The 72089-nt window shown below is 49.6% G+C and overlaps 2 protein-coding genes across 2 annotated transcripts; one reads left to right on the top strand and one right to left on the bottom strand.

Moving 5' to 3' along the window:
* Positions 1-30145: 30145 nt before the first annotated feature.
* LOC147971360 (uncharacterized) lies at positions 30146-30676 on the top strand. The gene has a single exon (XM_087523936.1). It carries the CDS (start codon positions 30146-30148, stop codon positions 30674-30676), a length of 531 nt encoding a protein of 176 aa, XP_087380062.1.
* A 2551-nt stretch (positions 30677-33227) lies between these two features.
* Positions 33228-34183, bottom strand: LOC125508881 (uncharacterized). Its single transcript, XM_048673678.2, has 2 exons — positions 33895-34183; positions 33228-33774 (listed from the first exon to the last, which is right to left on the bottom strand). The coding sequence occupies exons 1-2, from the start codon at positions 34046-34048 to the stop codon at positions 33395-33397; spliced, it is 534 nt and encodes a 177-aa protein (XP_048529635.2). The 5' UTR covers positions 34049-34183; the 3' UTR covers positions 33228-33394.
* Between the last annotated feature and the right edge of the window lie 37906 nt (positions 34184-72089).

Below are 72089 nucleotides of genomic sequence, written 5' to 3'. Positions count from 1 at the left end.
ACAAACAACTCCCCTTTGCCTTCTTAGTAAAAAGAGTGGGGTCGATTAGCCCAACCTCAAAACCATGGTCTTGTAGCAACTCGGTAAGGTGGTCATACCACGCACGTGGGGCTTGTTTAAGGCCATAGAGTGCCTTATCGAGTTGATACACATGATCGGGAAAGTAGGGATGTAGGGTGGTAGGTGCGACATATGCCAGCGGGTGGCTTATCATTGTGGGAGCCAGTAAAACATCGCCGGTGCCTGGAAACGGGATGAGGCGAAGACATGCACGCCGGCGAATCTTACCCAGCTTTGGGGCTCTCCATGGAGATAACACCCCTACTGCTGCTCTGCGGGGTCTCCGCATGATCACTAGATGAACAAGTAGCTACACGATGCTCCTTGAGCTATTTGGCGAGAGGAGGAAGAAGGGCTTTGCTTGCTCTCTTCTCCTCCCTACGTGGTGTCTAAAACTAGCAGGGCTCCACCCTTTGCATGGGTGTCCCGGGGGGTTTATATAGGCCTACCCCTCGGCGGTACAATGGTAATCTGGCTGGGCGTGGGGCCCAGCCGTCTGTGTCTTCACTCTCCGGCTTCTGCACCGGCTGCTGGGGCCCGCCGGCTGGTGGGTCCCGCCGGCTGCCGGCTCCCTGGTCGACAGGCAGCCCCCACTGTCCAGGGCCTTGTCGGTGGCTGGTTACTGTTGCTCAATCTTGGTGACGAGGGCTTCGCCGAGGTAAGCATGGCTACAGTGCTGCCGTCCGGCGGGTGACCACTGTAGCCTCACCACGTCTTGTCTCCTTAATGGGGCGTCTCCTTCGAGGGTGTGGCAAGCCAGCTGGAGAGAGCCGGCTCCGTCTCGGGCCGACTGGGGGAGGCCAGGCCGCCTTCAGGTGTCTCTCTGCCTGAAGGGGCCCACCGCCCGTGGGCCGTACTGGTAGCCCGTCGTGGATGACATCAGGGTCAGTGTGGCAACAGTGCCGCGCCGGACGGGTCATGGCCACCCGTACGGCGCACTGTGCCAGGCGCGCTCCGGGATTTGGGGGTGGCATGCTTCACTGTAGCCACGCCCCGTCACATCGCCGTTATGTGGATGCAGACATCGGGGGTACGGTCTTGACCACTTTATTGGAGCCGGCTCCTTGGAGTCGGCCTTCTCGCAGCCGGCTCCTCGGAGCCGGCCCTCCCGCGGCTTTCTTCATGAGGGCTGAAGTCGGGCCGCCTTCCAATAGCCGGCCTGGGAGACAGCCGGCCAGGGGAAGGCGGCCCCATGTCTTGGATTCTTGAGAGCCGGATCGGCTCGTAATTTTTTCAGAAAGGCCAGGGGGAGCCAGCTAGGCTACCCATGGTCACTTACTCCGACAGTAGTCCCCGAAGCTGAGCGAGCTTCGAGGCTGATAAAGGGACAAGAAGCTTGGTCAGCTTCCTATCCTGAGGGGCCGGCTTTGCTTGTGTGCGCCGACTTCGGAGAGCTCCGTTTCTCGTAGGCGGGAACGCGGGCCACGCGGCGAGGAAATCCTGCCAACGCACGCGCGTGACGGGACGCCGCCGCAGGCCCGGGCCCGCCACTCGCAGGCCTCGGTCCGAGCGCAGATCTTCCGTGGCCCACATGGACCACTCGCCTTCCCGCGGCGGTTTTATTCTGCCATCAAGGCACAGTAATCGGGGGACGTGGGGGAGTGGGCGCAGTTGATCCCCATGTTCCCCCACGCCGCGCCTCCTCGGCTCCGCCGCGCGGTCTATAAGTAGGAGGAGGAGGGGAGCGGCAGAGGCTCGCGCGCTCTCCCTCACCCCGCCCCCTTCTCGCCCTCCTTCTTCTTCTCTTCCCTGCAGCAGCTCTTTGCCAAGCCGTTCCGCCGCCGCATCGTCTTGCTTCTCGCCGCGCTGCCCCATGGCGCTGTCAAGCTCGTGGGATGGCTCCAACGTCCATGAGGACCACGTCGCGTTCCTCCGCCAGACGCGACGCCTTCCCGGCGAGAACTTCGTTCGGGTTCGTCTAGCGCCGGAGAAGGAGATTTCGCCGGCACCGGAGGAAGGCGAGCGGGTGATCTTCCGCTCGCACTGCCTGCGCGGCTTCGGCCTTCCGGCGAGCGGGTTCCTCCGGGCCTTCCTCGAATTCTACAACATCCAGCCGCATCACCTCACGCCCAACGCGGTGATGCTGCTGTCGGCCTTTGTCACGCTGTGCGAGGGCTTCCTTGGGGTCCTCCCCACGCTCGAGCTCTGGGCAGAATTCTTCCAGAGCAAACTTGGCACCGTCGTCGCGGGCGTGCCCGCCCCCTGTGGAGCCTTCATCGCCATGAGGCAGGCGAGCGAGAACAATCCGTTCCCGTCCATTCCGCTGATCCAGTCAGTGAAGCTTTGGCAGAAGTCTTATTTCTACGTGAGGAACATCGCCCAGCAAGGCGACTACGTCAACCTGCCGGATTACATAGCCGGCCCGTCGGCTGGGAGGCAGCCTTCGTGGAGCTACCGGGCCTGGTCGCTGTCTCAGGCCGGGAACGCAGCCGTCTCCCGGCTTCGGGTGATGATCCAGTCGGAGGGCCTGACCGGAGCCGACTTGGTGGCCGCCTTCGTGGAGCGCCGGGTTCTTCCCCTCCAAAGCCGGCCTCACATGGTTTGTCAGATGAGCGGCCTCTTCGACCCATGCCGGCTGAGCACCAGGGAGATGCCTCATGCGGAGGTCTCCTACATGGTGAACTATATCTCCAACTGCAAGCTCGCCGAGGATTGGCGGTACGGCAAGGGGCCGTACTCTCGCGCCAACCCTCCGCCCATCGTAAGTTTTTTCTTCTTTTCTTCCTTTTGTAGCCGGCCTCATGATAGCCGACTCTTGATCAGTTCGTTTGCCTTTTGCAGAACCCTCTTCTCCCGCCGACAGCCGGGGCCGCGGGGGTAGAGCGCCAGCTCCTCCCCGACCGCACGGTGGACGACGCCGACGACCCGGACTTGGGAGCGGCCACCATGGAAGACACCATCGTGGGGGAAAGCGACGGGGCCGGAGGCGCGGGGCTAACGGCCGGCTTCAAGGACTGGTCGGATGATGCCGAGGTTGAAGTCGCACCGCGCCGCCAGCCGGCGCCTGATCATCAAAGCGCGAGCTCGTCCACCGCGCCGGCTGCTGGCGGCGGCGCCCAGAAGCGCCGGGCCGTGTTGATCCTCTTCGGTAGCCGTCCGAAGAAGTCCAAGGCTTCCACAGCGGCGACCAAGCGAGATGAGGCGGCCGAGAAGGCGGCCCACTTCCGCAAGGCGGTGAAGCAGCCGCAGGCGATCTCAGCGTAAGTCATCGAATGCTTGGATATATTCTTTGTTGTTCTTCTTTTCGATTAAAAACTCTTCTAAACCTTTCTTTGCTCGCCGGACAGGGCGCCGCTTTCCCTTGAGCGGGGTCCGGGCGGCTCCGTAGTCGGGCCGACTGGAGGGTCTTCAGGCTCCCGCCGCGTGGATCCCCGCGCCGACCTCAGGGAGGCCACGGAGCGGAACGCACGAGGGGCGCGGGAGGAGCGGGAGGCGGCGGAGCGAAGGGCCGCCCAGGCGACGAAGGAGCAGGCCGATGCAGCAGCCAAGGCCCGGACGGAGGCGGCAGCTGCGAAGACGGAGGCGGAGGCTTCGCACAACCAGCCTCCGCTGCTAGCCATTCCCCTCCGCGCCGTGGCCCCCAACATTCCTGTGCCTCCGCTGGAGGAGGTCGACCAAGAACCACCGGTGATGGAGCGGAGGGAGGACTCCGTGATCTTCGTGGAGAGGGCGCCGCCGGCAGCGCCAACCGGAGCGGGCCAAGGCGGCCAGTCGGCTGCGGCGCCAGAGCAGCCAGCTGGGGGTGAGCCGGAAGCGGGAGCCGGCCTCGAGGTGCAGCCGGCAGTGCGCCAGCGCGCAGGGGGAGGCACCGCTGCGCCGGAGCCGCACCGAGCTTCGGGTGCCCGCCGGACGGCGGAGGCCTTGGAGGCGGCCAGCACCAGCACGTCCGAGTGGACTCCCAGCGGCGGGACGGGCGAGCTGAATGTGGCGGCCCAAGAGGTTAGGAACCGGCTTCAGGCCCAAGCCGCCTCGCTGCAGCAATACACCTAGGATTTCCTTGCGACGCAGGCCATCATCCGGGTGAGTCTTCTATTGCTTTGTTCTCTTGATTTCTTCCGTGGGGGCGCGTCAGCGCACCCACTAGGTGTAGTCCCCGAGATTCGGGCCGACTGCTGAGCAGTCGGGTCGGATCTTCCTTGACGACTACCTTATTCTCGCCTCCTGTCTAATCTTCCAGGAGTATCATAACCTCCGCGCCGCCGCCTTCAACTCCCAGGCTCAGGAGCTGGGTCGGAGAACCGAAGACCTGATCAGCAGCCGGAGTACGTACTTGGTTTCGTTCATCTCCTGTGGGGGCGCGTCAGCGCACCCACTGGGTGTAGTCCCCGAGATTCGGGCCGACTGCTGAGCAGTCGGGTCGGATCTTTCCTGACGACTTCACCTTACTGGTTTTTCTTTTGTCTTTCGTGCTCGCAGAAGCCAACGCCGACTTAAGGGGGCTGCTCAGCGAGGCGCAGGCCGCCCTTCGTGCCAAGGAAACCGAGTACGACGCCTTGGTCCTGGAGCGTGACCGCCTGGCCAAGAAGCTGGCTGACCAGGAGGAGAGCCACAAGGTGGCTCTGAAGAAGGCGCAGGATAACGAAGCCGCCCTGAAGGCCGAGTTTGAGACTGAAGCGGCGGGCTGGGCTGAGACTAGGCAAGCGCTGAATGAAGGCTTTGGCCGTATTGAGGATTTGATCGACGGTAAGTCGCCTTCCTCGCTCCTTGCCTGCCCCTTGCCGCTTGACTTGTGTTCTGACTTGAGCTGCTTTTTATTCTCTGTGCAGACTACTTTCCTGGCTACTCCGTCCTCGCCGTCCAAACCATCGAGGCCCATCGCGAAGCGCGCCGGCAGGCAGGGGCTGAAGTCGCTCGAAGAGCAACTCTTGGCGGTTCAAGCGCGGCTGCAGCCGGCTCATCGTATGCTCCGCCTCCTCCAGCGCGCCGGAGCGCAGGTGTTGGCCGCCCTCTGGCCAAGCGAGGCGATTCCCCGCACCCCGAGTCGGACTGCCGACTGGCTGGAGGTTGCGGTTGGCCGCTTCGAGGCCTGGAAGGCGTCGGCAGCCCGGCTTGGAGCTGGGCGGGCGCTGGAGTTCGTCCGAGCTTGGTATCCAGGGCTGAACCTGGACCAGCTGCGCACCTGGCGGCTGGAGGCTGACGAGGAGCTAGCGGAGGTGCGGCCGGCTATCGCTCAGCGCGCATCGACAATCGCCGCGTGTACTGACATCAGCGTCTTCGCTCCCGAGATTAATGATGACGGCGTTGCCCAGCCGGAGGAGTGGTTCGGGCTGGATCCGGTGGCGGGTGAAGACTCGGCAGAAGAAATCGCCTCCAGCGACGAAGGTGAAGACGACGAAGTAGAGGAAGACGAAGACATCGAGACGGCCGGTGGAACAGCCAGCCAGCCTCAGCCTGACCGTGCCTCCAGCAACGAGGCGCGCGCAAGCGCGCCCTCTGCGAGAGGGGGTGATCATGCCGAGGTTCGCCAGTCGGCCGCTCCTCCAGCCGGCACTGCCGTCTCCACCGACCTACCCGGCTCTTCAGTCGCTCCGCCGGCTTAATCTTCCGTCCTTATTTTTTCCTGCTTGTTGCCTTCTGAACAATTTTATTAAGCTTCCGCAGTTCCACCCACTGGGGTGTATCCAAACTATGTTGAATGTTGGCCTTTTGAAGGTCTTTTATGTAAATATTATCGTGTGCATGTTTGGTTTCCATTCACGTATGCTTTTTATCCTTAGGTTGTTTCCTTTGCCGTCTTCCCCTTCTGGGAAGGCAAGTACTCGAGCTTTCTTAGATTGGAGCAAGGTGAATGGAAGCCGGCCGGCCGGCTACTTTGGTAGCCGGTCGGCGGTGGGAGAAAAACCGGCTTTTGTTATATTAGTCCGTTAGTCCCTAGCCGTTTTTCGTGTGGGCACCCGTTCCTGCCCTTAACTCTTGCCAGCCGGACAGCCGGTTCTTCGAACTGCGACTTTTGGCAAGAGAAGGCTTGGGAGCCGGCACACTACTTGTCTGACTGTGGGTAGGACTTCTAATATAACTCCAGGGGGCCAGTCCCCGGGCCGACTAGTCGAACCCGGTGCCGGACGAAAAAAAGTGAATGCAATGACAAGGCCATAAGCATGATACTTTTCATTTATAGACAAAAGATGGTAGTCCCCGAGCTCTCCTCAGGGGCCCTATTGTCTCGTACTTAGTACAAAAGTTAGCGTGATACATACTGCATTTCAGCTGTAAAACCTTCGGAGGAAGTTGGCGTTCCATGGTTGTTCCGACTCCTTGCCGGAGTCGTCTCTCTTTCGTGCCTTCGGCTTCTGCGCGTCGATCAGGTAGTAGGAGTCGTTGCCTAAGGCTCTGCTGATGACGAAGGGGCCCTTCAAAGGGGCCGAGAGCTTGTGCTGGCCGGCTGTTCGCTGGATCAGCCGGAGCACAAGATCGCCCTCTTGGAAGGATCTTGGCTTGACCTTCCGGCTGTGGTAGCGGCGCAGGCCCTGCTGATAGATGGCGGACCAGCTGAGGGCTAACAGCCGGCTTTCTTCCAGCAGGTCGACGTCGTCTTCTCGTGCTTCCTTGGCCTCCGCTTCCGTGTACATGGTTACTCGAGGCGAGTCGAACTCGATGTCAGTTGGGATGACCGCCTCGGCACCATACACGAGGAAGAAAGGGGTGAAGCCAGTTGACTTGTTTGGTGTAGTCCGCAGACTCCAGAGGACAGCCGGCAGCTCATCAAGCCAACAACCGGCTGAACGCTCTAGTGATACGATCAGTCAGGGCTTGATGCCGGAAAGGATGAGGCCATTGGCTCGCTCGACCTGGCCGTTTGACTGCGGGTGGGCGACGGATGCTAGATCCAACTGGATGCCTTGCGTCGCGCAGAAACGTGCCAAGGCTCCCTTGGCAAAATTTGTGCCATTGTCGGTGATGATGCTGTGTGGCACGCTGTACCGAGTTGTTATATCTGTGGTAAATGTGATGGCAGTCGGCCCATTCAGCTTCTTGATCGGCTTTGCTTCAATCCATTTGGTGAATTTGTCCACGGCGACAAGCAGATGTGTCATGCCGCCGTGCGCCGTCTTGAATTGGCCCACCATGTCCAGTCCCCAAACGGTGAAGGGCCAGGTGAGGGGAATGGTCTTGAGTGCTGAAGCCGGCATGTGTTGCTTGGAGCTGAAGAGTTGGCATCCTTTGCAATGTTTAACTAACTCCTTGGCGTCATCCAAAGCAGTCGGCCAAAAGAAACCATGGCGGAAGGCTTTGGCGACGAGTGATCTTGAGGCCGCATGGTGGCCGCATTCTCCTTGGTGGATGTCTCTGAGGATTGCAATGCCCTTCTCTTGCTTGACGCATCGCTGGAGGACTACAGTGACACTGCGCTTGACGAGCTCTCTGTTGACGATTGTGTATGCTCCGGCTCGGCGTTGGACTTGTCTTGCCTCTACTTTGTCAGCCGACAGATCTTGGTTTATTAGGAAGTTCAGGATGGATTGAGCCCATGACGGATCTGTGACTTCTTCTATTGCCAAAACGGCTACTGTGACCAGGGCGGGCGGGCTGGGCGGTGAAATGCTGGAGTCGGCCGCCGCCTGTTGTGTTGGTGTAGTCTCCGGGCCGACTACCGCAGTCCCCGAGCCGGGTGAGGCAGTCCCCGGGTTGGGCGTAACTACGGAAGTCCCCGAGCCGCTTGCTGATACCCCCTGGCCGACTATCGAAGTCCCCGGGCCACCTGCTTGGTTCTTCGAGTCAGACCCGGCCGCGTCGGGGTCAGGCGGCACGAAGATGGAATCGGACTCTGGAGGCGGCTTGAGGAGGCGTTGTAGAGAGACGCCGGTTGGTATTGCTTGCCGGGTGGAGCCTATTCGAGCCAGAGCATCAGCTGGCTCGTTGTCGGCTCGCGGTACGTGGAGAAATTCGCATCCTTCAAAATACCCGCTGATCTGCTGAACGAGGAAGCGGTAGCTTGCCATATTTGCGTCCTTAGCATCCCAGTCGCCGGATGATTGCTGGACCACCAAGTCCGAGTCGCCATAACATAGGATCTGGCGAATGCCGAGTTCTTTGGCAAGTCGGAGCCCGTGTATGAGCGCCTCGTACTCGGCCACGTTGTTGGAGGCGGCAAAGTGAATTTGCAGCGTGTATCTGAGCTTGTCGCCTTTGGGAGAGGTGAGGATGATGCCGGCTCCCAAGCCGGTGCGCATCTTGGACCCATCGAAGTGCATGCGCCAATGAGTGGAGTCGGGAGCCGGCGGTAGGTACTGGGTCTCGGCCCAGTCGACGAGGAAGTCGGCCAATGCTTGGGACTTGATGGCGGTGCGAGGCTGGTAGAAGATCGTGTAAGGGGCCAGCTCGATGGCCCATTTCGCCACCCGGCCGGATGCATCCCGGCTGCCTATGATCTCGTCCAGCGGGGCGGTGCATACGACCATGATGGGATGCTCTTGGAAGTAGGGCTTCAGCTTCTTGGCGGCGAAGTACACGCCATAGCACATCTTCTGGTAGTGCGGGTAGTTCTGCTTCAATGTAGACAACACCTCGCTCAAATAGTACACCGGCCTCTGGACCGGCTAGGCTCGGCCTTCTTCTGGGCGTTGGACTACGATGACGGTGCTGACCACCCGGCTGGTTGCGGCAATGTAGAGGAGCATGGGCTCTTTCTCAGTCGGCGCCGCTAGGACTGGCGGTGTGGCCAGCATCTTCTTCAGCTCGTGGAAAGCTTGGTCAGCTTGGTCATTCCACTCAAAGTGAGTGGTCTTCTTCATGAGGCGGTAGAGGGGGAGAGCTTTCTCTCCGAGCCGGCTGATGAAGCGGTTTAGGGAGGCCAAGCATCCGGCAAACTTCTGGATGTCTCGAAGTTTGGTGGGAATTGCCATTCTCTCAATGGCCTTGATCTTTACTGGGTTGCATTCGATGCCGCGTTCGGAGACCAGGAAGCCTAGGAGCTGGCCGGCCGGCACTCCGAACACGCATTTCTCGGGGTTAAGCTTGATTTGGAACCGGCGTAGGTTCTCAAATGTTTCCTTGAGGTCTTCCAGCAAGGTGTCGTGCTTCTCCGTCTTCACCACAATGTCATCTACGTAGACGTGGGCATTTCTGCCGAGTTGCTTGAGGAGGCACTTCTGCATGCAACGCTGAAAAGTGGCACCAGCATTTCTCAAGCCGAATGTCATAGTCAGGTAGCAGAAGGCTCCGAATGGCGTGATGAAGGCGGTCTGCCGGGTCCAACTTTATCTGGTGATACCCTGAGTAAGCATCCAAGAAACTCAACAGCTCGCATCCGGCCGTGGAGTCTATCACTTGGTCAATCCTCGGCAGGGCAAAGGGATCTTTGGGGCAGGCCTTGTTGAGGCTCGTGTAGTCTATACACATGCGCCACTTGTTGTTCTTCTTTAGCACGAGGACCGGGTTGGCGAGCCACTCTGGAAAGAAAACTTCCATAATGAAGCCGGCTGCCAGAAGCCGGGCTATCTCCTCTCCCACAATCCTGCGTTTCTCCTCTGACAGTCGGCGGAGGGGTTGTTTGACTGGCTTTGCGTCTTCTCGGACATGTAGTTTGTGCTCGGCGAATTCCTTCGGGACGCCCGGCATGTCCTTGGGGGACCATGCAAAGATGTCCCGATTATCACGGAGGAAATCGGCGAGCTCGCCTTCCTATTTGCTGTTTAGGTTTGCCCCGATGACGGCAAACCTCTCTGGGTGCTCGGGGTCAAGAGGTATCTTCTTCGTCTCCTTGGCCGGCTGGAAAGATCCTTGAGCATCATGCTCCTTGGGATCGGGGGACAAGGCCGACTGCTTGCCGGCTATGGCCATGACTCGGTCCAACATCTTCTTTTCTTCGGCAATCACAAGGGACTCGGCCAGCCGGCTGCTGGCTGCTGCACACTCAGAGGACTTCTTGTAATCGCCGGCTACCGTGATGACGCCTTTGGTGCTTGGTATCTTCATCTTGAGGTATGCATAGTGGGAAACTGCCATGAATTTGGCCAAGGCAGGTCGGCCAAGCAATGCATGGCAAGGGCTCTCCAGGTCCACCACTTCAAACCAGATCGCTTCCCGGCAGAAATGCTCCTTGTCCCCAAAAAGTACATCAATCTTGATCTTGCCAATGGGGGCACAGGACAGGCCGGGTACGATGCCATGGAACACTGTTCGAGTAGGCATGAGTTGCTTTGTCTTGACATTCAGCTTCTCCAGGGTGTCGCGGTACAAGATGTTGATGCTGCTCCCGCCGTCTATCAACACACGGGAGAAGCGGGCGGCGCGTCTGTCTGTGGCAAGGGTGGCATCCAGAACCAACGCATAAGAGCCGGGAGATGGCATCACCTCTGGGTGATCGGCCCGGCTCCAGCTGATAGGTTTTTCTAACCAGTGCATGTGCTCGGCGGGGTTGGCAGCAACCATGCTGACTTCCTGGTTCTCTCGGCGTTTGCTTCGCCGGTCTTCGGGCTGGCTTGTAAAGACGATATAGGCGGTATGCTCGTCGGGGAACTCATCATGCACGGCTCCGACTGCAGGCCGAGCGGCTAGTGCCGGCGGAACCGGAGGCGGCGGGCCGGCAGGCGGAGGCGGCGCGAGCCCTTCGCCTTTGGAGATTCGGGTGAGCCAATGGCACTTCCGGGTTGTGTGGTTGGACGGCTTTGCGCCGCTATGGAACTTGCACGGGGCGTCGAGAGTTTGCTCGTAGGAGAAGGCCGGCTGCCAAGCTGGCCTGCCGTCCTTGGGTTTCTTGGGCGCGGGCCGCCCTTCGGGCGGCACGTCTTCAACTGTGGCCACCTGCCGACTGGCGGGAGGCGGCGCGGGGCCCTTGCGCTTGTGGTCATTCGAGTGTGGGCATCGGCCGGAATCCCCACTCGGCGTCTTGGGCGCCGGGTTGAGTACTTTTCCGGACGCGTCTACCCGGAGCTCGGTCTTCATTGAGGAGTCGGCCGTGGTGTACTTGTCCGCTATGTCCAGAAGCTCGTCGAGGGTAGTCGGCTCGTCGCAGAGAAGCTTGTGCTTGATGAGGGTGCCTTCTCGGCACCCGGCTGTGAAGTATTCTATGGCTTGCACCTCGTGCACCCCTTCGCAAGAGTTGCGGAGCTCGGCCCAACGCGTGAGGTAGTCGCGAGTTGACTCGGCGGGGCCTTGTACGCACAAGGAGAGCTGTCTGGGCTTGGGAGCCCGCTTGTAGGTGTTGGTGAAGTTGCGGACGAAGGCTTCTGTGAAGTCTAGCCAGCTGTTGATGCTGCGTGGTTTGAGGCTGTTGAGCCAGGTCCGCGCCATGCCTTGCAGCATGAGGGGCACGTACTTCGCGGCAACGCGCCTGTTGCCGTTGGCTATGCTAACCGCTATGGAGTAGTCGATCAGCCAATCTTCCGGCTTCAGGGAGCCGTTGTACTTGGGCGTGTCTCTTGGGAGCGAGAACCCTTTGGGGAAGGGCTCGTCGCGGATGCGGGGGCAGAAGCAAGGCGGACCGACATCGTCTTCGTCTTCCAGCGCCAGGGATCGCGCCAGGCGGTCGATCCGATGGCGGGCGTCGTTTTTGCCGACTCCTTCGCGGCGACCTAGTCGGCCGCTGAGAGTCAGATGCGCCACCGATGGAGGGGTGGGATATCTCTCTCCACGGGGCCGAGGCGGAGGCGGGTTGCCCTGCCACTCCACGACCCGAGGGTGGCCTTCTGCGTCTCGCTCGATGGAGATCCGGGTTTGGCTTCGGCAGGCAGCCGGCTCTTTCTTGCGCCGTGCGCGGTCTCTACCCGCAGTCGGCGTCTGGGACGTCGCGCCGTAATCTCGGCGTGGGGGAGGGCTTTCCGCGCGGGCGTCGGCTTCGTGCCGTTGCGCAGCTGCATCGATCAGCTGCTGGATGCGTCGGGTCATGTGGGGGAGTTCTTCGGCCCCCAGTCTGTCTAGCTCGTCTACGGCCGCCTGGGCGGCGCGCAGGTTCTCGAGTGGAGTGGCGTAGACTGGGCGGTCGACTCCTAACGTGTCGGCAACGACAGCGCCGCGCTATCTGACAATGCCGACCCGGCTGGGCCCACCTAGGGTCGGCGTGCCAAAGGCGGCGCGGTCGGCCTCGCGTCGGTGGGCCTCAGCGAGGCGTCTCATGGAAACCAATTTCCGGCCTTCCGCGAGGAGGGCGAGGCGGCGAGCCTCCAGTGCTTCAGTGTCGGCGTCGGCCGGGAGGGGGATGGACAAGTCGTGGACCGCCGCGTGCGGGGCGTCGTGGGCGCTCTCGTCAGCAGCGCCGTCGTGGCCGATGACCATCACCTCGGTGGTGACAGCGTCGCAGCCATCGGCTCGGGGAAGCGGGTCGTTGTAGATCGTGACGTTGGTGGGGAAGGTGTCGAACGAGGTCGTGTCGGAGTCGACAGGCATCGGATCGGTGGAGCCAACCGACTCCAAGTCCACAGCAGGCTCGCCGGAGACATGGAGCCGGCCGAGGAGGTTGACGAGGTGGTCGGTGCCCGCATCGGAGGCGAGCTCGTCGGAGATGAGGGTCTTGTCGAGGAGATCAGTGAGGCTGCTCGCTGCGCAGGCATTGGTGACGCCTTGCAGTGCGTTGTGGCAAGCGCTATCGGGCGTGCCGGGCTGGCTACGCTCGCGGGGGAGGAAGAGGGTTCCCGTCCAGAACAGGTTTCCGGACGACGGTGCACCTGGCCCCACCGTGGGTGCCAAATGTCGGGTGGTAGGTGCCACATATGCCAGCGGGTGGCTTATCATTGTGGGAGCCAGTAAAACATCGCCGGTGCCTGAAACGGGATGAGGCGAAGACATGCACGCCGGCGAATCTTACCCAGCTTCGGGGCTCTCCGTGGAGATAACACCCCTACTTCTGCTCTGCGGGGTCTCCGCATGATCACTAGATGAACAAGTAGCTACACGATGCTCCTTGAGCTGTTTGGCGTGAGGAGGAAGAAGGGCTTTGCTTGCTCTCTTTTCCTCCCTACGTGGTTTCTAAAACTAGCAGGGCTCCACCCTTTGCATGGGTGTCCCAGGGGGTTTATATAGGCCTACCCCCCGGGGGTACAATGTTAATCCGGCTGGGCGTGGGGCCCAGCCGTCTGTGTCTTCACTCTCCGGCTTCTACGCCGGCTGCTGGGGCCCGCCGGCTGCCGGCTCCCTGGTCGATAGGCAGGCCCCACTGTCCAGGGCCTTGTCGGTGGCTGGTTACTTTTGCTCAATCTTGGTGACGAGGGCTTCGCCAAGGTAAGCATGGCTATAGTGCTGCCGTCCGGCGGGTGACCACTGTAGCCTCACCGCGTCTTGTCTCCTTAATGGGGCGTCTCCTTCGAGGGGGTGGCAAGCCGGCTGGAGAGAGCCGGCTCCGTCTCGGGCCGACTGGGGGAGGCCAGGACGCCTTCAGGTGTCTCTCTTCCTGAAGGGGCCCACCGCCCGTGGGCCGTACTGGTAGCCCATCGTGGATGACATCAGGGTCAGTGTGGCAACAGTGCCGCGCCGGACGGGTCATGGCCACCCGTACGGCGCACTGTGCCAGGCGCGCTCCGGGATTCGGGGGTGGCAGGCTTCACTGTAGCCACGCCCTGTCACATCGCCGTTATGTGGATGCAGACTTCGGGGGTACGGTCTTGACCGCTTTATGGGAGCCGGCTCCTTGGAGTCGGCCTTCTCGCAGCCGGCTCCTCGGAGCTGGCCCTCCTGCGGCTTTCTTCATGAGGGCTGAAGTCGGGCCGCCTTCCAATAGCCGGCCTGGGAGACAGCCGGCCAGGGGAAGGCGGCCCCATGTCTTGGATTCTTGAGAGCCGGATCGGCTCGTAATTTTTTCAGAAAGGCCAGGGGGAGCCGGCTAGGCTACCCGTGGTCACTTACTCCGACAAGGGATCCTCGAACCCAGGGGGTTGCTTGACGTAAACCAATTCATTAATAGGACCATTAAGAAAAGCACTCTTCACATCCATTTGTTGTAACTTAAAGTTATGATGAGAAGCATATGCAATCAACATGCGAATGGATTCAAGACGAGCAACGGGAGCAAAGGTTTCACCGTAGTCGATACCCTCGACTTGGGAGTAGCCTTGTGCTACCAAACGAGCCTTGTTGCGAATGATAATCCCATGGGCATCTTGCTTGTTCTTAAATATCCACTTGGTTCCTATGACATTGTGATTCCCAGTCGGTCTTGGCACCAATCTCCACACTTTGTTGCGCTCGAAGTTGTTGAGTTCTTCATGCATGGCATTGAGCCAATCCGGATCTTCTAGCACTTCATAGACCTTGTGGGGTTCCACACAAGAGACAAACGCGCGATGCTCACAATAATTTGCTAATTGTCTACGAGTGCTTACCCCCTTTCTTAAGCTTCCAAGCACATTCGTCATGAGATGATCCTTGGTGGAGAGCTTGGAAGCAACCTTGGTGGCACGACGCTCTAATTCCTCCTCGGGGGTGAGACGAGGAGTGGTCACTTGATCATCTTGAGCGTCGTCTTGGGCTTGTTCTTGTTCTTGAACTTGCTCGGAGGAGAGAACTTGACCTTGGACATCACTTGATGTGTCAACACCGTTTTGAGCGTGATCTTGCCCTTGGTCATGTTCTTGAGGATGAGAGCCTTCATGTTGTTCTTTGGAAGCGTGTGGGCCTTGGGTTGGTGATGGCTCCACTTGAGTGGAGCTTTGTCCTTCTCCTTCGGCCACAAGGGGTTCCTCAATGGGTAGGATAAAGCCAACACCCATTCTTCTTATGGCTTGGGGAGGAATTTCATCACCTACATCACAAGTGCCACTTTGCTCCACTTGGGAGTCGTTATTCTCATCAAACTCCATGTTACACGTCTCCTCAATAAGTCCCGTGGATTTATTGAGGACACGGTAAGCATGAGAGTTTGTAGCATAGCCAACAAATATGCCCTCATAAGCTCTAGCCTCAAATTTAGACAACCGAACACCTTTCTTGAGAATGAAACACTTACACCCGAATACCCGGAAGTACTTGAGGTTGGGCTTGTTACCGGTGAGTATCTCGTATGGAGTCTTGTTCAAGCCCTTGCGGAGGTAGAGCCGATTGGATGCATGACATGCGGTGTTGATGGCTTCGGCCCAAAAGTTGTACGGAGACTTGAACTCGGCCATCATGGTCCTTGCCGCATCCATCAACGTCCGGTTCTTCCTCTCCGCAACACCGTTTTGTTGAGGGGTGTATGGTGCGGAATATTGATGCTTGATTCCCTCATCACTAAGAAATTCATCCAAGGTGTAGTTCTTGAACTCGGTGCCGTTGTCACTTCTTATTGTCAAGATCTTTGCATTGTGTTGACGTTGTGCTTCATTTGCAAAGTCAATGACGGTTTGTTGGGTCTTGCTCTTCCTCTTGAAGAAATACACCCACGTGTACCTTGAGTAGTCATCCACAATCACCAAGCAATACTTCCTACCTCCAAGACTATCGAAGGATGGGGCCCCAAAGAGATCCATGTGAAGGAGCTCCAAGGGCCTCTTTGAATAAATGATAGTCATGGGAGGGTGAGCCTTCTCATGTAGCTTTCCTTCGATACAGGCACTGCAAGCACGATCTTTAGCAAAACTAACATTCGTTAGTCCACGGGCATGGTCCCCCTTGAGGAGACTTTGCAAAGATCTCATATTGACATCGGCTAAACGGCGATGCCAAAGCCATCCCATATCAACTTTAGCCATTAGGCATGTCGCGGTCTTAGTGGGTCGCTCCGAAAAGTTAATCACATATAGACCGTTCTCGACATGCCCAACAAAAGCTACTTTAAGAGTCTTGCTCCACAAGAGGGCCACGGTATCGATATCAAAGAACGTGGCAAAGCCCATGATTGCAAGTTGACGAACGGAAAGTAAATTGTATGCAAGGGACTCAACAAGAATGACCTTCTCGATCGTGAGATCATGAGAGATGACCACCTTGCCAAGTCCCAATACCTTAGAATATGAGGCGTCACCCCACTCGACATTGGTGGGCATAGATGGAACTTTGTGCACGTCCACCACCAAGTCCTTGCTTCCGGTCATATGATTTGTAGCTCCGCTATCGAGCAACCATGATCCACCACCAGAAGCAAACACCCACAAGAGATCAATGCTTGGTTTTAGGTACCCATTTTGTAATGGATCCTTTGATGTTAGTAACAAGGGTCTTAGGAACCCAAATAGACCATTCAATGTACTCATGAAGAGAACCAACAAATTTGGCATAAACATGCCCATCACTAGCACGACATAACACATAAGAAGGGTTAAAATCGCCGGCTTTGTTGAGAGGGGTGACATTGCCCTTCTTGACATTGTTCTTCTTCTTCTCCTCGGGGCACTCTCTCCCTCCCTCACAAAGGTTTGCATGAGGGGAGGAGGTCGTTTGGTCTTGTCATTCTTCTTCTTGTTCTTGGAGTCGGGCACGTACCCAACCCCTTCCTTGGCCACACCTCCCTTTTGGTTGATCAAGAGATCGTTGAGGTTCTTCTTTCCTTGTATGCAAGTCGCACGACCTCTCTCAAGTTGCTCCTTCAACTTTGCATTTTCCTCAACAAGATGTATATGCTCACAACACGGGTTAGTAGCATTTGCATTATCAATTAAAACCATATGAGGAAAAGTTGCTTTCTCCTTAGTTAGCTTCACTTGGAGTTGATCATGAGACTCCTTGAGACTAGCGTGAATACCCTTCAAGGCCTTGTGGGCCTTGTCAAGTATATCAAACTCCTCTTTGAGTCTAGCAAGATCAACCCCGAGTTTGGCCTTCTCGGAATTTAGCACATGAGAAACAATGAGGACATGATCATAATCTTTCTTTAACTTAGCATGATCAACGTTGTGTGACTCCTCAAGAGCCAAACGAAGACCACGCTCTTCCTCAAGAGCATTGGAAAGATCCGAAATCTCATTGGCATAGTCACGACTATGCCCTTCCATCTTAGAGATGGTGTCTTCATGAGCCTCGATCATGTCATTGGCTTCACCAAGATGTTCCAAGAGAGCAACAAAGTGCTTCTTGGATTTTCCCTTGAGTTTGCCCATAAAGGCCTCAAACTCATTAGCCTCCACATTAGCTCCCTCAAGTTCATTAATGCTATCCATCGGGGAAGGATGATTAATGATGGTAGTTTTGATGTTGGAGGTTACCTTGTTGGTGGCTTTAGCCATGAGGCCCTTGGCAGTGATGCTCTCATTGGGTGAGTCGAAGAGAGACACCCGTGACGTTGTTGCAATGGCAACGGAGGCCATGGAAACCGACTCATCATCTTCATCATCGTCATCATCCTCATTGTACTCTTCTTGCACAACCAAAGCCTTGGGAGCAGTCTTCTTGGTGAAGTTGTTCTTGTTGGGGAACGACTTGGCCTTGTCCTTTCGGATGAGCTTGCCACCATTGTCTTCCCTCTTCTCATACGGGCATTCCGCAACGAAATGACTCACGTTGCCGCAATTGTAGCAAGTCCTTACACGTTGCTTGCCCCTTGTGCCACTCGAGTTGTTTTGAAGTTTGGCCTCGAGTTTTTCTTGCTCCAAAATTGCCTTGAAGAAAGTGTCATGTGTTCATGATATGCATACTTCGTATCATCGGGGTTGCTCTCCTCTTCTTCCTCTTCTTCTTCTTCAACAGTGAGCTTGGCCTTCAATGCAAGATTAGGCCTCTTTGCCCTTTGGGAACGAAGCACCGCATTGTCGGCGGTCTTGTCCAGAATGTTCATGGCCACAAACTCATCCAACACTTCGCTTGAGGTCAAAGTGTGGAAGTCCGGTCTTTGACGAATGACGGAGGACATGGCCTTGTGATAGGGCATCATTGCCTTGAGGAATTTGCGCTTGATCCAATTGTCACCCGTGTCCTTGCTCCCGTGATCTCGTAGTGAGACCGCGAGTTTGGTTACTCTCCGATAAAGCTCACGAGGTTCTTCATCTTCTTTCATTGCAAACTCATCGGCCTCATCTTGTACCACTTCATAGTTGGAGCATTGAATGCTTGCACTTCCCCGGTAGAGAGAGACAACACAATGCCATGCATCCTTGGCCAAGGCGAAGGAACGAAGATGAGGTAGGTCTTCGGGTGGAATTGCATCTTGAATGATGAAGAGAGCATTCTCATTGAATTGATTGTCTGCGGCTTCTCGAGGAGTGAAGTTTCTTGGATCATGTGGATAGAAACCTTCTTCAATGATTCTCCAAAGGTTAGTGTTCACATGATTTAAATGACGTTTAAAGTGGTAAACCCAAGAACCAAAGTCCTCATTTTTCACAATCTTAGGAGGAGGACCGGCATGATTCAAATGAGTGGAAGGAATCGGTCCACCATAAACAAGTGGTGGTTCCACATGGGCAAAGATGCCAGTGCCATTCTTACCACTAGAAGAAGGAGCCTTTTCACTACTAGCTTCCCCCTTGTCGGGGATAGCATCCGTCACCTTGTTGGCGGGATCACCCACTTTCAACGGTGCGGTGGATAGTTTAAGCCCCTCAAGAAATTTAGTAAACATGCTCTCAACTTCGGTCGTCATGGAGGTTTTCAATGTCTCCAAGGCCACATTGAACTCCTCCCGAGAGACCGAGGTTCCCCCATCACCCGTAGACGAGACCGGATTCACACCGGAGTGTTCCTCCACACCGTCTATGGTATCAACCATACTCTTTGGATGGTAAAGTCCTTAATAAAGAGATGACGCTCTGATACCAATTGAAAGGATCGATATGGTTGACTAGAGGGGGGGTGAATAGGCAACTAACAATTTTTAGCTTTTCTTTAACAATTTAAACTTTGCATCAAAGTAGGTTGTCTAGATATGCAACTAAGTGAGCAAGCTATATGATGCAACAAGGATAGGAACACAAGCAAGCAAGAGATATGAAACAAATAAGCTTTCTCAAGTAAGGGCACGAGATAACCAAGAGTGGAGACGATGGAGACGAGGATGTTTTGCCGAAGTTCCTTCCCTTTGAGAGGAAGTACGTCTCCGTTGGAGCGGTGTGGAGGCACAATGCTCCCCAAGAAGCCACTAGGGCCACCGTATTCTCCTCACGCCCTCACACAATGCGAGATGCCGTGATTCCACTATTGGTGCCCTTGAAGGCGGCGACCGAACCTTTACAAACAAGGTTGGGGCTCTCTCCACAACTTAATTGGAGGCTCCCAACAAAACCACGAAGCTTCACCACAATGGAATATGGCTCTGAGGTGACCTCAACCATCTAGGGTGCTCAAACAACCAAGAGTAAAAAAATCCACACAAGAAAGTATGGGGGAAGCAAATATCCTTTGGTGGAAGTGTAGATCTAGGTCTCCTCCTTCAATCCCTAGCAAATCAACAAGTTTGGGTGGATAGAGAGAGAGATCGGGCAAGAGATCTTGAGGTGCATTAATGGTGGAGTGAGAGGGGTCAAAGGTGAGTGTGGTAGGTGGGAGAAGCTCTCTTAAATACCAACCCTAAAAATCCAGCCGTTGCTGCGCTTTCAGCCCCGCAGCGGTACAACCGGTCCTTGTCCCGGTACAACCGGGACTCACGGTGTAGCTATAGAACCCTACCAGGCGGTACAATCGAGCCACTAGGCGGTGGTACCGGTTAAGAGAATGACCGGACCAACCGCCCAGCCACTGCACAACTACCGCCTCGAAACAGAGACGAGACCGGTACTTGAGCGGTGCAAGACCGGAACAACCGCATGGCTCTGAGCTCTTGGACGGCGAAGTTCTGAGCGGAAGAACCGCTCAGACCACCGGTGGTACCGGTCAACGAGGATCGACCGGATCAACCAGGCCACCACCGCCCGAGAACCGCATCAGAACAGAGCCTTGAGCGGTACTTGAGCGGTGCATGGCTGGAACCACCGTCCTAGCCTTTGTTGAGCAAGGTGGCGGTACCACCGCCCGGAGGCAGCGGTACAACCGCTCGGTCAAAGCTGGAGAGCGTCAAGGTACAGCGGTACAACCGCTCCAGGGAGCGGTACAACCGCTGGGAAGAGCAGAAACAAGAGGGAAAGACAGGGGGAACTCTCTCTCTCTCTCACACAACTGAGGAAGACAAGGAAGGGGTGAGGAAAGTGTACATGAACTGATTCCCCCAGAGCTTCCTAATGAGGATTCCCTCTTGATAGTACGGGTACTCTACGACCAAAGAAAATAAAAGCATAGAGGACACGTCTTCGATCTTTTCCTTCGAGAGGCAATAGCAATCCGATGTAAGCCTAAGCATTGAGAACCTGGAACATATAGCATACGATTAGACCACAAAGGGTTGTCATCATCATCCAAAACATAAAGTAGGGAAATGCCCTTTCACTCATCATCAGCATCGGCGTCAGCGATGAGGCCATTGTCTTCAGTGTTGAAGATGGACTTGGCGACATAAGCTGAAGCTAGAGCCAGGCTTGCCACGCCTGAATCGGACTCCTCCTCTGCCTACTCAGAAGCAGACTCCTCCTATGAATCCATCTCCTTGCGAACAAACGCACGAGCCCTGCTTGATGAGCTCTTCTTGTATGATGAAGGCTTTGATGAAGACTTTGAAGAAGACTTTGAGGATTTCTTCTTCTTGTTGTCATCAGAATCATATTCCTTGCTCTTCTTCTTCTTCTTCTTCTTCTTCTTGGTCTCATTGTCCCATTGAGGAAATTCAGAGATGTAGTGAATAGGTTTCTTGCACTTGTCGCATGTCCTCTTCTTGTGGTCACGAGAGGAGGCTTCATCATTTCATGAGCTGGATCTTGAAGACTTTCTGAATCCTTTCTTCTTGGAGAACTTCTGGAACATCTTCATGAGCATAGCTAGCTCCTTTCCAATGTCTTTAGGATCCCCAGAGCTGCAGTCAGATTCTTCTTCTGATGAGCACACAACCTTTGCCTTCAAAGCCCGGGTTCGGCCATAGTTGGGGCCATAGATATCTCTCCTCTCAGATAACTGGAACTCATGTGTGTTGAACCTCTCAAGTATTTCAGACGAATCGAGAGTCTTGAAGTCAGGACTGCTACCTCTTGAGCATGTGTTAGTTTTCCCTTGAAGAGGAAAGGGTAATGCAGCAAAGTAGTGTAAATATTTCCCTTAGTTTTTGAGAACCAAGGTATCAATCCAGTAGGAGACAACACACAAGTCACCTAGTACCTGCACAAACAATCAAGAACCTTGCAACCAACGCGATAAAGGGGTTGTCAATCCCTTCATGGTCACTCGCAAAAGTGAGATCTGATAAAGATAGTAAAGTAAATATTTTTTGGTATTTTTGTTGCATAGATTGGAAAGTAAAGATTGCAAAATAGTAAACGAGATGCGATGTAAATAAAAGAGACGAAATATAATAAGAAGGAGACCCAGGGGCCATAGGTTTCACTAGTGGCTTCTCTCAAGATAGCATGTATTACAGTGAGTGAATAAATTACTCCCGAGCAATTGATAGAAAAGCGCATAGTTATGAAGATATTTAAGGAAATGATCATGAATATAGGCATCATGTCTGTGTCGAGTAGACCGAAATGATTCTGCATCTGCTACTATTACTCCACACATCGACCGCTATCCAGCATGCATCTAGAGTATTAAGTTCATAAGAATAGAGTAACGCATTAAGCAAGATGACATGATGTAGAGGGATAAACTCAAGCAATATGATATAAACCCCGCCTTTTTATCCTCGATGGCAACAATACAATACATGCCTTGCTGCCCCTACTGTCACTGGGAAAGGACACCGCAAGATTGAACCCAAAACTAAGCACTTCTCCCATTGCAAGAAAGATCAATCTAGTAGGCCAAACTAAACCGATAATTCGAAGAGACTTGCAAAGATATCAAATCATGCATATAAGAATTCAGAGAAGAACCAAATAATATTCATAGATAATCAAGTTCATAAATCCACAATTCATCGGATCTCGGCAAACACACCGTAAAAGAGTATTACATCGAATAGATCTCCAAGAACATCGAGGAGAACTTTGTATTGAAGATTAAAGAGAGAGAAGAAGCCATCTAGCTAATAACGATGGACCCGAAGGTCTATGGTAAACTACTCACGCTTCATCGAGAGGCTATGGTGTTGATGTAGAAGCCCTCCGTGATCGATTTCCCATCCGGCAGATCACCGGAAAAGGCCCCAAGATGGGATCTCACGGGTACAGAAGGTTGCGGCGGTGGAAAAGTGGTTTCGTGGCTCCCCCCGATGTTTCTAGGGTATAAGAGTATATATAGGCGAAAGAAGTACGTCGGTGGATCCACGTGGGGCCCATGAGGGCGAGGGCGCGCCTACCCCCTAGGTGCGCCCTCCTGCCTCGTGGCCGCCTCACAGAGTTCCAGACTTCCACTCCAAGTCTTCTGGTTTGCTTTCAGTCCAAGAAAGATCATCGCGAAGGTTTCATTCCATTTGAATTCCTTTTGGTATTCCTTTTCTGCGAAACTCTAAAATAGGCAAAAAAACAGAAGCTGGCACTGGGCCTCCGGTTAATAGGTTAGTCCCAAAAATAATATAAAAGAGCATATTAAAGCCCATTAAACATCCAAAATAGATAATATAATAGCATGGAACAATTAAAAATTATAGATACGTTGGAGACGTATCAAGGACGTTCTTGAATCATCAGGGCCAGTGTGTCGAATGAGCTGTCAAGTGATCTCAGGAGCTTCTTGATGATTTCGTGCTTGGTGATCTCGGTGGCGCCAAGTGCTCGAAGCTCATTTGTGATATCAGTGAGGCGATCAAATGTCAGCTGGACATTCTCATTGTCGTTTCTCTTGAAGCGGTTGAAGAGGTTGCGAAGAACATCAATCCTTGAATCTCTCTGAGTTGAGACGCCTTCGTTGACCTTCGAGAGCCAGTCCCAGACCAGCTTCGCAGTTTCCAGTGCACTCACACGGCCATACTGTCCTTTGGTCAGATGACCACAGATGATGTTCTTGGCAGTTGAATCCGGTTGAATGAACCGCTTGACATCAACAGTGGTGACACCTTCACCGACCTTGGGAATGCTATTCTTGACGACATACCAGAGGTCGACATCAATGGCTTCAAGATGCATGTGCATCTTATTCTTCCAGTAGGGGTAATCAGTGCCATCGAAGACCGGGCATGCAGCAGAGACCTTGATTATCCCTGCAGTCGACATAGCTAAAAGTCCAGGTGGTTAAACCGAATCACACAGAACAAGGGAGCACCTTGCTCTGTTACCAATTGAAGTGCTAGTTATTGACTAGAGGGGGGTGAATAGGTGATTTTTACGAAAGTCTTCAAAACATGAGGTCTTTGAAGACAAACAGTAGAAATGAACCAATCGATATGCAGTGGAAGGTAGACTACAGTAGACAAGCCATAGTCAAGTAAGCAATGAAGTGAAAGCACGAAGACTATCGACAGCTAGGTTGTATGGATCAGGATGGAAGACAGTATGAAGCCAAACAATTGATAGACTTTCACTCACTGAAGTCAATCAGATCAGACAGGCAGACAATGACTTCATGAAGACAAACTCTAAAGTAAAGGGAAGTGAAGGATAGAACTAGTTGCTTGGTGAAGACAAGGATTTGGTAGACCAGTTCTAGTTGCTGTGAAAACTATACATCTGGTTAGGGAGGCTGATATTTAACTCAGAAGACCGCGTCTTCACCTTATTCCCCTTGAGCTAAGGACACCCAGTCCTTGCCCAATCACTCTGGTAAGTCTTCAAGGTAGACTTCCAAACCTTCACAGACTTCATTCACTGGCAATCCACAATGGCTCTTGGATGCTCAGAACGCGACACCTAACCGGCTGGAGGATTCACAGTCCTCAAGTGTAATAAGTCTTCAGGTCACGCGGACAGAAAGACTTCAGTGATGCCTAACACTCTTTGGCTCTGGATGTTTTGGGCTTTGTCCTCGCAAGGATCTCTCTCTCAAATGCTTCGGAGGTGGGTTGCTGTCAAACGACAAAAGCCGTGCACTAACCCTGAGTAGCCACCAATTTATGGTGGGCTATTTATAGCCCGAAGGCAACCTGACATGATATGTCCGAAATGACCCTAGATTACTAAGGAACCGACATGTGTCCAACAGTCGGATTTCAAACACACGCAGCAGCTTGACTTGGGCTACAAGTAAAGATGACTCATCCAGCTCTGGATGAGATTTGCTCTCAGTGTCTTCGCTCGAAGACATAGGATTTTGGTTGAGCATCACTTCAGTCACTCTGACTTTTTCACTTGAACCCCACTTAACAGTACAGTGGTTCCTATGACTCAACAAAGAAGAAAAGAAAACTACGAAACAACTACGTCTTCGCACTCCATAGTCTTCACATGCATGTCTTCTCGTGTCATAATCTTCACTGTGAATATCTTCACAGAGCACCATTGTCTTCAATGTCTTCACACATTTTTAGGGGCCATCTCCGGTAGGTAAACCGAATCAATAAGGGACTACTACCTATGTTATCCTACAATTCTCACAAACACATTAGTCCCTCAACCAAGTTTGTCGTCAGTACTCCAAAACCAACTAGGGGTGGCACTAGATGCACTTACAATTAGTGACATCTATCGAGACACACAACATAGAAAATAAACTACTAAAGAAATGAAGTAGAGTAGAGTGAACCAGTGGTGATCGATTGTGATAGATGATTTGTAGACCAGTTCACTCTTCTACAAAAGAGCTACGTCTGGTTGGAGGGACTTGTGATTGAACACAAGAGAAAACCTCTGTCTGTCCTGTTCTCCTTCAACCCAAAGCTTACCAGACTTTAGTTGAACTCACTCGGGGTAGATTCTTATCAACAATCTACAAACCTTCGACAGACTTCTTCATGAACCACAATTACTCTTGGTTGGTTAAGACTTTGCTTGGTGAAGACAATTACTCTTCTACACTCAAGCCATCACCTATCTGTCTAGAGAGTGTGCAACTCTTAAGAGTAATATGTACAAGTGTTCTAACTCAGTTATCTACTGTGATGCTCAACCACTATCGATGTTTTGGCTCTTGATTTTCCCTCACTGGATCTTACACTCAAATCTCTCGAGAGGGGTGCTAAATCAACTTCTCAACATTTCAAGCGGAGCAGCCAACAAAAAATGTTGGAGCGTGGTGGCTATTTATAGTTGCAACCTTCCGTGGTGGGAAATGACAATTTAGGACACAAAGCCTAACCAATGGCCATCTGGCATGTTTCTAATGGTCAAATTTCAAGCACAAAAGTAACATTACTTGAGGAACAATTAATATTAACTCATTGGTCCGAAAGTTATCTGTCGCAGCTCAAAGGAAGATCGTCTCTGGCTGACAAGTAAAATTTTGGTGGATGAAGAGATTTCTCTTAGTCTTGCATAGGTTTCAGCTAAGCAACACAACAGACTTAAGCTTCGAGAACCCATACCCCTCTCAATAGTACAGAGGTCCTATGACTCAAAAGAGAGAAAAAGAACAACGAAACGAATCCTACATCTTCATGTCGCCTTCAATCTTCTCGACTATAATCATTCTTCTTCGTACACACCGAATAAAATTTGCTTCGCATCCGCAATAATTTTAAGATGTCAACTCTTTCACACAATCTTCTTGGTATACTCTCTTCTCGAAATGTATCTCTTTCTTGTCTGCAATAGAAATGTTCCTCAGTGAAGTTAAACTTCAGGGAAGAATATAGCATTCTTCTAAGTACTCTAGAGATTATTTCTCTCTGTGTCTACAAGCAAACAAACCAATCCCTTACTGTTTGTGTCAACAATCTCCAAAACACAAAGGGGCAAGGAATTGCACCAATATGTTCCCCACCTAGTTCTCATCATCGCTGACCACCACCACGCCCGGCACACGTGGAAGCTTCCCTCCTGCACGTCGTGCGAGTGGGTGAGTGGCGCACACAAGCAGCCCAACGGCTCCCTCAAAGGCGGGCGCGCTTGCTCACAGCGGTCGAGCTGCGGAGGCGGTGCTCCTCCGCGTCGCTGCCACGACCTTTGTGGATCCGCCGCTCCTTCTAGGGTCTCCAGGGTCGCACCTAAATGATTCAGCCATGGATCTACTAGAGATGTCAACCATGGAGGCGGAGAAAGGGAGGAATCGCTTGTCCGAGTTGTTCGATTCGCGGCGAAGGAGTGATCCGGGGGCTAACCCTAAATCGGGTGCAGAACCAATGATAGCGGTGGAGGGGGTGGATTTAGAGCAGCCCATGGAATTTTATCCATGCCAAGCCGATATGCGGTTTCAGTCCGAGCAATAAAATGGCCCGGAACCACATATTAGCCGGAATTTTGCGGGTCGGGAGCATTTTGCATGATCTAGAGACACATTCACTCCATTAGCAGACTTCCGCTCACCAGCAGCTCCGCGGCGGCCGGCGGGGACTTCTACCTAGTTTAGCTTCATTTGGGAGCCTGGTTTCTCCATGTAATTCTTAGTTTTCAGCTAGTGTCCCAGCGTTTACTTTTTATTTGAAGCCAACTTGTACATTCAAATTCGTTCGATGTATTAAATGTTTAGTTTGGTGATAGAACTTTAAAAATATCACCATGAGTCATAGAACTTGCTCTGAATGTTTAGTTTGGGGCTAGAACTTTAAAAATACGGCTTTGTCGTCAGCCAACTTGTATTCTCGTGCAAATATGTTCACTTTATCTGTATCCAGATGTATCCTGCGCATATGCCAGCGTGCTATGGCCCACTCTCAATGGTCGAAACAGCACGGGGCGACATGCTCGTTTAGAAAAAACACTCCTGCTTTGTATTTAATGCGCATAAGCCCCTCATCAGCACATGTGGGTCCCGCTTGACAACATGCTAGATGAATAAATCTCTCCTTGACATATGGGTTCTATTTGTCGCAAGTGGTGGTTTGAGTGAAATGAGAAATAAAAAGGACATACGGGGCTCGCACTCATGACAACATGCACGCACATGTCGTGTGCCAAACACTACACCAAGAATGTCTTTGAAGAAAATATTATTTGGGGGTTCTCACCGATGCGTGGCCGGAGGTGGAGAAGATGGCGGAGCGACGCCCTGGCAGCTCCTCCCGATGGAGGCGGTGCACGAGGTGGCGCCCACTACGGTGGGGCCGATGACGACAGTGTGGGACAGAATCACGGTCAGACAGTCCGCTTTTGACCGGATAGGCGGTAGGGCAGTTGGGATTTCAAATCCTCAGGCAGGACAAGTTGACGGGGAGGAAGATTCTAGAGTTGGGCGGGAGGGGGCACCACAATTGGTGGATCGACAAGTGGACGGGTCGCCAGCTGCGCAGGTGATCCCGGCCGTGACTGGCCGACAGGATGGGTCAGTGGGGCCGGTCCTCACTACGGACACGCCCCATCCTCTGCCCGTTGTGGAGTCAGGGGGGACAGGAAGGATGGCGACAAATGCTGAGGAGGTAGGGACAGATTCTCAGCCCCACCCAGGAAGGAACGTGGATGGCTACTCGGTCTGGAACGACCCAGCGCGTGTGGATAAGGACAGGGATGGATCCCGAGACACCCAGGAGGGACATATGGCCGCCCTGGGTCAGGACAAGAACAGGCGGTGTGATGTGGTGGAAGGGCCGGAGCTTGGGCCGCACGCCACCAATGATGGGTCGACTTCGAGGTTGGGCATGAGGACTTTGATGGTGATTGAGGAGAGTGCGAGGCGGGACCCTCCAGAGGGGAATCAATCTAATTTGGTGGGGATTGGTGAGCCAATTGGGGACCCGTTGGAAGCTGCGCCGGATGTGAACCATGCATGCAACGACGACGTGCACGTACCACAGCCTGAGCCAGCGGGCACTGGGGAGGTTGATGCGCTCGCGTTGTGTGGTGCTGGGGAGGATACTATGGGCATGACAACACAGGAGGCCATGGCATACAACAAGCTGAAGAGCTTCTGCTCAAATATAATCAAGAAATTGGCCCCACCTCTTCTCAAGGAGGTCCAAGCGGCCACGTTAAGGCCAGAGGCGATACCGTTCACTCCGAAGCGTGTGACCAGGGCGAACAAGAAGGGCGCCTCCTCAAGCAGTGCTAAGGGAAACCCAGCAGAAAATGTGCTTCTTCATGCTTTGGGGATTGCGCCTGAAGAGATTGTGGCTGATGATGGCATGGTCAGAGAGCTCCAAGCTCTCTTCGACTCACCTCTAAGGGAGCAGCATGTCCGTATCATCGCTGGCCTATTTGGTAAGGTCATGCCGGAGCCACATATGATGGAAGGAGATAATGTGGTGATGCTGAGCGCGCAGTGAGAGGCTGTGTGCGGGTGGTGGAATTCTCGTATCCCTTATGGATATACAACCACAAGTGTTATGTTGGAATGTCCGGGGTCTCAACAACCCGTCCAAGAGGAAGGCGGTTAGGGAGTTTGTTAGCTCGGTTAGGGTGAATTTGGTGTGCTTCCAAGAGACCAAGCTGGATGTACTGGATCAATTTTTAGTTATGCAATGTCTTGGGCCATCGTTTGATGGTCATGTGTATTTGCCGGCCGTGGAGACTAGGGGAGGTATTTTGTTGGCTTGGGATAGTACGGTGCTCACGGTGGATAGCTTCGCGCTAGACACCTATTTTCTCACGGGCATGGTGCATACTAAGGTGGGAGATCCATGGTGGATCTCGGTGGTGTATGGTCCGCAAGAGGTGGAGGCCAAAGGCCAATTCTTGGAGGAGTTGAGAAGAAGACGCATGACTTGTCATGGACCGTGGATGGTCTTGGGTGATTTTAATATGATCTTGAGCGCTGCCGATAAAAGAAACACTAATGTTAATAGAAGGGTGATGGGGATGTTTAGGGACTTTGTGGACGACCACGAGTTGAAGGAAATGTACATGCACGGCAGGAGGTACACTTGGTCAAATGAGAGGGACTCCCCCACTTTGACCAAGATCGACCGTGTCCTTACTACCGTGGAGTGGGAGCTTGATAACAATGATTACCTGCTACAAGCGTTGTCAACTGGTGTGTCTGACCACGCACCCCTACTCCTCACTACCAGTGCGGGTTTCTGTGCTAAGAAGAGATTTTGGTTCGAGATGTTTTGGACAAAGTTGGATGGTTTCGATGAAGCGGTCAAGGAAGCGTGGGTTTGTGACCCTGAGATTGTTGATCCCTATAAGAGGTTGGATGCGCTATTGCGTAACGCGGCCGTGTATCTCCAAGCATGGGGCAGAGGAGGATGGGCAACGTAAAGGTACTTATGCGAGTGGCTACATGGGTCATCCATAGACTGGATATTGCCCAGGAGATGCGACCTCTTGACAGACAGGAGGTTTGGCTCAGGAAAACACTCAAGCATACTTTATTGGGGCTGGCTGCTATGGAACGTACGATTGATCGTCAGAGATCAAGGATGAAATGGTTGAAGGAAGGTGATGCTAATACCAAACTTTTCCAAGCGGTCGCGAATGGGCGCAGATCTAAAAACTTCATCTCACACATTAAGAGTAATGGGGTGGTCATTACGGAGCAAAAGCATAAGGAGGATCTCTTTGGCCGGGTGTATGAGAATCTCATCGGCAGGGATAGTGCACGGGAGTTCTCTCTGGACTTGCAGTACCTAGGCATGCAACAGTATGATTTTTCGGAGCTTGAGGATATGATTACTGAGGATGAAGTGTGGAAGGTGATTAAAGAAATGCCACCGGACCGCGCCCCTGGCCCGGATGGGTTTATTGTAGCTTTTTACCAAAGAGCATGGGCTACCATCAAGCGAGACATCATGGCGGCTATCATGAAGTTCTATGTTGGAGATGGCAGAGGGATGGCAAAATTGAATAAGGCTCACATCGTGCTCATCCCCAAGAGGTCCGACGCTGAGGAGGTTGGGGACTTCAGGCCAATTGGTCTGACACATAGTGTGCCAAAGTTGATTGCCAAAGTCCTTGCGAATCGCCTTAGGAAGCGCATGCCAACGATTGTGGAGGCAAACCAGTCGGCCTTCATCAAGGGCCGACACCTTCATGATAATTGCATGTTGGTCAGGCAGGTGGCCAGGAAGATATATGCAAGGAAGAAACCAGGAGTGTTTCTAAAGCTGGATATATCTCGGGCTTTTGACTCGCTTTCATGGCCCTTCCTTTTCGAGGTTATGGCAGCGAAGGGTTTTGGGGTGAGATGAAGATCCTGGATGGCTATACTTCTTCGAACGGCTAGCACTAAGGTGATCGTAAATGGGGTTCCGGGCAAAAGCATTGCACTGGCGTGCGGTCTGCGGCAAGGGGATCCCGTCTCCCCTCTTCTTTTCATATTGGCTATGGATGCGCTCACGGCTATTGTCAGGAAAGCCCTGGAGTTGGGAGTGATTACTGATATGGTGGGGATCGCGGCTGTCCAGAGGATCTCGATCTACGCCGACGATGTGGCTTTGTTCATCAAGCCGACTACCCAGGAGCTAAGTTTTGTTAGAGCTGCACTTGATGCTTTTGGAGTGGCTTCGGGACTGCACGTTAACTACAGGAAGTCATCTGCGGTGGTGATCCGAGGGGAGGAGGAGGATAAGGCAAGGGTAGCTGCCCTGCTGCAGTGCACAATAGCAGAGTTCCCGTGCAAATACCTAGGCCTGCAGTTGGCAGTCAAGTGCCTCACCAAAGCAGATTGGCAGCCCTTGCTGGATCAAGTTAGGCATCTCGTCCCGGCTTGGCAGAGGGGATTGATTCAACGCCCGGGCAGACTCATCTTAGTGCAATCAGTCATTTCGGCTAGGCCGATAGATCATCTCATGATTGCGGACGCTCCTGCCTGGGTGTTGGAGGAGATTAACAAGTGGATGCGATCTTTCTTCTAGGCTGGTAAGGACAAGGTGAATGGTGGGCAGTGCCTAGTCGCTTGGGATAATATCTGCAGACCCAAGTGTAATGGAGGGCTTGGAATCAAAAACCTGAAGTTACAATCTTTGGCGCTGAGAGCTCGTTGGGAGTGGCTTCGAAGGACCGAGCCTTCTAGGCCGTGGCAAGGGCTACCAATGATGGATGACCATGATGCGAGAGAAGTGTTTGACAGCCTGGTGCGGATTGAGGTTGGTTCAGGCGAGAAGATCTTGTTCTGGAAAGACCGGTGGATGAATGGAATGGCGGTCATAGACATCGCACCCCTGATCCTTGACACGGTGCAGCCAAGAACTATTAAGTCCAGAACGGTGCAGGAGGGCTTGACGGATGGTAGATGGGTTCTGGACTGTCAACCCGAGACCTCTTTCATGGCTCAACTCCAGTGCATGCATTTATGTCAGGCGGTGGCCTCGGTGGCTAGGAACCCGGATGTGCCTGACAGTTTTGCTTGGTCTTGCTCCACCACGGGTGCCTATTCGGCGAAGGCGATCTATAGTAGCCTTTGCTCTGACCTGCCACGACCACCTTTTGCTAGTGGCATTTGGAGGAGCTGGGCGCCTCTGAAGTGTAAGATTTTCGCGTGGCTGGCCATGCAGTACAGGATTTGGACTTCGGATCGGAGAGCGCGACACGGCCTGCAGGACGAGCCTTCCCCGTGCTTTTTCTGCCTGCGGGATCAGGATGACACCGATCACATCCTATCCAGCTGTACGTATGCCAAGGAGGTCTGGTGCACACTTTGGGACACACTTCATATCAACATCGGAGATCAGGAGGCAGGGGAACCCACCTTTCACTGGTGGATGAGAGTCAGGGTCAGCTTCCAGAAGGCGGAGAAGAGGGGTTTCGATACTTTGTTTATTGGGACCATCTGGACTTTGTGGAAGCAACGGAACGCAAGGGTTTTTAACAGAGTTAACCAACAAATGCGACCTAGGGAGGCAGCGAGGTGGATTCTAGATGAGTTGGCAGAGTGGAAACTTGCGGCGGGAGGTGTACAAGGTTTACAACGTTTCGTGAGAATAGCCTAGTTTTTTCTATGTTTGGTGTTGGAGTGGGTGTGTGGATACCTGAATGTTCGCATTTGGGTGTCACTTCTTATAAATGTCTTTGCTCCCTTCTATAAAAATATGGTACGCCATTGGCGTACTCTCGAAAAAAAAAATCTTATTTTACTTTATAGTGAAAGCAGGGTTTAGGTGATATTTTCACATCAATATCAATGGTCTCCATCGTTTTTTCTTCTTCAGTTTTAGCAGATATTTACACGCAAAAAGATGCAATGGGGAGAGACTCGAACTGGCAAGCTGGGGTCACCTAGCGGATGTGCAGTACTAACCGTTGGAACGTGCCCAAGCTTTGTTCTTTTCTAGTTTCAATTTTATATATTTTAGTGCCAATTTTTTTTGAATTCAAAATCCATTTGAATAAATTTTGGGAAGAAAAATCCGCTCATCCTCGAGTAGTCACCGTTGCCAAAACATATAAAATTATGTGCTTCTCCTTAGACACATGAACAAGTATTAATTTCGAAATGGCAAATAAAATTGCCCACCCTCGATTTGGTAAAAAATTCTTTCAGACAAAATAACAAATTTTAAATTTAAATAATTTTAAATTTAAAAATCTAGATAAAAGAAAATATAGTGCATGAATATATCATTTCTATCCTGATGGTTAGTCCATTAATTACCTGGCAATTGGCCAAGGTTTGAATCTTGTGTAGGTTATATTTTTGCAAAAAACATATTTGGTACAAAAATGATCAAAATGTTTGTGCCTCATGATTTGAACTCTAGACCTAGAGGTGTGAAGAAAACTGACCTATCGCAGCAGTACAAAACTGGATTTTAATTTTAAGTGATCCAAGTCCATTTTGACATAGGAATTCAAACCAACCAAAGTTTTCTTGTGCGGAATGAAAAAACTAACGCACCCTCTAAATTCATTCAGATAACTCTATATTATAGCAAGCTTATTGCTAACATAGTCATTGTCTTTGTATATGGTTGAATTTATGGTTGTCCCAGCCACAAAAAAGAATTTATTTGTCATGTTGAACAATATAACAATTAACAACATATAGTTCTAGACAGAAAAAATGTCCATTGTGGTGGTTAGCACCGGCGACGAGAGCGAAGAGGTTTTTGGTGAGGGTAGTGAGGGTAGGAATGAAGAGGTTCCTGGTTCCAATCCTCGCGGCGCAGTTAATTCTAAATCTTCAAATATTTCTTGCATCCACTGGCAAGTGGGTCCCACACAGGTAGAAAGAGTAGGCCGACTGTCAAGTGGGGCCACAGACTTAATTACCAGTATTTATTATGTGTGAATGATTTATACGGACATAATTATAAATAAGGTAAGCGTTGTTCCTGCAAAAATGGTGTAACGTAGTCACCCTAGCGCCATGCAAGGGATGGATACGCCTGCGTACATGTGACCGTATTTGCACGAGAACATAAGTAATCATAAATTCATAACTTTAAAATTCTAACAACAAGCTGAACATAAAAAATATGTTCTATGAATCGTGATAATATCTCCAAATAATAATCGGTGGACACAAACCAAAAACCACGACACATGCACAGTGCACAGCCATAAAGTGGAGTATTTCCGGTACAAGATTTCACAATATATAGATAACTCATAGGGCAGGAAGACCAGCATCTTTCTCATGGTTTCACCGGTCGTCCGTTGTTCGAGGAGGAAGCTGGCGGCACGCCAGGGATCAACGGCGGGAGGAAGGGCACCGGCGGTAGGATGGACGGCGGCGGTGGCGGCGGAGGCGGTGGGTGAAGAAACGGCAACGGCAGCACCGGCGGTATGAGCGAAGCTGGCGGCGGCTGCGGGACGAGCGGCGGCAGGATGGACGGCGGAGATGGCGCGGGGAACACCGGCGGGATGAGCGACGGCGGCGCTGGCGTGATCGGGTTCGGCGGGATGGGCACGCCCCCGATGTTCGGCGGCTCCGGCACGAGCGGAATCGGCGGGAAAAACAGGCCCTTCTCGCTGCAGACGGCCCCGTCGTGGCACCGGACGGCTGTCGCCCCGCCTGGAATCGACGACACGGTACAAGAATCGTGTCCAGATGTTAGTACTTTCGCCCGGCCGGCCGGCAACACAAGCTAGCTGATGACTCTTTGCAGCATGAACTACGTGGTACATAGCGCACCTGAGGAAGCAGCATCCGTGGCCGCTCCGCCAGAGCGGACGGAGCCTACGACGGGGACGGCTGCAGGCGCGTGCCTCCGGCCATGGCGGGCGGCGAGGTGGCCGTGGAATGAAGAGAACGCCACCAGTAGCAGGAGCAGGTGCGAGCCGCGCATTCTCGAGAGATGATGGAAGCGGCTCTGATTTGAACGTCGTCTGCTTAACTTGGTACTCGTATTTATGAAACGGCAGGAGGTTGAGAAGGAGAGGGTCGGGACGTCTCGGGGGTGGGCTCTGCCGCCGCCGCTTCGTTGTCAGAGACGAGACGGCATGCATGCATGTGTCGTCGGCCGTCCCCGTCCCTTGGGTTTTTTTTTTGGTTTGTCATGACGCTTCACGGGCGGCGTTACGACGAGAGCTGGGTGGCAAAATTCTTCGAGAAGATAACGTTTCTGTACACGGGTTTTTGTGTGGTTCCTTGCTGCTTGACATGACCACATATTTATATTTGTCTGAATCGCCATTCAACTCTTTTTTCCTTGTCGACATGTCCCGCGTCTGGAAATGAGCGTACCAAACGATAGGTGGACATACACAAGTTCTCATCCAAAGTGTTGGCCTGTCGTACTGCTCCTCCACATGCAATCCCAACAAGCGAGGGTTCATTCAATCAAGTTCACTCCCGCTGTCTTTGAAAAAAAATTAAAAATCAAACAAGTTCATGGGTCGGTACTTTGATTTGACTGCAAAATGGATACTTTCTCTTTTGGCCGGGTTGCCAAGACAATGATCCAGAAGAGAGAGAGAGAGAGGGGGGGGGGCACATGAAGCAACTAAGTGTCCGTTTTTTTGGGCGGCTTAAATAATAAATTGCTTCTATCCAGATTAAAAAATAAGTCGCTTCGTAAATTTGGCGAGGCTTCTAATGAATGAGAGAGTTGGCTTATGAAAAAAGTTGAAGAAGAGGTGGCATATTTTTTTCAGCCGCCAAAAAGACTGACCCTAAATCGAGGGGTCATTGTATAAAACCATTGCAAAGAGAGCCTTGGCTCAGTGGTTGGGCATGCGGTTGTGCAGCCTAACGACCCGAGTTCAATTTCTAGAATTGACGGGTGATGCACAGAGGTTTCCCCCCATTTATTGCGGATCAAGTTTGGTGTGTGGTGAAACCACTCATCAAAAAATATCTTGATACTTATTTAAAAAATTCTGAGGACCATGTTTATCTTGGTGCTCATACTAAAATGGTCGTATGCATCCCTAGTTGGTGCAGAGGCCGGGGAAGTGAAATTCTCCCTCATTTTAATAAGAGACTAGCCGGCTGGCTCAACAAAGGTCCCAGCCCCCGCGTCGTCCCCGCTAGGGCGGCTCGGGCGGCTCCCTACCCAGCCGCCGGGGCGCATACTCCTTCCTCCCCACCCTCCGCCGCCGCCGGGGGACGCCGCCGGTCTAAGCCCGGGGGCCGACAGCGGTGGCGGAGGACATCACCTCTCTCCCGTGGATCTGGGGTTGTGCGGATCCCCGAACCATGTGGAGGCGCCTCAGATCCGATCGGCAACGGCGATGGCTGTGGCGCGGCGGCATCGGAGGCGGCGCGGGCTGCGGGCGCGGCGACCAGCCCTGTTCGGGCGGCGGCGGCACTGCGGTCGGCGACGGCGGCGGCGCGCCATCTGCCTTTGGATCGGCGGCGGCGGCGTGGAGGGCCTGGTGGTCGCGTAGGCGGCACCTCCGTCAGATCTGTTCTGACCGGTGCAGTCGGCGGTGGTGGTCGTCTCTTCCGTTAGAGGTGATCGGCCTGCGGCTGGGTGATCGGATCTCGAGATCCGTCAGCTAGTCCCGGCTACGAGTCGGGGAGACATAGTTGCCGGTGACAACCGAGCCGTTGGCGGGCGATGGCAGCGTTTTGTGTCGTTACCTTGATGAAGGCATCGTCGTGTAACTGTTGTCAACCCACTCGTGCTGCTTCGGGGGAAACCCTAGGATCTGGTCTTCCAGATCGAACGATGGCGGTACTACGGTGCCGTCTCTCTCTTGGGAGCATCGTTTGTGGAGCAGCGCTGGAAGACAGAGGCGGGAGGTGGAGCGGCTTCGTCTTGCACGGAGTTTCGGTGGAGCTGTCAAGTCATGCCTAGCCGACAGGTGCTACGCTGAGTCATGAAGCAACTAAGTGTCCGTTTTTTTGGGCGGCTTAAATAATAAGTTGCTTCTATCCAGATTAAAAAATAAGTCGCTTCGTAAATTTGGCGAGGCTTCTAATGAATGAGAGAGTTGGCTTATGAAAAAAGTTGAAGAAGAGGTGGCATATTTTTTTCAGCCGCCAAAAAGACTGACCCTAAATCGAGGGGTCATTGTATAAAACCATTGCAAAGAGAGCCTTGGCTCAGTGGTTGGGCATGCGGTTGTGCAGTCTAACGACCCGAGTTCAATTTCTAGAATTGACGGGTGATGCACAGAGGTTTCCCCCCATTTATTGCGGATCAAGTTTGGTGTGTGGTGGAACCACTCATCAAAAAATATCTTGATACTTATTTAAAAAATTCTGAGGACCATGTTTATCTTGGTGCTCATACTAAAATGGTCGTATGCACCCCTAGTTGGTGCAGAGGCCGGGGAAGTGAAATTCTCCCCCATTTTAATAAGAGACTAGCCGGCTGGCTCAACAAAGGTCCCAGCCCCCGCGTCGTCCCCGCTAGGGCGGCTCGGGCGGCTCCCTACCCAGCCGCCGGGGCGCATACTCCTTCCTCCCCACCCTCCGCCGCCGCCGGAGGACGCCGCCGGTCTAAGCCCGGGGGCCGACAGCGGTGGCGGAGGACATCACCTCTCTCCCGTGGATCTGGGGTTGTGCAGATCCCCGAACCATGTGGAGGCGCCTCAGATCCGATCGGCAACGGCGATGGCTGTGGCGCGGCGGTGTCAGAGGCGGCGCGGGCTGCGGGCGCGGCGACCAGCCTGTTCGGGCGGCGGCGGCACTGCGGTCGGCAACGGCGGCGGCGCGCCATCTGCCTTTGGATCGGCGGCGGCGGCGTGGAGGGCCTGGTGGTCGCGTAGGCGGAACCTCTGTCAGATCTGTTCTGACCGGTGCAGTTGGCGGTGCTGGTCATCTCTTCCGTCAGAGGTGATCGGCCTGCGGCTGGGTGATCGGATCTCGAGATCCGTCAGCTAGTCCCGGCTACGAGTTGGGGAGACATAGTTGCCGGTGACAACCGAGCCGTTGGCGGGCGATGGCAGCGTTTTGCATCGTTACCTTGATGAAGGCATCGTCGTGTAACTGTTGTCAACCCACTCGTGCTGCTTCGGGGGAAACCCTAGGATCTGGTCTTCCAGATCGAACGATGGTGGTACTACGGTGCCGTCTCTCTCTTGGGAGCATCGTTTGTGGAGCAGCGCTGGAAGACAGAGGCGGGAGGTGGAGCGGCTTCGTCTTGCACGGAGTTTCAGTGGAGCTGTCAAGTCATGCCTGGCCGACAGGTGCTACGCTGAGTCATGCCTGGTCGGCAGGTGCTACGCACGACAGATCTTCCAAAGACTTCAAGCTGTGTCGGCTGGTGGTACTTGGCAGCATGGTGCTGAGGTGTATCAGCGGCGACCGCGACGTGCTCAGCTGTTTGCGCAGGGAGGAGGTACCGTTGGGCGCTGTGGTGGCGTCGACGATAGCTAGACCGAGCAAGGTTGATGCATCAGTACAGTTCTGAAGATGGAGCGATGGCAGTTGGCAGCGGCGGCCTCTGAGAGCACGCCGGACCGGCGAGACCCATGCCCGGCACGCGTCCTGGATGGGTCCTTAGGTCTTAGATGTTAGGTTTGGCTGCGATGTCTGTTTGGTATTAGGCCCAGGCTATCTGCGTCCTTTCATCAACTGGATAGGTGTAGCGACAGTTTGTTGCTTAGACGGCAACTTTAGTCTTACTGTTGTATTACTTTGTAAGGTCTTATGAGAATAATTAAAAAAGTGGTCGTATGCAGAGGCCAGGGGTCATCCTCCTTTTCTAAAAAAATAACTGTGACCACGTTATAGAGAAAAAATACCGAATTTCTATTTTTTTTGGCAAAAAACAAATAGCTTTCACTAATCCTTTTGCCAAAAACACTAACAGCTTGATTGACCGCTGTGCAGCAAACTAAGTCAAATAGACCAGCTTGTTGTTAAGAAAAAGTTTGCCCTAATCTTCTCCCTTCTATCTTATGCGCTTTGATTCTCTCTCTCTTGGGACCCCCTACTTCCAATCCTTAAACAGTGTGGCTGCCCAGGAGCTTATGTGGCTCTTGGATTGAAGATATCCTTGCCTTAGGTAAAACATATGTCCTGCTAAATGGTGGCCCTGGGGGTTTGATTACCTGCAGAAATGTTATCGTCATCATCGTTGATCTTCTATAGCAACTTACCATAGAGGCTTACTCCAACCCTGACAACTCCGTTCAACACATTATCTCCTGCATAAACACAAAACAGTTTCCGCCCTCTCCTCACATTGGACAACATGCCAGCTCAATTGCCCTATCGCTGCGACGTGGCATATTATCCTTCCCACGTACTTACCTATGTTTACCATGCTCACCTTACAAACTACCGGCCTCAGTTTGCCAACCCATCATCACAAAATGCTACAGAAATCTTAATGCTTGGTGTGCAAAACTACTTTGCAGAGCACGTTCAACATCTTGTTTATCCTGGGTGGCAGCCCAGTCACTTGGCAGTCCTAGAAGCAAAAGGTTATGGCCTTGTGTTCGTTCGAGTCTGAGTATATCAATGCAACCACTACAACATGCTAGGTGGTGTTGCTGAGCAGGTTTCTTAGCAACATCTCGAGAAGGACGTTGGCGCCGCCACGATCTTCATTGACGCGAAATCCGCAATACAGTTGTGAAAGAAACCGGTGTTTCAAGACCGGAGCAAACACACTGAAGTGTGGTAGGACCTCATTCGTGAGTGCATTGAAGGTTGGAATATCAACGTGGACTACATCGCCATCGGTGACTAGCTCGCGCACATCCTCACCTAATCTCTCGGAGCACTCGGTTCCAAGAGTTGCGTGCCCGCATTGGTATGATCGAGGTCAAATAAGCCATCGCAACTAGCTTAGGGGAATTTGTTAGCAAATAATTTAGCGTGACAACACCAGTCTCGTTTTCATGCCATGGCAGGGGTTTTCGGCTTCCATGGCAGTGTTTCCTACTGCCATGGCAACGCTTTGGTAGTTAGCTATTTTTAGCTCTTTCTGTTAGCTTAGGCATGCGGACACGGTCTTGTGCGATCCTGAGGCATAGATGTACGCTTGTGCACTGTGTGGTCATGAGCGTGGGAGTTGGCACGATCCGGTAGATGGGGCAACACCACAGCAAGTTTGTTTCCTAGCAGACTAAATAGAGAACAAAAAGCAGCAAAGTTGCGCGTTGCACAAAATTATCTCCCTCTTGTTCACCCGCCATTAACAGAGCTGGAGTTTAGGGACAACAAGTGTGATAACAAAGCAACCAGTCTTAATAGACGTCCAAGGCCGCGTTGTTTCTTTTCATACCATCAGAAAATTGTAAAGAGAAAAATTCACCTACTGACGGTGTCCTGGATATAGGCGTACTAACCCAGCCGTACTAACCCAGCCGGGCTGTAGTCTTCGGATGGGTCGGTGGGCCCTCTTTCTATTCGAGGTGGACTCCAGAAGTCACGTGTCTGGGCATGATCATGATTGCCTCTGTCAAAACTTGACGTATACTCCAAGACATCTCCTGCCGCCTCCATGCGATTCCTCTGGATACCGACTATGTAACCCCAGATGCCCTACCCGGTGAGTATATAAGCCAAGGGATTTAGCCCGTAGAGGGGACCGAATCACAATTACATTCACCTAGCCCTACAGTCAGAACACAACTTACGATCTCGAGGTAGATCAAGCTTGTACTCGATACATCTCCATCAATATAAACAAGAATAGGACGTAGGGTTTTACCTCCATCAAGAGGGCCCGAACCTGGGTAAACATCGTCTCATGTGTTCCTGTTACCACCGATCTGAGATCCACAGCTCGGGACCCGCTACCCAGATGTTTGTCGGATTTCACACGGACACTGGTGCTTTCATTGAGAGTTCCATTGTGAAGATCAACAAAGGATCGATGGGCTCGTTGGTCAACGACTCCAATCTCCAAGACACGATCCCCGTGCTCGAAACCCCCATCGCAGAGATGCCCCTTCTCCTTCATGAGCAAGGAGCGATCCACGACCTTTCCTCGACCCCGGCCAAACTTCTCGTAAAAGGCGAAGGGTTGAGGTACTTCCTAGAAAGTGACTCTGACAACGGCCCGCCAGAAACAGCCGATGAGTCTGATCTTCAAATCAGCACGGCCGGTCTGGCGGCTATGCGCCCTTCATGAACTCAAAGAGACAGGGCGTCAAGCCCACGGTCCATAAAGATTGAAATTAATCCCCCACCCACCTCCCACATCGAGTATTTCCCTGGTAATTCGGGCCCAATCGATGTCTGGGATCTCATCTACGTGAAGCAACTACCTGACGAATCGATCAGGCAGTTTTGGGACATGTTTTCGTCTGTGAAAGACAATATACCGGACTACCAGGACTCAGATATAATAGCGGCCTTTCCATGGGGATGCAAGGATACAGGCGTTTCGAACGCTCTTACCCGCCGATATGTTCAAACACTTCCAGAGCTATCTGATCTAGTGTCAAAATTTTTTAACATTGAAGACGCCTGGCTGGAACCGAAAAAGACAGATTCAATATGTGGCAACAAACTGCAACTTGATAGGCTCGTACCTTGGTACGATCTCCGCACGCGGCACACTCGGTTGATGAAAGTGTTAATTATCGACTAGAGGGGGGTGAATAGGCTATTTTTATGAAGGGCTTCGAAACAAGCAATGTATTCGAAGACAAACAATAATAACAGTAACTAAACAGAATACAACGAAAGATAAACTACACTAGCCATGTATGAATACAAGTGATGAACAAAGATAAGTAGTAGCTAGGTAGGACATATCAGATTTGGAAGCTAGTATGAAGACAAATATGCAACTATAGGGAATGTCTTCACACAATGTCTTCGAACAGAATAGGCAAGCAAAGACTTCATGAAGCTAAACAATAAGTGAAGGAGTGAAGTGATAGAACCAGTTGCTCAATGAAGACAAGGATTTGGTAGACCAGTTCCAGTTGCTGTGACAACTGTATGTCTGGTTAGGGAGGCTAAGATTGAACTCAGAAGACCACGTCTTCACCTTATTCCCCTTGAGCTAAGGTCGCATAGACATCGCCCAATCACTCGGGTAAGTCTTCAAGGTAGACTTTCAAACCTTCAAAGACTTTGTTCACCGGCAATCCACAATGACTCTTGGATGCTCAGAACGTGACGCCTAACCGACTAGAAGATCACAGTCTTCAAGTGTAATAAGTCTTCGGTTCACTCGGAACAGAAAGGCTTCAGTGATGCTTAACACTCTTTGGGCTCTGGGTGTTTTGGGTTTGTCCTTGCAAGGATTCTCTCTCAAAGGCTCCGGAGGTGGGTTGCTCTCAAACGACAAAAGCCGTACTCTTAACTCGGAGCAGCCACCGATTTATGGTAGAGGGGGTGGGCTATTTATAGCCAAGAGGCAACCCGGCATGATATGTCTGAGATGATCATGGGTCAATGGACAACCAACACGTGTCCAATAGTTGGATTTCAAACACACGCGGCAGTTTGACTTGGGCTCCAAGCAAAGCTGACTTATCCAACACAGGATAAGATTTTCTCCCATTAGTCTTCGCTCAAAGACATAGGATTTTAGTTGAGCGTCACTTTAGTTTTCTGACTTTGTTTACCTCAACCCCACTTAATAGTTTGGTGGTTCCTATGACTCAAGAATGAAAAAAATGGAACTACTAAAGAAACTATGTCTCCGCGCTCCATTATCTTCAAGCGAATGTCTTCACGTGTCATTATGTTCGACACGAATGTCTTCACGAACCACCATTGTCTTCAATGTCTTCATACATTTTTAGGGTTCATCATCGATGGGTAAACCGAATCAATGGGGACTTTTACATGTGTCCTCCTGTGAATCCCACAAACACAGTAGTCCCTCAACCAAGTTTGTCGTCAATACTCCAAAACCAACTAGGCGTGGCACTAGATGCACTTACATTTGATAAACCTCGTAAAAAAGAAGAAAAAGCGCTAGCTGCTCTGGGATAACCATAGATGGTTTCTTGGATAAGCCATGCCCAATACACTACGTCTTGCTAAATTCCTACCCCACTCATAGCCTTCACGGCTGCTGGGTGATGAGGCAAGTGGCTAAAGGAGGCCTAACCCTCCTCACTAGCACAACCTAGCATGCAGAAGAGTCCTCGAGCAACGATGAGGTCCTGGTATTTATGAAACCTCTACGTCCAATAACCAATGCAAGCGGGCCCTCTGAGAAATAAATTCCATTCGACAGATACAAGCTCGGGACACGTGGATAGACACGCCAATCACCTTTGATCATAAAGATCAGCCGAGGTCTACCCCAAATAGGTGCCCCGTCACGTTGGTCCTCGGCCCAATCATGGGCAGCTACCGCCTTTGAAAGATACTCATGGACAAAGGTAGCAGCCTAAACCTGGTATACGTGGATACTCTGGAGAAGATGCAAATCGATAAATCGCGCATCGAGCAGAGACAAACCACCTTTAAAGGTATAATAATGGGACGAGAAGCGTGTTGCAGCGGAAAAATCACCTTGGATGTGGTCTTCGAAACATAGATAATTACCGATCTAAAGGAGTTATGTTCCATATTAATCATTTCAAGAGCGGGTATCATGCCCTCCTGGGGCGGGACGCCTTTTCAAGGTTCCAAGCAGTCCCACACTACAGCTACATGAAGCTCAAAATGCCGAACCCCAACGGGATCATCACCATCTTCAGCAACCCTGACAGAGCACTGAAAGCCGAAAATGAAATGACGTCACTCGCCCTGGAATCCCTATCCAAAGCCTTCGTGGCCGAGGAACTTATGTCATTACGCCCCGAAGTTGATCGGGACGATGTCATCCTCGACAAACAGCCGAAGTCAACCTCATTCAAGCCGGCCGACAACATAGTCAAATTTCAAGTACACCCCACAGATCCAAATAAAATAGCATCAATTGGTGCTAACCACGAGCCAGAGATTGGCGAGGCCCTACGCGATTTCCTTTGGGAAAATTGGGATATATTCGCCTGACATCTTTCGGATATGCCAGGAATACCCCGCAGGCTTGCCGAGCACAACTTGAATATGTTAAAGGGCTATAAGCCCATCAAGCAAGCACTTCAGCGTTTCTCCGAGCCCAAGCGTCAAGCAAGGGGCGAGGAACTGACCAAACTCCTTGAGGCCGGATTGCTAAGAGACATCAAACACCCTGACTGGCTTGCCAATCTGGTCATGGTACCAAAGGATGATAGGTCCTGGTGCCTGTGCGTCAATTTCAAAGACCTCAATAAGGCTTGCCCCAAGGACCCCTTCCCATTACCACGCATTGATGGGTTCGTGGACGCCATAGCCGCACACGATTCGCTGTGCTTTCATGATGCATATTCAGGATATCATCAAATAAAGATCAAGGACTCCGACCAGGCTGCAATAGCATTTATCATGCCATATGGGCTATTCTGCTTCAACACAATGCATTTTTGGTTGAAGAATGTTGGCGCTACATACCAGCACTTGATTCAATCATGCATGGAAAAACATATCGGAAAAATCGTCAAGGCCTATGTCGACGATGTGGTTGTCAAAACCAAACACGTCGGGCGATTGGTTGACAACCTCCACTATACATTTGCCAGCCTGCAGGAATATCAAATTAAACTCAACTTGGAGAAATGTGTCTTCGGGGTACCAACTAGCAAGCTCCTCGGCTTCATCGTATCTAGCCGAGGAATTGAGGCCAATCCGGAAACAATACGAGCCTTGGACCGATTAGAGGTTCCAACCGAGCTCAAGCATGTTCGAAACCTAGCAGGCTGCATGGCGACACTAAGTCGCTTCATGTCAAGACTTGGGGAAAAAGCCTTACCTCCGTATAGGCTCCTGAAACAAACAAAGACTTTGAAATGGACCGAGGAGGCAGCGGCGGCCTAGAAGAAATTAAAGCCCTCCTTACCACAAACCCCATCTTGGCAGCACCAGGCATCTACGAGCTAGTGATATTGTACATCTCATCCACAACCCACGTGGTCAACGCAGTACTCATGGTCGAATGAGACATGGAGGGCCACAAGTTCCAAGTCCAAAAGCCTATTTATTACATCTTCGAGGTCTTAACCCCATGCAAGACATGCTACCCTCACTATCAAAAGATAGCCTACGCCGTTTACATGGCATCACGAAAACTTCAGCACTACTTCCATGAGTGCTCGGTAACCGTGGCATCTGACATCCCCTTAAGCGAGATAATTAATAATCGGGGTGCGATGGGGTGTATAGCCAAGTGGGCCATAGAGCTCCTACCCTTTGAAATAACCTACCGGCCATGTCGAGCTATTAAATCTCAAGTGCTGGCAGACTTCGTAGCCGAATGGACAAAGGCCAAACTCCCAGAGAATACAGAACATACTCACATTGGACCATGTATTTCGATAGTTCAAAAATGCTTGCTGGGCTAGGGGCTAGAGTAGTGCTTACATCGCCAACTGGCGATAGCATTCTATATGTGTTACAAATCATGTACACGGACTCCAACAATGAGGACGAATACGAAGCCCTCTTACACGGACTTCGGATTGCAGTCTCAATGGGCTCAAATGCCTTGAGGTTCGAGGAGATTCCAACCTCGTCATCTCCCAGGTAAACGACGAGTTCGACGCAAAGTACCCGAAGATGAAAGCTTACAGGAATGTCGTCTTAAAAATCTCGGCCAGGTTTGAGGGGCTTGAATTTCATCATATCACCCAAGATAGCAACCGGGTCGCTGATATCCTCGCCCGAACGGGTGCCAAACGGGACAAAGTCCCCGAAAACATCTTCCTTGAATGGATCTTTAAGTCATTTGTAGTCTAGCATGAGGACAGATAAACATCAGAGTCAAATTATGTAAGGCAATTTGCCCGACCCAAGGATGACTCGGAGGAAGACATAGTGGGCGGATCGGCCATCCAAGAAACAACCTCGGCTCACGAGGTCATGGCAGTCATTGCACCCTAGAACGAGCCACTCCTAGCATACTTACTCCGCAAGGATCTCCCCGAAGACCAAACCGACGCACGTCAGATCATAAGGTAGTCTAAGTCCTATAAGGTTCATGAGGGCTAGCTCTATAAGCTAAGCACCACGGGGGTCCTCTAGCGATGCATATCCGAAGAGGAAGGGAGAGTGTTGCTTCAATAAATACACGCTAGCATGAGCAGACATCACTCCGCTGCTCGTACCTTGGTCGACAAGGCTTTCTGAGATGGCTTTTACTAGCCGATAGCAGGGGCTGATGCAACAGTGTTAGTACAGCATTGCCCTGGCTGCCAGGTGTTTGCCAAACAAAGCCACATGCCCCCCACAGCCGTCCGCACCATCATGATTACCTGGCCTTTCGCAGTCCGGGGCTGGACATGGTTGGCCCACTTAAAGGCGGGTCACGTAAAAATAAATATCTACTTGTCACGGTAGACAAGTTTACTAAATGGATCGAGGCAAAACTAGTTACCACGGCCAAAACAGTCCCAGTAATCGAGTTCATCTTCGGGGTAGTACACTATTATGGTATCCCCCACAATCTCATAATAGACAACGGGACAAACTTCACGGCCAATGAGTTCAAAGTGTGGTGCGCCAAGATGGGCATAAAGCTCGACTAAGCGTCTGTCTATCACCCGCAGTCAAATGGACAGGTAGAATGCACCAATGGACTAATACTCAGTGGTATCAAACCAAGGCTAGTACGCTCCCTTAAAGAAGCAGACTGCAAATGGGTAGAGGAACTAGATTCCATCCTACGGGGGCTCCGCACTAGGCCTAATCGATCTAGTGAATGTACTCCATTCTTTATGGTATACGGTGCCGAGGCAGTACTCCCTTGCGACATAATCCATGACGCACCTCGGGTACGTATGTACGAGGAACGGGAGGCCGAGCTAGATTGGCAGTATGCCTTGGACGCCTTGGAGGAGGAACATAATGTAGCCCGGGCACGTTCTGCAATTTATCAACAACAAGCAAGACGTTATCATAGCAGGGAGGTCCGCGTAAAGGAATTCGGCATAGGAGATCTGGTCATGAGACTACATCGAGAGAAGCAGAGTCACAAGCTCTCACCTAAATGGTATGGGCCATTCATCATCGACCAGGTTCTCATTGGGGGCACACTTTGACCTCCTTGACCTCCGTGCCCATCTTGGCGCACCACACTTCTGAGCATCGTCATGCACCATGGCCAAATGCGTCATGGCGTCCTCGGGTAATGGTTCATTAGCCTGAAGGGGTTGACCTACTAGGGAAACTAATAGGAAAATGCACGTTAGCCCATCGGTTATGTTTTGCGATACCACAACCAAGAAACATCTTCAAATGTATACAAATGGTTACCAAAAATTGTTTGGCTCGTATGCCGCTCTTTCGCTTAGGTAGTGGCCAGTTGATCTTTGAGATTTTCAATCTCCTGCGCTTGCCGGGCATTCTCAGCTCTCAGCGCAATCGTGTCTCCTTCTTTGGGTTAACATGTGCTGGCCAGCCTGCCACTGCGATTCTGCATACTGTAAATCTTCACGGGCCTGTTTGAGATCCCTTTCAAGGTGACCAAGGGCTTGAGCAGCTGAAGTACACCATTTCATACGACTTCAGAATAACTGCACCACAAGCACATCAGGCAAAACAGAAAGATTTACCATGTGCTTCTCGGGTAAATTCTTTTACGCGCTCCACTTCGGCTAGAGCAGTGTTCAGCTTCCCCTTCGTCTGGTCGAGTACCTCGGCTAGTTGACTGTTTTTCTCTCGCGCTCCCTATAAAAGGAGTTGTTCTTCCTTAGTGTCAAGCCTTGATACGGTCACAGGTGCCCGTACCAAGCCTTAGGGGCTACTGCCATACTCGGCATTTTAAATTTGCCTTTAAGCAAACAAATTGTGACCGACACAAGGGAACCAAAATAATGTGGTTTCGTATGAAACCTTACCTATAGACCCTGAGATAAAACGCCCACCGCCTCCTCGAAGATAGAGCGGGTTGCTCCGAGGTAGGCATCCACCAAGCTAAGAGCATTAAACTCTTGGATATTAATGGCGGAATCCCTTAAAGAGGCTTTTCATCGTCGGTGGTTCATGGAGCTCTAGACCTCAGAAGTGGTGACCGAACAGGTCCTCGAATTCGTTGGCTGAGGTACCTCGGGAGAAGATCCCGAGATAGGATAGGGTCCCACACCACTATTCGGAGCCGACGTCCTGTCGACCCTTATGCCCTCCATTGTTAGAGGAGGAATGAGTCGCCTATGATTGGATTGGAAGAATTAGGATCCTTGGTAAGTTATTCTCAAAAATGCAGTGACATTACATGTGAGCTGAGGAAATGTTTCGGCCTGCCTCCACGGTCACCATGTGCACCCGAGCTCCAAGCATCTCCTGTAATTGGCTCCTTTGAGGGGCCGACTCTTCACGCGGATGCTTTGCGTGTTGTTCCTTTGGAGTAGAAGTCAAAGGACCAGGGGCATCTGGACGAGCGGCTCTCTTTTGAGTAGAGGAGGGGTGAGGGAGTCCTGGACTAAGGGGTCCTCGGGCATCCGACCTGTTAGCCATGGGCCGGACTGATGGGCTGTGAAGATACGAAGACCGAAGGCTGTACCCGTGTCCGGATAGGACTCTCCTTGGCGTGGAAGGCAATCTTGGCGACCGGATATGTAGATTCCTTTATTTGTAACCGACCTTGTGTAACCCTAGATCCTCCCGGTGCTTATATAAACCGGAGGACTTAGTCCGGAGGAGATTTTCATTATCATAGCCATACAAGCTAGACCTCTAGGGTTTAGCCATTATGATCTCGAGGTAGATCAACTATTGTAATACTCGTATTCATCAATATCAATCAAGCAGGACCTAGGGTATTACCTCCATAGAGAGGGCCCGAACATGGGTAAACATCGTGTCCCTCGTCTCATGTTACCATCGACCTTAGACGCACAGTTCGGTACCCCCTACCCAAGATCCGCCGGTTTTGACACCGACATTGGTGCTTTCATTGAGAGTTCCACTGTGCCGTCGATGAAAGGTTTGATGGCCCCTTCAATCGTCGATAGTGACGCTGTCCAAGGAGAAACTTTCCTCCCCGGACAGATCTTCATGTTCGGCGGCTTCACACTGCGGGCCAACTCATGTGGCCACCTGGAGCAGATCGATTGCTACGTCCCTGGCCATCAGGTCGGATTTGGGAGCTTGAACTACGTTGCGGACATCCATGGAGACTCGATCTTCGCCGGATTCGAGACCGCGGCTCCCACCCCCGGTCACCCCGATGATCATGACCTAAATCTGTCATCAGACTACATCCAGGAGATCACCCCTATAACCGCTCTGGCCTTAGAGCCGGAGTAGACTGCGCCATCCGAGGACGGGAGGATCAACCCCACCACGGAGGCCACAGATTCCATGGTGTTGGAGCCGCACATAGACTTAACCTCTCACGACATCTTCGCCACCGGAACTCCGGACTCGTCTCCGGCCGTAAGATTCGAACCACGTGAGCCCGTGGACGCCGAACTTGATCGTTTATCGATCTTCGAGTTCAGCGCCGCTGATATCTTCTAGCACTCACCTTTGGGCGATGTGCTAAACTCGTTAAAGAACCTGTCCTTGGCAGAGGACTCACAACCGAACTATATCCGGTCCGAACTAGGGGCTGACAGCGGAGAATTTTGCTTCCCACCTGCCACCCACTTCATAGCCATGGTAGAGGATTTGACTGACACACTTGATTACAACTCCGAGGACATCGACAGTATGCACGACGATGCCAAAGAAGAAGAGGCCCAGAACCCTGATACGTCTCCAACGTATCTATAATTTTTGATTGCTCCATGCTATATTATCTACTATTTTGGACTATATTGGGCTTTATTTTCCACTTTTATATTATTTTTGGAAATAACCTATTAACTGGAGGCCCAGCCCAGAATTGCTGTTTTTTTTGCCTATTTCAGTGTTTCAGATAAACAGAATATCAAACGAAGTCCAAACGGAATAAAATCTTCGGGAACGTGATTTTCTCACTGAACGTGATCCAGGAGACTTGGACCCTACTGCAAGGGATCAAAGAGGAGGTCACGAGGGTGGGGGGCGCCCCCCCTAGGGCGCGCCCCCTGCCTCATGGGCCCCTCGGCGCTCCACCGACGCACTCCTTCCTCCTATATATACACACGTACCCCCAAACGATCAGAACAAGAGCCAAAAACCTAATTCCGCCGCCGCAACTTTCTATATCCACGAGATCCCATCTTGGGGCCTGTTCCGGAGCTCCACCGGAATAGGGCCGTCATCATGGAGGGCTTCTACATCATCACAGCCCCTCCAATGAAGTGTGAGTAGTTTACCTCAGACCTTCGGGTCCATAGTTAGTAGCTAGATGGCTTCTTCTCTCTCTTTGAATCTCAATACAAAGTTCTCCCCCTCTCTTGTGGAGAACTATTCGATGTAATCTTCTTTTTGCGGTGTGTTTGTTGAGACCGATGAATTGTGGGTTTATGATCAAGTCTATTATGAATAATATTAGAATCTTCTCTGAATTCTTTTATGTATGATTGGTTATCTTTGCAAGTCTCTTCGAATTATCCGTTTGGTTTGGCCAACTAGATTGGTAGTTCTTGCCATGGGAGAAGTGCTTAGCTTTGGGTTCGATCTTGCGGTGTCCTTACCCAGTGACAGAAGGGGCAGAAAGGCACGTATTGTATCGTTGCCATCGAGGATAACAAGATGGGGTTTATTTCATATTGCATGAATTTATCTCTCTACATCATGTCATCTTGCTTAAGGCGTTACTCTGTTTTTAACTTAATACTCTAGATGCATGCTGGATAGCGGTCGATGAGTGGAGTAATAGTAGTAGATGCAGAATTGTTTTGATCTACTTGTCACGGACGTGATGCCTATATACATGATCATGCCTAGATATTCTCATAACTATGCTCAATTCTGTCAATTGCTCAACAGTAATTTGTTCACCCACCGTAGAATACTTATGCTCTTGAGAGAAGCCACTAGTGAAACCTATGGCCCCCGGGTCTATTCATATCATATCAATCTCCATCACTTTAATATTGTTTTGCTTTTTTACTTTGCCTTTACTTTTTTACTTTGCATCTTTATATCAAAAATACCAAAAATATTATATCTATCAGATCTCACTCTCGTAAGTGACCGTGAAGGGCTTGACAACCCCTAATCGCGTTGGTTCCGAGTAGCTATCGCTTTGTGCAGGTACGAGCGACTTGAGCATGGGCTCTTACTGGATTGATACCTTGGTTCTCAAAAACTGAGGGAAATACTTACGCTACTCTGCTGCATCATCCCTTCCTCTTCGGGGAAAACCAACGCAAGCTCAAGACATAGCAAGAAGGATTTCTAGCGCCGTTGCCGGGGAGTCTACGCAAAAAGTCAATATACCAAGTACCCATCACAATCCCTATCTCTCGCATTACATTATTTGCCATTTTCCTCTCGTTTTCCTCTCCCCCCCAATTCATCCTTGCTGTTTTATTCGCCCTCCCTCTCTCTCTATCCCCCCTCTCTTTCTCTATTTGCCTCTTTTTGCCCGTTTCTTGTTTGCTCGTATGGTTGGAATAGTTGTTTATTTATTACTAAACAGAGAACTTAAGATCTATGGATCCTCATCCACTTTCCAATCTTTTTAAGGGATCCAATTATGATGAACCAATTCCTAGTGATTTGGATACACTAGATTATCTTTATAAGCTTTTGCCTAAAATCCGTAAATATGAAAATCGTGATGAAGTGCTTTATGAAGTGACTCATGATAGATCTTTGAATAAAAATCATGATTGCAATGATTTTATTATAAATTCTCTTGATGTCAATTGTGCTAATAATATGCAAAACCCTAAGCTTGGGGATGTTAGTTTTGCTATGTCTATGACTTGTTGTAATGATTATGATTGGGGTGATTCTTCTTATGATCTTGAAAATTTATTTAAACCCCATGATGAATATGAGATTGATAATAGTGTTTGCAATATTATTGAAAGTGGGTTTGGAACAGTGTCAACTTTAGATCCCACATATTTGGAGAATGTTCAATCTTATGAAAATCTTGATAAAAGTTGGTTTGGAGAAGTCATGACTTCAGTTAATGTTAATCCCACTATTTTGGAAGAGTGTCAACTTTGCATGCATGTGGATCATGTTGAAAATATTTTATGTGATAGCTATTTTGTTGAATTTTCTCATGATCCTACATGTAATTACTATGAGAGAGGAAAATATGGTTGTAGAAATCTTCATGTTACTAAATTACCTCTCGTTATGTTGAGATTACTATTGTTTCTTTCCTCTTCCATGCATATGCTAGTTTTTGCTTGCCATGATAATTTGTGTGCCTATAAGATGCCTATGCATAGGAATTATGTTAGACTTAGATGTGTTTGTGACATGTTTTATGTTGCTCTCTTTGTGCTTCAATTCTTGTCTTTCATGTGAGCATCATTAAAATTATCAATGCCTAGCTAGAAAGGCTTTAAAGAAAAGTGCTTGTTGAGAGACAACCCAATATTTTTCCTTTCTGTTATTCAATAAATAAATTATTTATACTCTGTTTTGGTTGTGTTTTTTGTGTTTAATTAGTGTTTGTGCCAAGTAGAACCGTTGGGAAGACTTGGGGAAAGTCTTGTTGAACTTGCTGTAAAAAACAGAAACTTCAGCGCTCACGAGAACTGCTGTCATTTTTATTTGAAGAGTGATATTTAGTTAATTATTTTTGCAGATGATTAATACATAAATTCATCACGTCCAGAAATTTATTTTAGAATTTTTGGGGTTCCAGATCTTGCTCTAGCTACAGATTACTACAGACTATTCTGTTTTTGACAGATTCTGTTTTTCGTGTGTTGTTTGCTTATTAGAGAAGTTGGAATACAGTAGGTTTAACACCAATATAAATAAATAATGAGTTCATTACAGTACCTTGAAGTGGTATTTTGTTTTCTTTCGCTAACGGAGCTCACGAGTTCTCTATTTTGAGTTTTGTGTTGTGAAGTTTTCAAGTTTTGGGTGAATTCTTTTGATGGATCATGGAACAAGGAGTGGCAAGAGCCTAAGCTTGTGGATGCCCATGGAACCCCCAAGATAATCCAAGGACACCAAAAAGTCAAAGCTTGGGGATGCCCCGGAAGGCATCCCCTCTTTTCGTCCACTTCCATCGGTAATTTACTTGGAGCTATATTTTTATTCACCAACATGATATGTGTTTTGCTTGGAGCGTCTTGTATTATTTTTGTCTTTGTTTGTTAGTATGCCACAATCATCCTTGCTGTACACACCTTTTGAGAGAGCCATACATGAATTAAAATTTGATAGAATACTCTATGTGCTTCACTTATATCTTTTGAGCATAGTAGTTTTGCTCTATGTGCTTCACTTATATCTTTCGAGCTAGATAATTTTGCTCTATGTGCTTCACTTAAATATTTTAGAGCATGGTGGTGGATTCGTTTTAAAGAAACTATTGATCTGTCATGCTTCACTTAAATTAATTTGAGAGTCTCTTAATAGCATGATAATTTGCTTAATAATAATATGCTTGGTATTCAAGATTTGTGAAACTTTCTTTTGAGTGTGTTGAATACTAAGAAAATATTGAAGCATGATAATTGTTTTGAGATATGGAGGTGATAATATTAAAGTCATGCTAGTTGAGTAGTTGTGAATTTAAAGAATACTTGTGTTGAAGTTTGTGATTCTCGTAGCATGCACGTATGGTGAACCATTATGTGATGAAGTCGGAGCATGATTTATTTATTGATTGTCTTCCTTGTGAGTGGCGGTCGGGGACGAGCGATGGTCTTTTCCTACCAATCTATCCCCCTAGGAGCATGAGCGTAATACTTTGCTTTTATAACTTCTAGATTTTTGCAATAAGTATATGAGTTCTTTATGACTAATGTTGAGTCCATGGATCATACGCACTCCCACCCTTCCACCCGTGCTAGCCTCTCTAATACCGCGCAACTTTCGTCGGTATCATACACCTACCATATACCTTCCTCAAAACAGCCACCATACCTACCTATTATGGCATTTCCATAGCCATTTCGAGATATATTGCCATGCAACTTTCCACCATCTAGTTCATCATGACACATCCATAATTGTCATATTGCTTAGCATGATCATGTAGTTGACATAGTATTTGTGGCAAAGCCACCGTTCATAATTCTTTCATACTTGTCACTCTTGATTCATTGCATATCCCGGTACACCGCCGGAGGCATTCATATAGAGTCATACTTTGTTTTAGTATCGAGTTGTAATCATTGAGTTGTAATCATTAAATAGAAGTGTGATGGTCATCATTCAATAGAGCATTGTCCCCAAAAAAGAGAAAGGCCAAAGAAAAAAAAGAAGGCCCAAAAAATAAATAAATAAATAAATAAGGGGCAATGCTACTATCCTTTTTTCCACACTTTTGCTTCAAAGTAGCACCATGATATAGCGAGTCTCATATATTGTGCTTCAAAGTAGCACCATGTTCTTCATATAGAGAGTCTCATATGTTGTCACTTTCATATACTAGTGGGAATTTTACGTTATAGAACTTGGCTTGTATATTCCAATGATGGGCTTCCTCAAATTGCCCTAGGTCTTCGTGAGCAAGCAAATTGGATGCACACCCACTAGTTTCTTTTGTTGAGCTTTCATACATTTATAGCTCTAGTGCATCCGTTGCATGGCAATCCCTACTCACTCACATTGATATCTATTGATGGGCATCTCCATAGCCCGTTGATACGCCTAGTTGATGTGAGACTATCTTCTCCTTTTTGTCTTCTCCACGACCACCATTCTATTCCACCTATAGTGCTATATCCATGGCTCACGCTCATGTATTGCGTGAAGATTGAAAAAGTTTTGAAAAAGTTAGAGTATGAAACAATTGCTTGGCTTGTCATCAGGGTTGTGCATGATTTAAATACTTTGTGTGGGGAAGATGGAGCATAGCCAGACTATATGATTTTGTAGGGGTAGCTTTCTTTGGCCATGTTATTTTGAGAAGACATAATCGCTTTATTAGTATGCTTGAAGTATTATTATTTTCTATGTCAATATAAACTTTTGTCTTGAATCTTTCTAATCTGAATATTCATACCACAATTAAGAAGATTTGCATTGAAATTATGCCAAGTAGCACTCCGCATCAAAAATTCTCTTTTTTATCATTTACCTACTCGAGGACGAGCAGGAATTAAGCTTGGGGATGCCTGATACGTCTCCAACGTATCTATAATTTTTGATTGCTACATGCTATATTATCTACTGTTTTGGACTATATTGGGCTTTATTTTCCACTTTTATATTATTTTTGGGAATAACCTATTAACTGGAGGCCCAGCCCAGAATTGCTGTTTTTTGCCTATTTCAATGTTTCGGATAAACAGAATATCAAACAGAGTCCAAACGGAATAAAATCTTCGGGAACGTGATTTTCTCACCGAACGTGATCCAGGAGACTTGGACCCTACTGCAAGGGATCAAAGAGGAGGTCACGAGGGTGGGGGGCGCACCCCCTGCCTCGTGGGCCCCTCGGTGCTCCACTGACGTACTCCTTCCTCCTATATATACACACGTACCCCCAAACGATCAGAATAGGAGCCAAAAACCTAATTCCACCGCCGCAACTTTCTGTATCCACGAGATCGCATCTTGGGGCCTGTTCCGGAGCTCCGCCGGAAGAGGGCCGTCATCACGGAGGGCTTCTACATCATCATAGCCCCTCCGATGAAGTGTGAGTTGTTTACCTCAGACCTTCGGGTCCATAGTTAGTAGCTAGATGGCTTCTTCTCTCTCTTTGAATCTCAATACAAAGTTCTCCCCCTCTCTTGTGGAGATCTATTCGATGTAATCTTCTTTTTGCGGTGTGTTTGTTGAGACCGATGAATTGTGGGTTTATGATCAAGTCTATCTATGAATAATATTTGAATCTTCTCTGAATTCTTTTATGTATGATTGGTTATCTTTGCAAGTCTCTTCGAATTATACGTTTGGTTTGGCCAACTAGATTGGTAGTTCTTGCCATGGGAGAAGTGCTTAGCTTTGGGTTCGATCTTGCGGTGTCCTTACCCAGTGACAGAAGGGGCAGCAAGGCACATATTGTATCGTTGCCATCGAGGATAACAAGATGGGGTTTATTTCATATTTCATGAATTTATCTCTCTACATCATGTCATCTTGCTTAAGGCGTTACTCTGTTTTTAACTTAATACTCTAGATGCATGCTGGATAGCGGTCGTTGAGTGGAGTAATAGTAGTAGATGCAGAATCGTTTTGATCTACTTGTCACGGACGTGATGCCTATATACATGATCATGCCTAGATATTCTCATAACTATGCTCAATTCTGTCAATTGCTCAACAGTAATTTGTTCACCCACCATAGAATACTTATGCTCTTGAGAGAAGCCACTAGTGAAACCTATGGCCCCCGGGTCTATTCATATCATATCAATCTCCATCACTTTAATATTGTTTTGCTTTTTTACTTTGCCTTTACTTTTTACTTTGCATCTTTCTATCAAAAATACCAAAAATATTATATCTATCAGATCTCACTCTCGTAAGTGACCGTGAAGGGCTTGACAACCCCTAATCACGTTGATTGTGAGTAGCTATCGCTTTGTGCAGGTACGAGGGACTTGAGCGTGGGCTCCTACTGGATTGATACCTTGGTTCTCAAAAACGGAGGGAAACACTTACGCTACTCTGCTACATCATCTCTTCCTCTTCGGGGAAAATCAACGCAAGCTCAAGACGTAGCAAACCCTCCGTTCACCGGACGCTGGACGGCCACTTCCTCGTACGATGTATACATGGTGGATGCACCAAAGGAGAACAACGGCGATGACAAGGAGGATCCAGCTGAGGATAAACCTTCCGAAATACAATCCAAGCGCCGGTGCCGCTCTAAGTCACGCTGCAGTAAAGACAGCAACACCGTTACAGGAGAAGATAACACTCCGGAAGGTGCCGAAGACAATGAAGACCCCGTTGTAACAGCTAATGAACAAGATGAACGGGAAGATGGGCAGACTAGCCCTGGTAAGCAGGCCATGCATGAGGACTCAGAGGACGAAAGTTATCTTCCGCTCTCCGAGGATGAGGTGAGCCTCGGCACCGACGACTTCATCGTGCCTGAGGAACCTCTTGAGCAGGAGCGCTTCAAGCGCCAGCTAATCGCCACTGCAAGGAGCCTGAAAAAGAAGCAACAGCAGCTTCAAGATGACCAAAATCTGCTCAATGATAAATGGACCGATGTCCTAGCAGCCGAAGAGTACGGCCGCAAGCGCCCAACCAAAAGCTACCCAAAGCGCAAATTGCTACCTTAGTTTGACGAGGAGGCGCCGGAATACATACCTCCATCGTACAATGCATTTGACCGACCACCACGTGGACGGGACAAAACAGTGATAACCCACAAGTATAGGGGATCGCAACAGTTTTTGAGGGTAGAGTATTCAACCCAAATTTATTGATTCAACACAAGGGGAGCCAAAGAATATTCTCAAGTATTAGCAGCTGAGTTGTCAATTCAACCACACCTGGAAACTTATTATTTGCAGCAAAGTGTTTAGTAGCAAAGTAATATGATAGTAGTGGTAACGGTAGCAAAAGTAATGTTTTTGGTATTTTGTAGTGATTGTAACAGTAGCAACGGAAAAGTAAATAAGCGAAGAACAATATATGGAAAGCTCGTAGGCAATGGATCGGTGATAGAGAATTATGCCGAATGCGGTTCATCATGTAACAGTCATAACCTAGGGTGACACAGAACTAGCTCCAATTTATCAATGTAATGTAGGCATGTATTCCGAATATAGTCATGCGTGCTTATGGAAAAGAACTTGCGTGACATCTTTTGTCCTACCCTCCCCTGGCAGCGGGGTCCTAGTGGAAACTAAGGGATATTAAGGCCTCCTTTTAATAGAGTACCAGACCAAAGCATTAACACATAGTGAATACATGAACTCCTCAAACTATGGTCATCACCTGGAGTGGTCCCGATCATTGTCACTTCGGGGTTGCCGGATCATAACACATAGTAGGTGACTATAGACTTGAAAGATAGGATCAAGAACACTCATATATTCATGAAAACATAATAGGTTCAGATCTGAAATCATGGCACTCAGGCCCTAGTGACAAGCATTAAGCATAGCAAAGTCATATCAACATCAATCTCAGAACATAGTGGATACTAGGGATCAAACCCTAACAAAACTAACTCGATTACATGATAAATCTCATCCAACCCATCACCGTCTAGCAAGCCTATGATGGAATTACTCACGCACGGCGGTGAGCATCATGAAATTGGTGATGGAGGAAGGTTGATGATGACGATGGCGACGGATTCCCCTCTCCGGAGCCCCAAACGGACTCCAGACCAGCCCTCCCGAGAGGTTTTAGTGCTTGAAGGCGGCTCCGTATCGTAAAACGTGATGAATCCTTCTCCTCTATTTTTTTCTCCCCGAAAGAAAATATATAGAGTTGGAGTTGAGGTCGGAGGAGCTCCAGGGGGGCCACGAGGTAGGGGGCGCGCCCCGGGGGGGCAGGCGTGCCCCCCATACTCGTGGCTAGGGTGTGGGCCCCCTGGCCTTGATCTTTTTCCAGTATTTTTCATTATTTCCAAAAAGACGCTCCGTGGAGTTTCAGGCCATTCCGAAAACTTTTGTTTCTGCACATAAATAACACCATGGCAATTCTGCTGAAAACAGCGTCAGTCCGGGTTAGTTCCATTCAAATCATGCAAGTTAGAGTCCAAAACAAGGGCAAAAGTGTTTGGAAAATTAGATACGACTGAGACGTATCAAACGGCAACTCACGCCGAACACCAGCCAACCCCGCCTCATCGCACAGGTAGAGGTAAATTAGCCCATGATCATACATAGACCTCCGGTAAAACCTGAACAATAAAGCAGGACATACTAGATCAATCTACGGATCGCGAGGACGTGCCTCGACACATGATGACGGCCACCTATTCGGACGTGACAAACTTAGTCATGCATGGGCTGAAAACCACAGACGAACCCCATCAGAGCTATGTCGCGATACAGCCCGATATAGAGGCGCCGCACACCCTCACTGCTTCACTGATGAGGTCCTGGATCATGAATTCCCAGAGGGGTTCAAACCCGTGAATATAGAATCATACAATGGAACCACGGACCCCGCGGTGTGGATCGAAGACTTCATTCTCCATATTCATATGGCCCGCGATGATGGCCTCCACGCCATCAAATACCTCCCTTTAAAACTCAAGGGGCCAGCTCGGCACTGGCTCAACAGTCCGCCTGCAAATTCTATTGGCAGCTGGGAGGACTTGGAAGAGGCCTTCCTCGATAACTTCCAAGGTACATACGAAAGTGCAACTATCCCTAGGTGGTTTTGGTAATTCATAACAACATATAGCTCATTGAGCTAATGCTATTCCAAGATGATTATTTCAGGAAAGCTCAATGATTGGCATGGCATGGATGTGAAAGTGGAACCCTCAAAATGCTAAGGACAAAGGATTGGCTCAAGCTCAAAAGCTCAAGACTCCTCATTTTATATTTTAGTGATCCAAGATCACATTGAGTCCATAGGAAAAGCCAATACTATCAAGGAGGGATGAGGTGTTGCTTAATGAGCCTCTTGCTTCATGTGCTTAATGATATGCTCCAAAACCCTCAACTACTTTCCCATATCCACATATGACCTAAACTCTAAGCCAAACTCGGTCCTACCGATTTTTCCTATCCAGCGCCACCGAGTTTCAATTGTCATTAGCCACTGCCAAACCCTAGCAATTCGGTCCTACCGATAAGGATCTCGGTCCCACCGAGATGGGGTTGCAAACTCTCTGTTTCCCTTTCGTAACTTTTCGGTCCCACGGAAAGAGCGAATCGGTCCCACCGAGATTGCAATGTAAACTCAGTGTTTCCCCTTTGTAACTTTTTGGTCTCACCGAGTTCCACTCGGTCCCACCGAAAGAGCAAATCGGTCCCACCGAGTTTGCCTGACCAACTCTCTGGTTAGCTAATTACCAAACTCGGTCTCACCGAGTTTTTGTAATCGGTCTCACCGAGATTACGTTATGCCCAAACCCTAACCGAATCGGTCTTACCGAGTTGCATGTCAGTCCCACCGAAATTCCTAACGGTCACTAGGTTTACATTTTCGGTCAGACCGAGTTGATTTATTCGGTCCCACCGAGATTGGAAAACTGTGTAACGGTTGGATTTTGAGTGGAGGCTATATATACCCCTCCACCTCCTTCTCATTCGATGAGAGAGCCATCAGAACACACACATCATTCCTACTCATATGTTCTGAGAGAGAACCACCTACTCATGTGTTGAGATCAAGACATTCCATTCCTACCATACGAATCTTGATCTCTAGCCTTCCCAAGTTGCTTTCCACTCAAATCTTCTTTCTACCAAATCCAAATCCTATGAGAGAGAGTTGAGTGTTGGGGAGACTATCATTTGAATCACAAGAGCAAGGAGTTCATTACCTACACACCATTTGTTACTTCTTGGAGAGTGGTGTCTCCTAGATTGGCTAGGTGTCACTTGGGAGCCTCCGACAAGATTGTGGAGTTGAACCAAGGAGTTTATAAGGGCAAGGAGATCGCCTACTTCGTGAAGATCTACCGCTAGTGAGGCAAGTCCTTCGTGGGCGATGGCCATGGTGGGATAGACAAGGTTGCTTCTTCATGGACCCTTTGTGGGTGGTTGCTTCTCCGTGGACCCTTCGTGGGTGGAGCCCTTCGTGGACTCGCGCAACCGTTGCCCTTGGGTGGAGCCCTGTGTGGACTCGCGCAACCGTTACCCTTCATGGGTTGAAGTCTCCATCAACGTGGATGTAGGATAGCACCACCTATCCGAACCACGGGAAAAACATCCGTGTCTCCAATAGCGTTTGAATTCTCCAAACCCTTCCCTTTATATTCTTGCAAGTTGCATGCTTTACTTTCCGCTGCCAATATACTCTTTGCATGCTTGCTTGAATTATGTGATGATTGCTTGACTTGTCCTAAAATAGCTAAAATCTGCCAAGAACTAAAATTTGGAAAAGGTTAAGTTTTTATTTGGTCAAGTAGTCTAATCAACCCCCTCTAGACATACTTCGATCCTACAAGTGGTATCAGAGCCTTGGTATCCATTTGCTTGATCTCCATAGCTTTTGGTGGTCATAGCCTTGGTTTCACAACCTAGGAGAGTATGGCGTCTAGGGAGGGAAATTATCACCGTAGAGGTCCTTACTTTGATGGTACTAATTTTGCTAGTTGGAAGCATAAAATGAAAATGCATATTCTTGGACATAACCCCGCCGTTTGGGCTATTGTGTGTGTTGGTTTGCAAGGTGACTTCTTTGATGGGAAAGAGCCAAACCGTGAAGCTACCGCGGATGAGTTGAAGATGTTGCAATACAATGCTCAAGCTTGTGATATTCTCTTCAACGGATTGTGCCCCGAAGAATTCAACAAAATCAGCCGCCTTGAGAATGCAAAGGAAATTTGGGACACTTTGATTGATATGCACGAAGGTACCGACTCCGTCAAGGAATCCAAGTTGGATGTGCTTCAAAGCCAACTTGACAAGTTCAAGATGAAGGATGGTGAAGGTGTCGCTGAAATGTACTCTAGGCTTGCTCTCATCACAAATGAGATTGCCGGCTTAGGAAGTGAAGAGATGACCGATAAATTCATCATCAAGAAGATCCTAAGAGCCTTGGATGGAAAATATGATACCGTGTGCACATTTATCCAAATGATGCCCAATTACAAAGATCTCAAGCCAACGGAAGTGATTGGAAGAATTGTTGCTCATGAGATGTCACTTAAGGATAAAGAGGAACTTCACAACAAATCAAGTGGTGCCTACAAAGCCTCATGTGAAGCCCCTACATCATCAAGTGAGAAACAAGACTTCAATGAAGAATTGAGCTTGATGGTGAAGAACTTCAACAAGTTCTACAAGAGTAGAAGCAAAGATAGAAGCTCCAAGTCAAGGTCCTACAATGACAAAAGATCTTCTAGTCGAGAGCGAAACTGTTACAATTGTGGAAGACCCGGACACTATTCCAATGAGTGTACGGCTCCCTACAAGAAAAGAGAAGATTCTCCAAGAAGAAGAAGCAAAGGATCACTGCAAGAGAGAGAAGGAGTAGAGATAATCGTTATGAACGAAGATACTCACGGAGAAGCAAGGATTCGGAAAGGAAGGAAAAATCATCAAGGAGCTACACAAGACGAAGACATCAAGCTCATGTTGGTGAATGAGTATCCGGCTCCGACTCCGACAGCCACTCCGAAAGAAGTTATCACTCCGACTCCGAAGATACTCAAGATGAAGGTGTTGCCGGTCTAGCACTTGTGTCAACCAACTCCTACGACATATTTGACTCACCAAATGAAGGAATTGGAAGATACTTCATGGCCAAGGGTCCTAAGGTAACACTCCTCGAGTATGTTGATTTCGATAGTGATGAAGATGACTTGTTAGGTGATGATTTGATTGGTGACAACTCTAGTGATGAATACTATGATGAAAGACCAATTAATCATGCTAATCAAGATAAACCGAATGACAATGATAAGGAGAAGATTGAGGCTCTAACTAAAGAACTAAAAACTCTTAAGTTAGCTCATGACACTATCTTCGAAGATCACCGAGAACTTTTAAGAGCTCATGAGAAACTACGCTTTGAAAATCTCAATCTTGAGCAAGAGCATGAGTTCTTAAAGGCAATCAATGATGATCTCCGCAAGAAAAGTTCTTCTTACATTGCCAAGCGTTTACTCTTATCCACTTACATGCCTCAAGTCAAATCTAACAAGAAAGATTCCTCCTCTAGTAGTAACAATTATCATGCTAAATCCAATATTGTTGCTTCTAGTAGTTCTCTTGATTCCACTAATGATTCTCTTAGCCAAGTTACACTTGAGCAAGAAAATAGCTTATTGAAGGGAATTATAGAGAAAGGAGTGTACAAAAGCCTTGCCGGGAGTAAGCAATTCGAGGAAATTGTGCGCAAGCAAGGAATGCACCGGAAGAATCAAGGTGTTGGTTTTGAACGAAAGTTCAATGCCAATGGAGTTGAATGGGAAGAAGATCAATACCCCAAGACGAAGTTTGTCCCTCAACAAGAGAAGTATACTTCTTTCAAGGGGACACAAGCTCAAGATGATCTTCCACCACAAGACTACGAGCAAAAAGGCAAGGACAAGCTTCAAGAGGAAATTGATGCATTTGAAGAAGCTCCAAAGACCTTAGTCAAGTGGATTCCCAAGACTACTTCAAATTCCACTTCATCAAGTATGACTACAACTCCAAGGATTCCCATCAAGATGATGTGGATCCAAAAGAAGAAGAACTAGAGAGTTCTTGAGGGTGACTCCGCCAACATACTTCACTCATATCATTTTGGCAAGAACAAGTGCAATCAACTTCCACATCTTGCACTAGTTCAAGGAGTCACAAACCCTCTTGTTGGTAAGACAAGGGACAAGGTAACCTAAAAAGTTTTCATGGACATCATCTTTTGTGTGCATCACTCTATGTCTATGGATATCCTTGTTTGTTCCTTGTGGGACTAACCCATGTAGGTATTGAAAGTGCAATTCATTCAAAAGGATAGCTCCAAGAGATCTACATCAACATTGAGCATCCACTTCTTCAACATCTACATGAAGTCATCATCGACAAAACCCAAGGTTAGTTCATCCCTCTTAGGGGGGATATCACATCTAGGGGGAGCTTTACTCTAAGACTGAGCTAAAGCAACTCTAAAGATGTGAACAAAACAATGCTTCATGTAAAAGTGGTAACCCCACTTGAGCTTAAACGATGAGTATGACCTACGATCAAGTGTTCTCACTTGACTCCTAAGTCAATATACTCATATATAGATGACCTAGTCATCGCAAATTGCTTGATAGATGCTAGAATTGGTTGTGCATGCTTTGCCACATATTTCATTTGCTATCTTATTGTGTGAGCATGTTGGTTGCATATTTTACTCATTCAAGGACATCCACTTGTTGTTTTGATTGTTTGGCTTTTCCTTCTTTTGCCAAGTGGATGGACAAGAATGCCTAAGAACCTCCTCTAGCTATCTATGCTTTTCTCGTCTCAAACTCTATTCATGCTGCATCACAAAACTTGATCAAGTCAGATTCGAACCACTCTGTGTGAGGAGCGCTCGGAGTCCCCGATTCGTCATAGACTTAAACTTCCAAAACCTCTTTATAAATCTCGGTCTGACCGATACTCCATTTCGGTCCTACCGATTTCATTAAGTTGATCTAGGTTTTTGATCTCGGTGCAACCGATTTGAACTTTTCGGTCACGCCGAGTTGCAGTAACTGCACACAGTTTTGCATCTCGGTGCCACCGAGTTGTTCCACTCGGTCACACCGACAGGGTCGGGCTATATATAGTGACGGGCAGAATTTTGGAAATTTCTCCGAAACCTCCTCGCCCGCGCGATAGCCTGCTCTGCCCCCGAGGTCTCCGGATCGTCTCCTCGCCGCCAGCAGCCTCCAGTCGCTGGTCTTCGCCGCCGTCAACGGATTTCTGCCCCGCCGTTGCCGCCGTAGCAAGTCCATGCCGAACGAGGGTATGAACTTGATCATTGTGCTATTCCTCAATCTGATTCCTAGCACATTGTGATCATCATGTATCTTGCCACGTTTGATAAACTCCTATCCAGTCAAAACGCTCGTAGATTAGGTTTAATTCGAAAATTTTAGGGTTAGGTTTCCGCCGAAACCATCTCGGACCCACCGAGTTGAAAAACTCGGTCCCACCGATCTGGCTTTTGCCATTGCACAAGTTAAACTCGGTCTGACCGAGAATAACTTATCGGTGTGACCGATTTTGGAATTCTGTGAAACCCTAGCAGTCTCGGTGCCACCGAACTGTGACTCGGTCTGACCGAGTTCACCAGTTCTGGTGCCAAAACTGCTTCGGTGTCACCGAGTTTGAAAATCGGTAGATCCGAGATGCTTTCTGTGGAAAACTAAAACTAAGTTTTTGAATTAATCTTTTGCAAAAATCTCTTCTTTTTGTGATGCTCATCCACTCTGTCTTATCCATAATCTATTCACAGGGTCAGCAGTCAGTTAGCAACATGTCTGATCAAAGTGACAGCCAGAATGTGTCTGAGCAGCAAGTTGTGATGAGTGAGGGCACTAGCCCCTCAAGTTCTTCTGATGATGGCAGCAGGAGCACCCCCAGCAATCTGCCTAAGGCTGCCACACGTCAAAGGAAGAAGAGAACGTCTGATTCTGAGGATGAAGACTATGTGGCAGAGGAAGAGGCCACTTCCAAAAGGGTTGAGCTAGCTCAAGGCTCAAAGCCAGGCCTGAAAGTCAAGAGGCCAGCAAGGAGGCAGCCAATGTCAAAAGCTAGAGCCTCAACTGAGAAGCCTGCACCTGCTCCCATTGAGCCCATTGCTGCTGAGGGTAAGAAGAGGAAAGAGAGAGTAAAGAAGACTGTAGCCAAAGTGCTTGGGAGAGCCTCCATCATGGTAGAAGAGGAGGAGGAAGAAGAGGTTGCTGCACCAGCACCCAAGGCAGCCAAACTTATGGGAGATGCCATAAGGTCAGGGGGAGCTGCATCCAAGCCCAAGGAAGCTCCTAAGGCTGCATCTAAGCCTAAGACAGCTCCAAAGAGAAACACAAGGAGTATACCTGCTGCAGAAAAGAACAAGGCCCCAGTGCCTGAAGCTATTGAAGAAGAGGAAGAGAGTGTCCTTCGGAAGCTCAAGCCCAAGATCCCAGACCACAACGATGCTCATCCTGTGGCTGAGGACATGAAGCTCAGGAGAGACTCAGGGCTGAGGAAGTGGAGAGAAGCAGACCCGTATGCTTTTAGGAGAAGGACTGCCGTGGATTATAGGTTTCATACAAAGGAGCAACAAGACTTTTATGAGACTGTTTTGCTTGACAAGAAGCCAATCGTTTGTGACATGAGATGGGTCGACTGGACATACATCAAGGAGAATGAAGAGCACTACCCAGGAGTTCAGGACAGCTGCAGAGCATGTGGAGTAGAGGACTTTGTTGGGCAGAAGCTCACAAAGTGGAACGGGGAACTCATCATGCAGTTCTACTCCACAGCTCACTTTTATCCGGATGGAAGGATTACATGGATGTCTGAGGGTACAAGGTACCAATCTACAGTGGCTGAGTGGGCACAGATCATAAATGCCCCAGAAGAGCAAGATGAGGACTTGGACATCTATGCCAAGAAGAAAATGGACCATAACTCCATGTCCAACATGTACAAGGAAATTCCCAATGAAGCTCTTGACACGTTCAAGTTTGGCTCAGTGCACTATCTGCTCTCAGGATTGCCTACTATCAATTGGATACTAAGGCACACTCTGTTGCCTAAGTCTGGAGATCACAAGATGATCAGAGGTCACGCGATCAACCTGCTTCATGTCTTTGACGTGCCTCAGAAATTCAAGGTCATGAGTCTCATTGTGGAAACCATTAAGAGGACAGCTGCAGATCAAAAGAGGAGCTGTGGATATGCCCCTCAGATTCAGGAGCTCATCAACTCCAAGATGGGCACGGGCATATATTTGTTGGATAAGGAACACCTGCCCATCCGTCCAGATTTCGAGGACAATGAAGTTGTGATGACAGAGAATGAGCCATCGTCTGCACAAGCATATGCAAAGAAGGAGAAGGCGAAGAAGGAAAAAGATGCCAGGATGCCTACTCAAGAGGAGGCATCTGACTATTTCTTGAAGACCAAGCAAGAGCAGCTCAGTTACTTGATTGCATCCTCGCTGAGAATTGAGCAAAGTCTAGCCAGCCTCACTAAAAATCAGCAGATCCTAGAGAGGATCATGGAACAGAAGTTCTATGATTTGGATGTCAAGGTAACAGAAGTCCAGTCTGTAGTGGAGCAGCTCCAGGAGGACATGAATGAGAGGAGAGGCAGGACCACAACTCATGCTTTTTCTAGAGTGCCACGAGGCCCGAGGTCGTCTGCACTGCCAGTTGCTGACACCAGAGCTACTACTTCAGCACCAGCCACAGCCTCAGCTCCAGCGTCTACCTCAGCTCCAACTCCAGCGACTACTTCAGCATCTACAGAAGCCTTCGTCCTTAGAGTGATTCGGACTCCACCACCACCTGAAGATCAAGCCTGAGCGACGACTTAGCGCTATGCATTTTCTAGGAACTTTTTGGTAACTTGTTGCCAAAGGGGGAGAAGATGTATAGATCATAGGCTTCGAGAGAGAGAGAGTGTTGCTTTTCTCTCTTGTTTTATTTGGTGGTTTCTTCGTACTTTTTTTGCTTTTGTGTGTGAGATACTACGTCCTTATGTTTGTGAGACATCGATGATCATGTGTTTGATCATAAGCTACACTTAGTGTTTGCTTAATGCTTGCTTTAATATTATCATGCTATCTATCATTTGTGATCATTCACTATTCTTGGTGATGAGTGCATGTATTTCATTCTTATCATTTTGAGGGCTCCACCAAGATGTATGTAACATGGAAGAGTAACCCATGACTCTAACTCTTTGTGCATTTGCAGTCCAAAGCAAATTTTATATATGCACAAATTTAGGGGGAGCTCTTACTTATCACATACTTCTCAAAGCGACGATATAATTCATGCTTATTATCATTTGTCGAAGCTTTGATCTATATGTTGTCATCAATTACCAAAAAGGGGGAGATTGAAAGTGCAACTATCCCTAGGTGGTTTTGGTAATTCATAACAACATATAGCTCATTGAGCTAATGCTATTCCAAGATGATTATTTCAGGAAAGCTCAATGATTGACATGGCATGGATGTGAAAGTGGAACCCTCAAAATGCTAAGGACAAAGGATTGGCTCAAGCTCAAAAGCTCAAGACTCCTCATTTTATATTTTAGTGATCCAAGATCACATTGAGTCCATAGGAAAAGCCAATACTATCAAGGAGGGATGAGGTGTTGCTTAATGAGCCTCTTGCTTCATGTGCTTAATGATATGCTCCAAAACCCTCAACTACTTTCCCATATCCACATACGACCTAAACTCTAAGCCAAACTCGGTCCTACCGATTTTTCCTATCCGGTGCCACCGAGTTTCAATTGTCATTAGCCACTGCCAAACCCTAGCAATTCGGTCCTACCGATAAGGATCTCGGTCCCACCGAGATGGGGTTGCAAACTCTCTGTTTCCCTTTCGTAACTTTTCGGTCCCACCGAAAGAGCGAATCGGTCCCACCGAGATTGCAATGTAAACTCAGTGTTTCCCCTTTGTAACTTTTCGGTCTCACCGAGTTCCACTTGGTCCCACCGAAAGAGCAAATCGGTCCCACCGAGTTTGCCTGACCAACTCTCTGGTTAGCTAATTACCAAACTCGGTCTCACCGAGTTTGTGTAATCGGTCTCACCGAGATTACGTTATGCCCAAACCCTAACCGAATCGGTCCTACCGAGTTGCATGTCAGTCCCACGGAAATTCCTAACGGTCACTAGGTTTACATTTTCGGTCAGACCGAGTTGATTTATTCGGTCCCACCGAGATTGGAAAACTGTGTAACGGTTGGATTTTGAGTGGAGGCTATATATACCCCTCCACCTCCTTCTCATTTGATGAGAGAGCCATCAGAACACACACATCATTCCTACTCATATGTTCTGAGAGAGAACCACCTACTCATGTGTTGAGATCAAGACATTCCATTCCTACCATACGAATCTTGATCTCTAGCCTTCCCAAGTTGCTTTCCACTCAAATCTTCTTTCTACCAAATCCAAATCCTATGAGAGAGAGTTGAGTGTTGGGGAGACTATCATTTGAATCACAAGAGCAAGGAGTTCATTACCTACACACCATTTGTTACTTCTTGGAGAGTGGTGTCTCCTAGATTGGCTAGGTGTCACTTGGGAGCCTCCGACAAGATTGTGGAGTTGAACCAAGGAGTTTGTAAGGGCAAGGAGATCGCCTACTTCATGAAGATCTACCGCTAGTGAGGCAAGTCCTTCGTGGGCGATGGCCATGGTGGGATAGACAAGGTTGCTTCTTCGTGGACCCTTTGTGGGTGGTTGCTTCTCCGTGGACCCTTCGTGGGTGGAGCCCTTCGTGGACTCGCGCAACCGTTGCCCTTGGGTGGAGCCCTGTGTGGACTCACGCAACCGTTACCCTTCGTGGGTTGAAGTCTCCATCAACGTGGATGTAGGATAGCACCACCTATCCGAACCACGGGAAAAACATCCGTGTCTCCAATAGCGTTTGAATTCTCCAAACCCTTCCCTTTATATTCTTGCAAGTTGCATGCTTTACTTTCCGCTGCCAATATACTCTTTGCATGCTTGCTTGAATTATGTGATGATTGCTTGACTTGTCCTAAAATAGCTAAAATCTGCCAAGAACTAAAATTGGGAAAAGGTTAAGTTTTTATTTGGTCAAGTAGTCTAATCACCCCCCCTCTAGACATACTTCGATCCTACAACATATGTTGGACCTCCGGACGCTGATGACTTAAGCCATATAGTTCAACAGCCCGGAGAGTCCGCCAGGAAATTCTGGACTAGGTTCTTAAGTAAAAAGAACCAAATCGTCGATTGTCCGGGTGCCGAAGCCCTAGCAGCCTTCAAACGCAGCATCCGCGACGAATGGCTCGCTCACCACCTCGGCCAAGAAAAGCCAAAATCTTCGGCAGCCCTCACGGCACTCATGACCCGGTTTTGTGCGACCGAGGACAGTTGTTTGGCCCATAGCAAAAACAATGCAAGCGACGCTGGCACCCCTGAAGCTAAAACTAGCAAAGACAAGTCTCGACGCAACAAATACAAGCATCGAAACAACAGTGATAACACTGAGGACACGACATTCAATGCCGGATTCAGGGGCTCTAAGTCCGGTCATCGGAAGAAGCTGTTCCAAAAGAACAATTCAGGCCCATCCAGCTTGGACCGCATACTTGATCGTCCGTGCCAGATTCATGGCACGCCAGACAGGCCACCCAATCATACAAATAGAGATTGCTGGGTTTTTAAATAGGCCGGCAAATTAAACGCCGAGAACAGGGAAAAGGGATCGCAAAGCGAGGATGACGACGAAGAGCCCCAGCAACCGAACACAGGGGGACAGAAGAAGTTTCCCCCTCAGGTCAAAATGGTGAACATGATATACGCTACCCACAACCCCAAGAGGGAGCGCAAGCGTGCACTTAGGGACGTCTACGCGATAGAGCCAGTCGCCCCAAAATTTAATCCATGGTCATCATGCCCGATCACTTTTGATTGCCGGGATCATCCGACCAGTATCTGTCACGGTGGCTCAACCGCACTGGTCCTAGACCCAATAATTGATGGGTTCCACCTGACTTGAGTCCTTATGGACGGAGGTAGTGGCCTCAATCAGCTCTATCAGGATACAGCGAGAAAAATGGGCATTAACCCATCTCGGATCAAGCCCACCAGGACTACCTTCAAAGGAGTCATACTAGGTGTAGAGGCCCGCTGTACGGGCTCAATCACACTAGAGGTTGTCTTTGGATCTCCGGACAACTTCTGAAGCAAGGAGCTAATCTTCGATATCGTCCCCTTCCACAACGGCTGTCACGCACTGCTCAGACAAACTGTGTTTGCTCGATTCAATGCAGTACCACACTATGCTTATCTCAAGCTCAAGATGCCCGGTCCACGTGGCATCATAACGGTTAATGGAAATACGAAACGCTCCCTCCGTACAGAAGAGCACACAGCTGCCTTAGCAGCAGAAGTACAGAGCGGCCTTCTCAAGCAGAACCTTAATTCGGCTGTCGAGCCCACGGACACCGTTAAGAGGGTCTGAGCTACTCTGCAGCAGGAGAGCTCGGCTCGTCAGGAGCTCGACTAGCAATCCGGCCTCCGTCTCAGTCCCGATCAAGTGGTGGCATTCGTGTTGCGCGTACATAACTACACACTCAAAATCCCATGGGCATCGATGGAGGCATAGCTAGCTTGTGGTCCATAGTATGACTCAACCGACATCGGATACACACATACTTTCACTTTTACTTGTTTCCTTTTCAGGTCTCAATCCCACAGGCACCATCTGGTGGTCTGGTCATTGGTCCTCTTGAAGGATAAACACACCAAGACGACGAGAAACGCAGACATATGGGGGACTTTTTAGGTGATTCCGTTAACGATAACTCTACCTGTTTTTCAGGACCCACATGCAGCTCTCCCTTGGTTTCGGCATGTCAAATAGCCTGTTGCTTGTTGCACTACCTGTATCAATGTGCCTTGACGTACTAATTAAATTACAATGAGAACAGTTTGTGGCTGGAGCTGTAGGACTCTAGCTTTTTACCTTTGTACCTTTTATGTTTTCTTTTTCTTTTTCAACTCCCCTGTGGATAACCCTATCAGGTAGCACCCACTTTAGTACGCTTGATGTTTGCTAGGGGCTTCATAGCACCCCACATTACAACAACAAAAGTCCCAACACTTTTTATAAGTATAGTTCGGCACCCCGAATTTAGCATTATATGCATTGGCTCCGAATCATGTCTTTGGTCAATAGTTGGGTTGCCCGGCTCCTGTGCTTGCTACCTTACGTTCCGCTATATCGGCTAAGGTAGTAAAGGGAGAACTACTGCGATTGTGCCTTGGTTTATCCAAAGGAGCACCTCAGTAGAGAAAGCCAAAAACTGACTGTCATGATGCGGCGAGAGCCGGTCAGCTATTCGGAGGTTGCAAATCTTGGAGATTTCTTACGCATTACGCAAAGGATTGATACTTCCCGATCAGACGCTTATAGCACTCTAGTTCGGATACTAGGGGGTGCGCCCATGTTTTTATTGTCGCACTCCTATGGCTAAGTGAGGGCGTTACAGACGCATAGTCTGGTTGCCTGGTTCATTGCACTAAACAACTCCTTCAAGGACCATCTAATTGGATCAAGATTGTTTAGATTCCATCCCGAACATCCCCGTACTACCTATGTGGGGGCAGAAGCCGACGACTGGTTAACCCTCAGATTTCATACAACACGGCCGCATAGGAAGTAAAAATTTAAAAACATAACAAGCATTATATTGAATAAACACTTTGTTTCATCATACAAGGCAGAGGGATCTCGAATACATTCATTCAAAGATAGCGTCTTTCGCACAGTGATCCGCAACAATGCGGGATCCCTCCAGAACACCATCAAAATACAACTCCGATCAGCGGTGCTCCTTGACCTCAGGCGGCCCCTCGGTCATTAGCTTCTTGATATCCATCTTCGCCCAGTGTGTTTTGACGCGGGCAAAGGCCATCCGTGCACCTTCGATATAGACCGACCGCTTTATAACCTCAAGTCGAGGGCATGCATCAACAAGCCGCTTCACAAGTCCGAAGTAGCTGCTAGGTATCGGCACGACAGGCCATAGTCGGACTATCAGCTCCTTCATGGCTAGCTCGGCCGCCTTGTGCAGCTCGACCAGCTGTTTCAGCTGGTCGCTGAAGGACACCGGATGTTCAGGTCCAAGATATTGAGACCAGAACAGCTTCTCCATAGAACTCCCTTCCTCAGCTTGATAGAACTTGGCAGCATTTGATACGCTGCGCGGCAAATCCGTAAACGCCCCTGGAGAGCTCCAAATTCGGGTAAGTAAAAGGAATGCTTCCTTCATAGACTTGCCTTGCATAATGAAAGCCTTACCTGCCGCGATCTTCCGGGCCGCCTGGATTTCCTGAAGGGCGCTCTGGGCTTCGGCTTGAGCCTCTTGTGCGCTCCAGCAGGCCTTCGCAAGTTCGAACGCTTGCGTCTTAGAATCACGCTCCAAGGACTCATACCTCTTGACGGCATCCTAGAGCTCTTGCTGAACCTCGCTGACCCAGGCTTCATGCTTCTTGCGCGCGGCGCGTTCCTTGGACGCTTTATCCTCGGCCTTCGCTAACGCTTTCTTGAGGGCCGCCACCTCAGTCGTGGCCCCTAATAAAGTTCATGGCACTTTACTCAGCACGAACCATTCATCCTTCCTAAATATACACACACGTTACTGC

This window comes from Triticum urartu, chromosome 5A (genome assembly GCF_056163025.1).
Source record: "Triticum urartu cultivar PI428250 chromosome 5A, HENAU_Tu73, whole genome shotgun sequence".
NCBI lineage: Eukaryota > Viridiplantae > Streptophyta > Magnoliopsida > Poales > Poaceae > Triticum > Triticum urartu.
The sequence above is the reverse complement of the archived record's forward strand: the minus strand, read 5'-3'. Positions and strand labels throughout refer to the sequence as shown.

Coding starts and splice junctions, on each gene's coding strand:
- LOC125508881 (XM_048673678.2), bottom strand. CDS start 34,048: ATGCGCGGCTCGCACCTGCTCCTGCTACTGGTGGCGTTCTCTTCATTC. Junction 33,775..33,894: donor CACGGATGCTGCTTCCTCAG/GTGCGCTATGTA, acceptor CGTCGATTCCAG/GCGGGGCGACAGCCGTCCGG.
- LOC147971360 (XM_087523936.1), top strand. CDS start 30,146: ATGGATGCGCTCACGGCTATTGTCAGGAAAGCCCTGGAGTTGGGAGTG.